Genomic DNA, 72,089 nt, shown 5'->3' on the forward strand with positions numbered 1-72,089 from the left:
ATTTCCTGAACTTGCTCATTGCAGTTTTCTTCCTCGTGTATCATGTGATACAAACTTAGCTTGTTTGCTTACCAAAGTAGCGAAGGAATTGCCTGAGTGCCAAACATAACATGCATGTCGTTTACTTAGATTTTTCCAAAGCCTTTGACTCATTTTCTCATCCACAAATTATCAATAGATTCAACAATCACGGACCTCTTCTTAAATTATTTTCTTCTTATTTGTAAAATAAAAATAAATTGGTAACCATATCTGGTTCTTCTTCCTCTTCATGGCTTCCTGTAGTTTTCGGTGTGCCTCAAGGAAGTTCTTGGAGAATCTACGTTTCACTCTTGATTGATTGATTGATTTGGTGTTTATAAGTCCACTTTACGCACAGTAAGGATAATCGGGACTGGACCTACAGTTTAAAGTGGGATCCGAACCACTATGTGCCTCCACCGAGTATCGAACCCGGTACCCCTTGATTACAAGGCGACGACAGTTTCACTCTTCTTATGGTTGATATCCATGAATATATATCTCCTGGGTGCTCAGTTTTATTGTATTGTGTTGATTGCAAATTACTTAGAAAATGTTACTTTAGTTCACGATACATGATCCATCCAGAACAATCTCCAACACACTGAACACTGGTGTCAAGATTGGAATCTGAAACTAAATCATAAAAACTCTATTGCCATGATCTCTCAAATCCAATTTTACAGCAACAGCACCATCCTACAAACTACACAACCACAATATTCCGCTCGTGCAGCAGCACAAAGATCTTGGAGTTATTTTTGACAGCAACCTTACCTTCAGCTACCATATAGATTACATCACTTCCAAAACTACGAAAACCCTTGGATTGACTTACAGATTTGCAGATACGACTCATGTTGCTGGCCTCAAAACCTACTTTACAACTCATCATTGGGTAGGATTCTTGTAATTGGTCCATGGTTTGTGAAAGCAACATAAAGAAACAAAGTAGTCAATTTCCTTATCATAGTAGTTAAACATACGTAGATGCTCTGCTCTTGCAAACCTTTACAAAAATGAAATTCTATCTAAATATAAGATCTTCCTCTCGCCGTCAAGGATCAGAGTTGAGATTTCTTTTCAGAACTAGAGAACTCTTGCCACCTTTTCATATCGGAATTAGACGCACCGACAGCGAATGCCACAATATCGGCCTTCGTGGGGTCCCGGGTTCAAATCCTTTTTGTGAATGTCCCTTCATCAATTTAATATCATATCACTCATCCTCATCTGCGCGATTAGCCAAAAGTGGCAGAAAAGCGAAGTAAAATAAACCAAATCAATCAATCAAGCAAATACCACAAATTATTTTACACAAAAGCTACAAGGCTATCTTTAGAGCCAAGGTCACTTCTGTATAAACTAATACAAACCCTCTACAATTCATTAAATGTTCGTCCAGTTTTCCATCTACCCAAAGAAACTTTCAAAATAGCGTGAATGAAGCTGATGAAGATTTGATTTCATTTGTTGTGCCTCAAGCGGGTTTCGAATCCAGGACCTTTTGGTTACAAGGCGACGATATTACCACTAAGCCATCGTGGAGGCCCAGATGAACAGTTAATGATACTAGTTTTCAATATTGATATCCTGATGTAAAGTAAATATTTTGTATTCAGAATTTTTCAAATAAATAAATAATGGCCCTTGATAAAATATATAAACTAAATAACTCTGGTATTACTAAATATGAAGGTTTTTTGCCATAGTAACAGGTATCTTCCATCTCTTCCTAATCCTTTGAAAGATCAATCAATCCAACTCTTGACCACCCTTGCCAGTTTCCCTCAGAAGCATATTAATATTGCCATTCCATATTCGTCTTGACCTTCCTACAGACTAGATTTCCCAACAAGGACACTGTAAACTTTCCTACCATCTCCCATGCGTGTGCTATATAGCTTACCCACCTAAGCCTTCTTAATTTATGTATTCTAATAATAGTATCTGGGACGAACTCAATGAAGAGATTAGTGTTCAATTTTTGCTAATAACAGTTAATGAACCTCATGTTCATAGTAGGGAAAGTGTGCGTAACGACACATGACAAAGCTAATGTGAGCTAACAGATCAAATTTACATCATTAAAGCAAAAAGTATTTAAAAAAAGTGAAATGCGTATATCACGTTCTCTTCAGTGGATTCGAATCAGAACTGCAATTTTTAAATTTAAAAATATCGTAACAATTAGTTCTGTTGTGCATATATTGCATTCAGTTAATCGCTCATGACGGCATGTCAAAGTTTGTTTATGTTCTGTTCTCAGATAATCGGGATTGAACTACAGTTTATAGTATTTCAGAATATGTGCACTACAATGTGTCTCCGCCAGGAATAGAACCCGTGACCTTTCAGATTAACCTCTTCGGTTATTCACGACGATGAGGATGAATGAGGGGATGGAATAAGCACAATGAAACACCTCTGGGACCAAGGACGTATTTAGGGCTGGGGGGGGCATCCAGGGGGTCCGGACCTCCATGAAAGGCCTACTTAGTACTAAAATTAAATAATAAAATAGTAAAATAACTACAATTAAATAATGAGAACATACTTGTTGTTTAATCGAGGGTTATTTATTTCCGCTGAACTTATTGGAAGGCAAGGATTATGCAAGATTTATTAGTACAAATTATAATTATATGCGTAAAATATTACCAGGAAATTTACTTTTCGTCAAATGGATCTAACATCCTCTTTTGATATTCAATAAATGTTCAATTCTTTATCTATTTGACATTATTTTCCTTGCCAGGGCTTTCATTTTTTTACAAATGTTGCTGATGTTAATTATACGTACAAAGATAATAAATACGTGCTGTTATATTACTATCCTTATTCCATATATTAACCTATTCATGTAATAAAATATATTAATTAATTTGAACATTTTAATTAATACTATTTTAATTAAATAATTATATTTAATTTAAACATTATTCTTGTTGTTGTTGTTATTATAATTATTATTATTATTTTGAGACATTTGGTTTAGAACCCCCCCTAAATATATATGTAGATACGTGCCTGTCTGGGACCACTATATTCGTTGGGCGTTATTGTTCGACCACGAAAGACCTGTCTAGCTCGAGTGGACGAGTCCAAACTCCAAAAGGAAAACAGAAACATTAGTTTTAGATCGTTTTTCCACTTGTGTGCGTTCAGTTGTTGTTCATTACGCTCGATTTTCTTGTTTAAGATTTGTGGTTGTTTGTATCAGAAAACCCTCTCGAAGTGGAACAAACATGATTTTATCGTTGCACCTGCAGTCATACCTATTTCGACAGTGGACTCGTCCACTTATCACATGCGCACCTGCGACGAAGGTTTCGACAAACTCAGACAGACTGTATGATGACCTGCTCCGTACGGAGGCCGTTAATCGCTACCCTATCGGTAGTCACCCCATGATGACACGTGCGTGAATCGATCGTCTGAAACCCTAGTTAACATTACTACATTAATTAGTATTTCATAAGTTCATTGGTTCCGATACTTATAACTAGGATATTTATGACCTAAAATATGTGCAAACTATAAAATGTGCGTATTACAAATTTCCATAAATATGCCTAAAACATTGAAAATATGCCCTAACGATTTATAAATTTGTAAATAATACTTTTCGTCGCGAGTTTATGTAAGATTAAAAACAGAAGAGAAGGAAGAAGAAATATAAAACTTCAAACTTCATTGCATTCAGTTGTCAATACCATATGTTAGGACATCTTCAAATATTTGTTAGTTGATTTGATGAGCGTTGAGTTGCAATGTAAATGTACAATGACTAATTTGTGTAAATCTTGAAATGTCAATGGTAGTCTATTGTCAACGAACAAAGCCTTGTACTAGAGACGAGAATGAGACTAAGACGGGTATGCAAATAACGAGATGTTTGGCAATTGCGAACCTGTGTGCTGCGTGGTTGTACGTATATTTAGGATAAAAATTCAGTTTCGAGGGTCCGTAGCGTCTAGACCTGACGTCGAACGGGAAAGAAAAAGCATTACGAAAAGTTTTTTGCATCAACGATCTATAAAATGTAGAAGTTTATGCGGTGACACACTATACATTTCAAGACTAGCGAGGTCGAGAACGAGACAGGCAATTTAAACTCGAGACAAGACAGTGACACTGCTAAGTCTTGCCTCTTCTCGATGCTTTCACTAGTTACAGGGTTACAGTCCTTCAGGGGCTCCGTACCGGAGTAGCGCCAAATGCTTAATTTTGATTATACAAGACTGGCTATTTGTTTTTTTAAAAAAAAGTCGATACAAACCAGATATTTCATGCTGAAAACAATAACTGGAGATGGAAAGATAGGAGTTTCGAAAATAAATAGTAGATGGCAGCACTAAATAGAAGACCATAAATAAATTGATGGAGGATAAGTATCGATTTTGTGAAAGTAAAGATATGATAGAAAGATGTATAAAAGATGAAAGAATGTGTAAGAAGTAGATAATAGATGGGGAGGAAAATAGAAGTGGTTCTCATCATTCAATAAGTTCAAGCCCATAGTCAATTTTAGGCACGCATAAACAAGTACTGAAGAAAGTAAAAATTTAGGGACTCCAGAAGCACAGCTCAATATAGCCCTTGTCTTCATTGCTACCATCCCTCCAAGCAGGACATTTTTTTTAATTTACTGCTGCATGACAATGACAACTACCAAATAATTTACACGATATTTATCGTTAGTTTCCATAAAAAACAAATTCAACATACTGGCGTTTCTTCGACAAAACTTATGTAACGAAAGCAATGAAACTCTCTTCTGAGACTCTCAAATAGCAAAAAATGCTATCAAACTCGAAATACTATTTTTATTAATATGATACATTATTAAAAAGAAGATCCAGAGCATTTTCTTCCTGTTGTAATGACCTATTATTCCAATGCTTAATTAATTTTAAGTTTCAAGTCAGTTCTTTTACTCTCCCGCGAACAATAATTTTTACAACGAAGTTGACATCACTTTTCTGTTAGTTCCGAAGCTTTTCGGAACATTTTCCATTTGTGTGGGAAGAACGAGTGGTTCAAGTGAATGATCTTTTATGTCTGGTGTGTTGTGAATTTACCAAAACAAACATGGATATTTCAAATTGTGTACGGTAAGCTGTAAGTAATAGCAAGTATTTTATTATATCAATGACGAGACCAAGAATTTTGAACTAAGAAGCATGGCCGTTGAGAGAGGAGTTGGGGATATATTATTATTATTATTATTTAAAATGCCTTTTCTTTCCTAGAAAAACTGGTACAATGGACTGTTGTATAATTTATTTACCCCCTCCCCTTTTGGAGTACTGCATTGCTTGCCACTGCATGACACAATACATGCATTTCAAAATCATGTAGCAATTTAAGCTATTAACTACTGTTATTTCGATATCATATTATTATGTGGGTATTAAATAAATTCATACCTACAGTAACGTAACTTATTCTTTAAGAATAATACTTAGAATATTTAAAAGTAAGGCTATTATTTTGTAACATGGTCACCGTATTTCTTGGGGGTGGAAAGTAAGGGGCGTCAAAATTCCACCTCGCTCGGGTGAAAATTTTATCTTGAGCCGTCCCTGCCTAGTTATAAGTATAACATCGTCAATCTACACCCTCTGCTCTTGATCTAAACAAAATCCACCCTCTCTCGCTCAGTGTAGTCCACAGCGACCGTGCCACAAGAAAGTTCAAGTTAACGCTTGCACGACCCTGATTCCTCCCGCACGTTCGACGCAGACTTAACCCTCCGTTTTCCACACCTTTGGGTTTGTTTTTGCCTCCACCGATGCGAAGTTATATGTAGGCGAGCTATCTTTGGTTGAAGCCCGAGTTTACATACGGGGATCGGGAAGGGACGAAGACAAGGTTACAAAGTAAAACGAACAGAGACTCGGCTGATTCTCTCTCTCTCTCTCTCTCTCCAACCCCTGTCCTAAATTGGAAAACCTTCGGGGGCTGGCGTCATTAAACTATTTTTTGTGCAGTCTGTTTAGGGAAGGGTTGAAGAGCTGGCAGGGGGGAAAGGGAGGAACAAGGAAGGCAGAGAAAAAGAAAGTGCCGCTGGCATCAGGCATGGGGGAGCGATCGGGAAAGAAGCTACACTTCGATTAAAGCAGCACAACACGCTGCTCGGGCTTTCTTAGGTTCTTAGATACTGCAGAAGAGAACAGCCTCTTCCTGCTTGATTCTGTTACTGGATGATATGAACTCACTTTCCAAAGCTGAAATTCTGACGCAGTAAATCAGATTGTGTTTCCAGCCTTGCTGCAATATAGGGACGGAAGGAAGTGGGGCACGTCCCCCAATAATCCAGAAACTGTATTCCATAAGGGAAATTCACCTACAGTGACAACTTTAAGGACATTTCCTTGGTTATGCTATTGTGTCGCTGGAATTATAAGCTCATTCGTTGGAGGCGGTTTCTACATCCCAAAATATTGAAAATTCCAAAACTCCCTTCAGTTGTTTTATTTCCAACCCCCTCCTCCAAATCTCTTGCAAGGAGTTCGTAGTCGACATGACTAAATTATTATAATTCTCTGCATGTTATTAATGATGGTTCTTTATTAGCTTGAAAATGTTAATTGGACATTATGCATTGTTTAGTGCTTTTACCTACACATATTTTAACACGTTTCCTCTCGCCTTCGGGTGAACCAATATGTGATGTTAACGTAATGTTAAAATAAGTATAGTTAAAATAACTAGACAATGGATAATGTCCAGCTAACATTGCATGCTAATGAAAATTATTATGGATATTACGTTCAATAGTTTAGATGCTTTTAACGATTATCATGTTAGGTTAAAATAATTTGACTGAGGATAAAACATACTTCGAAGTTAAGATCGGTTTTAAGTTAAAAGGGAGAAAAAACGTTGCTTAAGTAACTGAAAACCTTTAAATTAAAATGTCAACGGTGAAAACAACTAATTTCAAAGGAATTCCCACTCGGGAATACTGAAGGTAATATCACAGACAGTAATACCTTACTGACTGCTAATGGGTTTAGTTTCTTCAATGTAGCCAATAATATAATTTCAATCATTTTTCACTCATCTAGCCTTTACGGCCACATCCACAGTCACATCTGTTCACCAACAGAGGGTGTCAACTATTAAGGAATATAATGAATATTCTATTCAGTACTTGGCTCCTGCTTGTGCTTGTACTACATACATACTATACTCCTCCTATCTCATTAAGGAAACAAAATATCTGTCTTAAAATACAAAATGGATTATAGAATACTTAAAAGAGGTATTTTTTTTAATCCAGATTAAAAAAATGCGCTAGCAGTAAAACCTTGATGAATGAACTTGCTTGATTAACGAAATGCTTGATATGTGTGATATTGTATTATGTACTATATCCTCCAATAGTTGAGGAAACGTTGCATGCTACGAACAATATTTATTCTCCGGGAAGACATCATAGGTAAGCTCAGGCACCTGGCAACTCGTTGGTGAGAATGAGACAAGATCAGTGGCATGCCCAAGAGGGGGGTTGGTGGGGTTATAAGCCCCTTTGGCTCAGTATTCCTAAAAAAAGAACATCAAAGGTAGGAAAGATGGCGAAATGAGGGCTGACTACCAGAAAAAGTGTACACAGTGGCGGCGATTGGGTTCCAAAACCGGAGGGGCAAGGTGCCAAAACCTTGGGGGGGGAGGCAAAGGCAGTATATTTTCCTTTGTATATAAGGTTTAGCATAGTGCGGGTGCAAAAGTGGCGAAAAGTAAGGGGCAACTGCCCCCTTCGCCCCCCCCCCATCGCCGTCACTGAGTGTACATAACCCCTCCCTTTCGAAAATCCTGGGCACGCCACTGGACAAGATAGATTACTTGTGACTTTCTTCCCCCCCTCCAAAGTAGGCACGTTAGGCATTAGCTTCTCTATCTGGAGAAAGCCTAATGGCTTATTCTGGACACGTGGCGTCAGCATCTGGAGGCGATAGCCGTCATGTACGATTTGTGTTTTGGGAAGCAATGTTGGACCTTTTTCAGTGAATCTTGAATTACAATGCAATTTTAAGAACTGTAATCGAATTTAAGTGAAGTGTAAATATACGTAAATGTATATTGTATTGTATGGTGTACAAGTGTGTGTGCTTGATTGAAGAGGCAATTATGATGAGAAAAAGACTAACGTTCAGATTTCCTTAAGATGTTGCTGAAAATGAGAAATGTATTAGGACAATTCCGCGTGATTTTGTTCCTAAGAATAGCTCCAGGTTAAGCAACAAAGGTTTTATCCTCATAAATAAATGAGAGAAAAATGTAAAGATTTAATGTGCACGGAATGGGTATCTAACATACTCTTAGATTTGGTCAAGTTTTATTTATTTTCTGTAAACATTTTTTTGGTCACCAGTACTATTGTAAGTACTTTTTTATTGATAAATATAACCAAACCCACTTAATTTTTTTTAGAAATGCTAAATAAATTATCCTGAATTACCAAGTTATGTTATCATTAGTGTGCATTGTTGCTTATGGTTGTTTCAAAATTTAGTCAAAGTTTTAAAATATTATGAATATTGTCACAGATCTTACTAGACAAAAAGATTCAATTTGTTTATTTTATTTCGTTCAGTAAAGTCAATAGGGTCGAAATTTCAATGACATGTGATTTAGGTTTCGTCTTTATTGACAGAAATGTATATTTGCTGCTGTACCATTTTCTTTCATTTTGCTGAAAGTTATGAAGATTGAGTTTTGATATTGTCATTATATAGCCACACAGAATTTGTGTTCACTCTCGTTCTCGTGTCGATTTATAAACGCAGTTTGTGTTCACGGTATTCCGAGACGAGGCCTAGCTTAGTTGTTAATGCTATCGCTTTGTAATCAAGGGATCCCAAGATCGATTCCAAGTTTTGGAAGCATTGCAACAGTTGTAGGCTCAGTTCCGATTGTCCTGTGTGTAAAAACGTATTTCTGTCTCGGTACCATGCCCTCCTGCAAATCGTATGCGCTTTTAACTTTGCATGTGCGGAGCAACAGACAGCAAGAAACAGACATATCAGTCTTCTTCCACAATGTGATGATCACGAATTGAAACAAAAATACCAATACGCAGAGGACAACACCTACTTCGCATCAACGGAATTCCATGTCTTTAAACAACACAGATTATAGAATAAAAATATAATGAAAATAGCGATGGACAATTTGCCTATTATCATCTTTGCCGTTGATTGTATACACGTATCCTTTTATGATGGTTGCCGACCACCACCGCAGAGTGGTTAGCACAGAACGCTACCACACCAGGAGTCCCGGGTTCGAATCCCGGCCCGGGCGTGGATTTTTGTGATTGTCCATTCATCAATTTCATCACATCATTATTCATCCCCATCTTCGCAAATTAGCCAAAAGTGGCACAAAAGCAAAGTAAAATAAAGCAAATCAATCAATCAACCCCTTATGAATGTTGTCAACCTTCGTCGCGGAGTGATTAGCACAGCACGCGAAGACGCCAGAGGTCCCGGGTTCGAATCCCGGTCATGGGTGTTCTTCGTAGGTGTCCCTTCATGAATTTTGAAATATCTTCACTCATCCACATCTTAGCGATTAGCCAAAAGCGTCAGAAAGGCGAAGCAAAATAAACCAAATCAATCGATCAGTAACAGTTGGATACAACACTTGATTCATCTGCAACACTCTTTTCTCAATAAACAAAACTTACTATGTCCCTGAGCTTTTCATATCCTACCTAGAACCAACAAAAAAAAAACTCCCATTGGTTCCGTCCTACCACCGGGAGTGCACTGAAATGCACTATTCCACTAAACCTCCTGCAGGCTAACGAGGCTCCGGTGCCTGAACCCATAGCCAGTATAATGTTCTGTGGGGTTTGTGTTATTTGTCCTGTCTGTGTGTATGTATTGGTTTCCGTTCTCTCATTTTGGGGTGTAAGGGGGTGACTATTTCTAATGACCTCGATATCAACCTCGCTTCACCCTGCACATGGACTGCATTTTGCAGACTGGCGACGCCCTGGCTTGATTGAGTTGATGTTTTAAGTCCACTTTATGCACAATAAGGCTAATCGCGACCTACAGTTTAAGGAAGGATTCGAACCCCTATGTGCCTCCACCGGGTATCGAACCGGGACTCCTTGATCACAAAGCGACGACGCTACCACTGTGTCATCGAGGAGGCTACGAGGCTTTGGCGTCTGAATTCACAGCCAGTGTAATCCTCAGTGAAGCCTGTGCTGGGTCCTGTCTGTGTGTGTTTGTGTATTGTCCTTTCATCAATTTCATCTTTACTCCATTCATCCTCATCTTCACGATTTGCTAAAAGTGGCAGAAAAGCGAGGTAAAATAAATCAAACCGTTCATTCGTTTCATCTCATCATCGTTCATTTCATCTTCATCGCCATGAGAGCCACATGTGGCAGGAAAGCGGCTAAATCCAATCACATTTCATCCTCTCGTCACGATTTCCCCAAAGAGTCAGATAAGCTATCTACGTAAAGTAAGAAAAAATGCAAAAAATAAACAAGTGTGCATGCGGGTTTGATTGTGTAAAAGGGCTCGTGGTACGCATAAAGACTTCCCGAGTTGCGTACTATGCACACCTCAACGTCTGTGTTTGGGTTCGTGCGTTCTGTAGTTCATTGTCAAGGTCTGGCTTTCAGGGTTGAGAGGGTGAGAGTCTATTTTTGGTTGGTCGTAGTCTCGGTTGAGGGTGGGGCTGGCGTGTCAAGTGCTTCGATCAATCCGCCCCATTCACGTGCGCTCGCTCACGAGACGAGGCCCTCCCTGCCCTATCCCATCGTTGTCCACGAAGCCCCAGTCCGACCAGCGCAGCCAGACGGCAGGCTTACGTAACCTTCGACGGCGTTCAACAACCCGGTGGACGGGACAGCGAGGAAAGACCACGCGGTAAGTGAATTCGGCCGTTGCAGCGAGTAGTTTGTTGAAAATAATTTTCCGTTTGTTTGCTGTTGGGTGCCTCGTGTGGCGGAACATTGTGTGCTTTTTAAGTGTTAATGTTGTTCGTGCAGAGAAAAAATACCTGCGTTACATCAAAAGTTTGTCAAACTTTAACTCCTTGTTATCCTCACATAGGCTAATCGGCATTGGACCTACTGCGCAGTGCACCGGGGATCATACCCGATACTCTTGATTACATGACAGCTTTAGCTGAGCTGTACGCCATTGCGGCCAACACTATTGTTGTCATGCCGACCTCCGTGTCGGAATGGTTAGCACAGCGCGGTACGACGCCAAGGGACCCGGATTCGAATCCTAGGCTGGACATGGATATCCTTTGTATCCATTCACCAATTTCACCATCTCATCACTCATCCTCATCATCGCGGTTAGCCGAAAATGACAGAAAAGCGACGCTCAATAACAAAAATCAAATATATTGTTTATGTGGAATATTGAAAACCAGCGGTACAGCCGGCCTCCGTGTCGGAGTGGTTAGCACAGCACAGTATGACGCCAGGGGTCCCGGTTTCGAATCCCGACCTGGGCATGGGTGTTTTTTGTGAGTGTCCCTTCATCGATTTCATCATTTCATCACTCTTCGCGATTAGCCAAAAGTGGCAGAAAAGCTAAGTAAATAAACCAAATCAAAACAAACCAGTGGTACAGGAAGGCAGTACATTGTATCCCTCACATTTTTCTGGCATGTGCAAAATGCTACAGTTGTTAGAAGTAAATTTTCGTAATTAAAAAAAAATGTTCCTTTTTCATTCTCCCCACACTATCTCCAAAATCATGCCATTCCCATTAAGAAATACTTTTCACTGCTTTAAAAAGAATCTAGTGAATGATTTTTGTGTAAGAGGTTTCAAATTTTCGAAACGCATGAAGGTTGGGAACATATTCTGAACTCATTTGAAAGCTAAATAAATCGAATGGTCAAATTAATCGAAAACTTGCTTCGATTTGTTCCGAGGTTATACCAATAGTTTCAAAATTTTCAGAATGTGCATTTAGTGTTTTTCTAGTGGAAGTATACAGATTTCACAAATTTAATAAAAAAAACGAAAAAGGAGGGGCGATCGAGTCTCAATTGTGTGCTGATTCTACATTCTCCGTCTCACTTTCATTTTAATGGGATTCTTAAAGTTAATTCTATACCCCTTCAAATCAAAAATATTCCTGCTCTACTGCCAAAAACTATACTTTTTAGGTACCGATAATAATCTTATATTTTGTACTTACGGAGTATATTTTCAAAATGTTTATTTTTCTATGAAACAAATTTGATTACCAAGTCACGAAAAACGTATAATTGTACTAAATTGTACGCTACAAAATTTACAATCGGGGGGGGGGGGGGGACCAGGCCTATAGCCAGAATTTGATTTCGGACGGAGCTCATCCTTTATTTGTAGCCGCCATCTAAAGGCAAAAGAGCGGGGGCTAGAAGCCCTGATAATACATTTCTCAGTGTATTACAACTTATTATACAAGATGTTTAATCCTGCTAAAGAAATAAAATTAATTACCACTATTTGTAGGATCTCGGAGAGGGCTTCAGCCCCACGAGTCTTCCCTCTGGCTACGTGCCTGGGGGGACAATATCATTGTGATGCAAAGAGTCACGGATTAAGCTGGCTTTTCTGTAGCATACGTTTAAGGATTAACGCAGCACATTTAGTTGTTCGTGACTTGCTGCTTAAATTTGTTGACAAGAGACGTTTAAAAAAACGTCCTCAATTATAATTTATTTCTATTGTAATTTTATTATATTTCAAAAAAGTGTATTAATCATAGAAATTTCAGGGAGTGTTCCAATGATTCCATAAAACGTTAAATTTCTCCTGACTGTTCGTGCTTGTTGGTTCATCTCAGTGTCCCATACAATACAATACAGCATACATGAGAGAGATACATTACAATTTTCCTAGATATACGTAATACAACGTGACTTGATGTATTTTAACATCCTGGAAATAAATTCAGATATTGTCATCAAAGACTAGTGAATGCTTGATCACAGATGCACATGCACAACATTTGAGACAAAAAATTATGTTCATAACTTTACTCTTGGCAATTTGTTAAATCAAAAGTTCTACATGAATTGTATTTGTTTTTCTTCTTTAAATTTTACTTTTGTCGCTTTTTGTGCCGCCTTTGGCTAATCGCAATAATAAGAATGAATGATCATGGGTTCGTCCGGAATTTACCTTTGGGAGGGTGTAGGGTAAAATTTAACGCCAGAATGTCAATAAATTTAGCATTTCTGAATTTTTACGCAGGGGAGGAGGGTGTTGAGATGTTGGGAGAAATAACTGCGTTAGATGAAATTGATAAAGAGATAGTCATAAGCAGGGAGCAGATTTGTACATACTAGAAATGCTTTAGATATGTAAATATATATTTAGTTATTTAAATGAAAATATGTATTTAAATGTGGACTGACAATTGTGAAAAATGACAATGTACATTAAGTAAGGAGCGTACCTAGCTTAATAAAATGCATTAGGCTTACGAGCATTGATCGTAATGCAAAATTCAAATACAAAATGTGCTTTATTTTCTGCTACATAAACAATGAATTAACAAACTAGACATTAATTGTAATGAATAATTCAAAAACAAATAGTTATTTATTTTCTGCTAACAAAAATATGGATAACCAGAATTTATTTTAAGAGCTCGAAAGTGAATCTTCTCTTGTTGACCCAAAAAATACATTTATTTTGACTGGATATTTTCAATATCGCATGAAGTTGTGGATATGCAATGTATTCTGAAGGTAAACACAAGTTTATATTCACATATGAAGCGCCGCGTAAAACTACATAAACCTTCTGAATGTCTTCATAGACCCAGTGTTCTTGGAAAACACAGACTCCATTTTCATGTTAACCTCATTTGCAACTTGCTCTTTAATTCTTATACACTCATATTCACAATTTTAAATTGTTCAGAAAGAGAAAGATGTCTGTTCCGAAGACTGCTTTTGTGATGCATGAAAAAGTATGTTCAACGTAACGTAAGTCGTTCCTCACGCTTTTGTCTATTGTCAAGATTTTAAATAAACCGAGAGCACAAAACAAACAGAATACAGATGAACGGAAAGTGGATTTTAATAGCAAATTATCAATAGCAACTTCTACCGCCGCCGTAGAGTTAGTCAACACACATGACGTCTTGCAGAGAAATGAGTATTTCAGGTTTCATTGCCGGTGACTGCACCACAAATAACATTGATTTTAGCATCATGTGAAGATATTTACATAACAAAATCTGTTCCATCGTCCCAGATGCGTGCCCAAGGGAGGGGCCTACAGTGTGGGCATACCCGCCTTCGGCCCAGTATTTCTAAAAAAAAGGAAAGAACGTCAAGGGCAGGAAGAGTTGCCAAATGAGGACTGATTACACAAAAAGTACAAATAACCCCCCTTTTCTAAAATCCTGCGCACGCCACTGCCTAGTCGTAAGAAACACCCACGCCCAGGGTGGGACTCAAAACCGATACCTTAGCTGCGTACATAAGAAGTCGCCCTAACACCCGATGTTCCTCGTTTAAAATTGCGCTATTACAGTAAGAATGTCAAGTAGTTTCGTTTATATTACGTGTACTTTATGCGCAAATGGACCTGGTCAACGAAAGGTATTGTAGGTGGCAGCACTCCTGTTGTGTCCCCACGCTTTTGATGGGGCAATTGTTCTCCCATTTAAATACATGAGGAATTTGATGCTGAACATGCTGCTATTATATTAAATTGCAAGTTTAATTTTATATTAACCTCAGAAATTATGTCTGAACAGTTCTGTAAAACTAAGATTTTAAAAAAAGATGATCGTCAACAACAGAAAAGACATTGTACTCAAGAGCGTTAAAATTTGCAATTTTACTAATTGTGCTTTATTGTTGTGAATCCGTTATACATAATAATTAGTTTTATTTTTATAGTTGTTATTAATAACCGACTCTTTTGTTACATATACTTTTTCCACGTGATAGTAAATATGGTCCATTGTTTTACATATACACATTTATCAAGTAGAATAGTTATTATATAAAATATTTTATCTTCTGTTTCAAGTCTCGCAACCTCTAGGGCTTTCTTATTTACAGGAATTATAATTTTGAAATTGATGCAACCAAAAAAAAAAAAGAGAAATAGAAAAGAACGAAAGTATAAGGGGAAATTGTCTGCTTAATACAAGGAATGCATACGTTAATATTAAGTTATCGGATAGGGCACAGTGTATAATAATAAATATCATGTGCTTACGTACTTAATACATTTTTTTAAAAAAAAATTGTTTCTCCCATTCCCTCTCCCGCCGTTCAATTACACATATGCACAAGCAGAAAAAAAAACTTTTTTCTGGTTGTGTAGAATATTGTATAATCTAAATTTTTGTATTATCGATCCATTGTAGCTAGGGACGACACAAATGACGTCAAGTTTAGTGCTCTTTGTTCATAAACATACGATATTTAGCTCTTTCTAGCTACCCTGTCATTGCGCTTTAACATATCAATCCTTAGGTTCAGGAGAATGTAATTTCCGGACGGATGACTTGCTACATAATCTTAAAGCTTTTTTTAAAAAAAAGTAAAAAAAAAAAAACGTTTAAATATTAATCCCATCGCGCTTCAATGTAAAGCTTAGGGCAACCAAATGATGAACGAAATTCTTCAGGGAGAGAACGGGGGTGGCGCCGCCACCGGAAAAGTTTGGCAATGAACATTTACCCCATTCTAATCGAGACTGGTGCGTGATTCGAAGCAAATGGCACCGTGTCGTGATTTCAACCAGAAGATTTTCATCAAACACCAGGTGGCAGTGTACAATGTCGCCAGGCCCAGTGGACAGTGGAGAGTGAATAGCGTAACGTAATTCTGGGTGTGGCATGGATCAGTGGCGGGAGATCGGTGGAGGTCATGCTCACCCCTCCCAACACAAGTCTTCGGGCCCAGCATACCGAATAAAAATTAACGTCACATACAGGAAAAGATGGCAAAAAATGGATGACTGCTTATATATATATATATATATATATATATATATATATATATATATATATAAAAATCCCCTTGCGAAAATCTTAGGCACGGATGTTTCATTGCGATTTTTCGATCACGTGTTTCTTCGATTCACCTAAGGGCGTTTGCGGAATTTTTCAAGATAATTTTTGCATGCAAGGCACGCAACGAATATCTTCTCCAACCAAAACACTTTTGCAAATTGAAGTTTTCGTGCAATTTTCCATACAAGTAAGATTGATACAGATCGTGCAACAAAACTGCAGTTTGTGACTTAGTACCTTTTTCCAAACACCCTAGATATATATACAGTGTGTTTCAAAACTCGAGAAACCCAAATTTTGGTCGCCTGTAACATGAAAACAGTGAGAGATATTTACACGGGGTTTGTGCATTATGAAACGTCATCCATTTACATATTTTCCAAATTTAACATTATCAGTTTACTCCAAACAGAAAATTCTATAAATTAAAATCTGGCGGGAGTCGGCGTTATTATTTCCCCAGAAACATACTTTTCAGTGAGAAAAATATGTAAGAAATTTTCGAAGAATCGTAATTAGACGTCTCACGACTGATAACATGTTAATCTGTCATTTACGACAAATATGAGTCATGTGCAGCATTTGATGGGTTTGGGAAAGACGCTTACATAGGTTAGTTTAGGTTGGGCATATAACCTTAGCTGGCAACACTATCAGGTAGAAATTTTGTCAACAGATGCAAGTAGCATCAGGCCAGTAGCCAGGAATTCTTTGTAGGTGTGGGGGGGAGGGCGCGAAGTAAATCCTAGAGGGGGCAAATTTTTAATATATTGTGTCGCATTGACAGATATGCAGGGTACACAGAGGCACTTGCCCCTCCCCCAAAAGAGATAAGTAACAGAAAAGGGATGATATCTTGAAACTCCAACAAACAAAAAAAACTTCGAGCAACATCAAATAGTAATATAATGAGCTTTCCAGATTGCCAAAGAATATAAAGTTTAACATAAATAGGCTAATAGGGACTGTATCTACTTGATATGCACAGATCGATAATGTTAATAGACGATTAATATGTACCAACAGCTTTGGGCCTCTCTGCAGAACTGATGAAGGGAGCCCTTTATAAATCGTACTTTATAATGATTCCCTCTAGTTTCCAGTATGCAAGATTTTTACGCACAAAAGAATCTAACGAGAATCCAACAACACCATTGTGTTGTTATGCAAGAAAAATCAAATTACTAGGGACGTTCAATATATAAGTTTCCCTGTGCTATAAAATGTTGTATAAAGCAATGCCATTAAAAAGAAGCACATGGTTGACAAGCGCCATCCTTTGTCTACAAGGAACAACAATCGATTCGTTATCAGACGTGAAGGCGCATGCGCTCAAGGGCGAAAAGTAAATGCTTGTTAGGAAAACGTGGACTCGCGTCATAAGGAGTTCAGAAGCATGGATGCTAAGGGCGTTCTGCTTATGAACTTTTGGAACGAGGAAGAACAATTAATGCTGACCGTTATTGTCAAACACTGGATAAACTGAAAAACGCAATTCGACATAAGCGATCAGGTCTCCTGTCAGCTGGTGTCATTCTTCTTGACGATAACGTTCGCCCCACTCAGCTGTGCAAACACAACACAAAATTGAAGAATTGGGGTGGGAACGGCTGCCCCACCCTCCATACAGCCCCGATTTAGCGCCGAGTGATTTCCACCTTTTTCCGGTGTTAAAGTCTGAATTGCAAGGTTACCGTTTCGAAACAGATGAAGAAGTGAAGCAGAATGTGAGAATAGTGCTCATTAGCCAGAGCCCTGATTTTCTTGCAAAGGGTATGGACAAATTGGTGCAACGGTGGGACAAATGCCTGAATCTCTATGGGGATTATGTGGAGAAGTGAGGAAGGATCTTCCTACACATGTATGTATAGTTTTCTAATGTATCTTAAAAATATTTTTTTTTACGGCATACGGAAACTTATATATTGAACGACCCACGTAATTAAATATTAATGGTTACATATTATCTACACTTTGATGAATTGTGTAAAAATTTGTAATACATTTTTTGTAGGCCTACTTGCTAAAACATTAAAACATGGGTCCCTTACTCCACCACGGATTCTATTTGCTTCAAATGAAAGACTCTTGCATCAAGACAATGTTTGCCTACTGGTTACGTTAATCATTTTGCAAAATATTGTGTTGTTGAAATACATGTGTTTGACGCCCGAAAAACAAAAAGGAATCCCTTGATTGATCAATGACTTCTTGGATTACAGTGTCATTGTTAATATTTCATATCAAGTTTTATAGAGAGAAATGTATCCTCTTTACATTATGAAAAATACCTTCCTTAATGCTATGGTACAAAACCGAACGATATAAGGGCCTCCTTCGCGTTACCCCATTTCCGCGGCACAAGGTCTCTGGGCCACTTATCATCACCACTTTTTGAGCAGAAGCGTACAAACCCCAAATATCAGGTTTTTTAAAATGCTGATACTGATTTCTGCCAGTCACAGAATGGATTAAGATATATGGATAAAATTAGGAGAGTCCACTTCATAGCAGAAGAGTCGACATAATTATTTGTCAAAAAATTAGGTTGTGCCTGAGGTACTTTAACAAACAACGTCTTGTACAGGCACAATGTATTGTCATTTTATTGAACCTATACTTATAGGGTGCTGCCTGATAGCACCGACAACTTTCACAGCATGTACAGAACATCAAGGCAAGCAACTTTTCTCAGTCACTATTTCGCCCGACCCTGTGGCCGAGTGATTAGCACATCGCGCTGCGGCGCCAAGGGTCCCGGGTTCGAATCCCGGTCGCGCTCGGTTGTTTGTGAATGTCTATTCATCAATTTCATCATTTCATCACTTATCCCCATCTTCGCAAATTAGCCAAGAGGCACAAAACGCGAAGTAAAATAAACTAAATCAATCAATCAATCAGTCACTATTTGCTCGTCTAATTCTTCTTTCGATGTTACAAGCAATCGAAATATGGCATCTTCTGTCCTTAATGTATGCAATCCCATTGATAGCTTCGCAGTTGCCAATGTCATTTATTTTTGCTGCCGTTTAAAATTCTGAGAGCAATATATAAGTTGTTATGGAAACAGTCAGGGTTAAGACTTAACTTTTCCTTTCTAAAATGGATATCATAACGCACACCTATGTTGCTTATCTTATTTGTATATGCGTGCAAGAAAATTTTACGAAATGTACTTTTATTTGTATAAAATTTGAAATCGAGAGGGCAATTGCCCCTCTGTCCCCCCTGCAATTGCCATTAGCAGTCTGGAAGAAAAATGCAAGAAACACTTGAAAACCTAATTCCATCTTGGGTATCCATTTGTCTTGCTATTCTTAGATTCTACTAGTCGTTTCTTTACTTCAATGTTTGCCCTCCCACCCAGGATTTTGACTTCCGTCCAAGATTGGGGGGGGGGCAATGCCCCTGTCCCCCTGTGGTTGCAGCACTCTTTGCGAGTGTCTCTTCATAAATTTCATGTCATCACTTATTGTCACGATTAGCTAGATGTGGCAGAAAAGCAACGTTAAATAACAAAAATGTCACAACTGTTCTAGATACTGAAAATTGCGAAATCATTTCACGAAGTCTGAATCTGGAAGGAAATATTTCCCCCCAATCATTTTGTGTCTATTTACTTACAACTTTGGGACAGTATTTATGGTAAGACTAGGTACACTAGCGAAGAAATCAGGACGACTAGTAGCCACATTTGTAACCCCCCCCCCCTTGCCACTTCATAACAAACATTTCAACGACAGTGTTGCCAGTTGCATAGAATTTTGTAGTTTATAAAGTCAAATTTAGGGGGTGAAATTATCCTTTATCATTTTTCATGTACATGTATAACCAATAGTTTGGCACACGTTGCTTGCGTCTGTTGACAAAATTTTGACCCGATATTGTTGCCAGCTACCATATAATCGCCAGTACATGACCCATATTAGTCACACATGACAGCTTAACATGCCACCAGTCGTCAGACGTCTAATTATTATCCTTCGAAAATTTCTGTTGACTTCGGTGGCGGAGTGGTCATCACAGAGCGCTACGACTCTAGTAGTCTTGAGTTCGAATCCCAGCATGGACATGGGTGTTCCTTGAGAGTATCCTTTCATAAATTTAATCATATCACCAGTCATCCTCTTCTTCGCGATTAGCCAAAAGTGGCAAAAAAGCGAAGTAAAATAAACCAAATCAATCATCCTTCGAAATCTTCTTAAGTGCATTTCTGGAAAGAAATTAACGCTGACTTCCACCAGTTTTTAATCTATAGAATTTTATGTATGGAGTAAACTGATAATGTTAAGCATTGAAAAATATCTCCGTGGATGACGCTTCATAATGCATAATACCTGGTGTAAATATATCTTATGGTTTTTGTGGTACAGGCTACCCAAGTTTGGGTTGCGCGACTTTTTTAACACTCGTATTGCTACATCCATTGGGGTAGCCAGGCATTGGTTGCAAATTATCCAGAATTATTGAGTAATTAATCAAGGAAGTTTGCAAAATACTTTGTGAAAAGCGCCGAAATTGAAAATCATAATTTCATTTTTTTGAGGCCCAAATTTTAATTTGGAGGGAGTTAACAATGGAAAGAATCTCAATAGAAGCAACCAACTAATGTGATGCAATATCTTGTTGAGTGCAACAAACAATCTTTGACCAAATGCCTGTAGGCTACTGTAACTCTACCTATCTCCATTGAGAGGGATTGTTCTCCACCCTTCGCCTATTATTAAAGCTGCGGTGAAGAACATCTGAATAGTCAGTCTAACGATGAGAACTGTGCTCAAGGACTTACAATTCACACCGTAAGAAAGCCGAGACGTGTGGAATTGTAAGGGACAATTTGAACCACCAAAAATCACGTTTGAAATTTTATGACTACAATCACAATTGCTATACTAATGGCTATATAGTGACAAGTACCTTTAAGTTGTGATTTCGGTGAATTTTTCATTAACAATTTTCCAATACACTTTTTCAATCAAAAGTTGGACTCCACCCCCCAAAAAAATGGCTATGTCACGCAGGTACGTGGACGGAGCCTTTATTTTTTCCCCTCTGGAGAATTTTTACGTCATGCATATATCCTGGTCGACTAATTTCGAAGGTTTGGGGTAGAGCATATGAAAAATAAAACTTTTTTTTGTCAGAGTTTAAGTCCACTTTTCGTGCAAAGAAAGCTTAATCGTCGGCACACCTACAGTTGAAAGTTGTAAACGAACCAAAATGCAATGTGTCTCCGCCGCATATTGAACCTTTGATTATTTCAATTCGACATAAGCTATGGATACAGACAGGCTCTTGAAAAGGTGTAAAAGTGTCTGTAACCAAGGGTAAAGTTGCAATGGAAATTCAACTGAATGATCAGCGCACTTATAATACAGGACTCCTGCAGAGCTCATAATTTGATAGGTCATCAACACTAAGTCAAGACACCTGACGATCCTCTCGGAAACGGAACAAGGGGCACAATGCACAAGGATGCAAGAGGTGTTCCAGAGTTACAAACCCAAAACTTTTGCTGTCTATAACGAAATCCTGCACCAATTATTCCTCCAACTCGGGTGAAAAAAATCATTTCCTTCACAGCTTCCGCAATACCTAGAGTCTGTTTTGATGCAACTAAATTACAGTTGTTCTGGGGACGTTATGAAATTTTGCCGCCATTAGATACCCCATTTTTTATTTCTTGTGTCTTGAATTGAAGGCATCATATTTTGTTCTTCCCACACCTTTCGTTACTTACTCATCTGTAAAGAGAAAACGGAAATAATGGCAGGACTCTTATAACTCTATCATGTTGCAACTCCTTATGATATTCCATATTATGAACCTGGCATCTTTGTTTTCATATCCACAAAAGTGAGACTTAACCAACAACAGAGTCATTGAAACGTCATAATACCTGTGCTACAAACCCCCACATTCATATCAAAATAACCCTCATTACGTTCATATTACATAAGGAAAATAAACAACATAAACACACTTCACCAACTGCAAATAACACAAAGAATGTGTCCCGTTTGTTCCGCACATTGGGCACCAAAGGATGAATACTAATACGAATATACAACTTTGTTGTCAATATTTCCCGTTCCCATCTCCAGGTTTTAGTGCTATACAGAAGACATACCCTGCTATTTCATATTACAAACCTATTCCACATTTAGGTACTTTCCTATACATATATTTTCAGCCATAATGTACTTTTAAATGCACACTATTTTCAATAAATGTTACAAATACGTCAACTAGAACCTTGCTATAACTATGATGTTTTCGTGATGCCTGCACGAAAACACAACAATACTATCAAATCGGAAACTTACAAATTGCATGTAATAAGAATTCATATTCTACCAATGTTATTTTTTTTGGAAGCCACCAGTAAAAGGAGATGTTGGAATCCAAATACCAATGAGACGGAATTACAAATTCTCCTTCACATAGTCACTTTATAAAAGGTATTGAAGAAGGAAAAACAAAGAAACAAACATTTATTGATGCCCCTATTGTGTGTGTCCACATTTCGTCAGCTTTTGAGAAAGTTTCCACTTTTCCCTTCATTTCAAATTACTTCCAAATATCCCTATCACTGCTTACACTAAACCATTCACCGAAATTTCGACGATTAATACGCATGAAATAAGTTAGGTGTGATAGATCTATGCACGCATCTAGAAATATATTTCGGAGGGCGTCCGAACCAATGTCTCAGAAATAATAATAATAATAGTAACAATTGTTTTTTTAAAATATTAATAATCAATTGATTTTGTATTGTTATTATTGCATCAATAGGTAAATAGACGGTATAAGAATAGAGATATAACAGCACGTACTCATTATCTATAGCTCTTTTCAGTTCTTACGGCGGGCGCTCTAGAAGCTGGAAGGGGAAGTGGGGAGCGGGGAAGCGACCAATCCAGCACGATAAGAAAACGTAGCGGCCAGGAGAACGAGTTTCACGTAGTAATTTTTCCGGCCGCGTCGTGTCTCTCGGCGCCACTGCTGTTGTCTGATTGGTCTGTTGCGTAATCCCCGCTCCCCGCTTCCCCTGCCAGCTTCTAGAGCGCCCGCCGCAAGAACTGAAAAGAGCTATAGCTTGCATGTATTAAAAATCATCAAAATTTGTGTAAAAACAAAAGGAGGATATTAATGTCAAATAGATAAAGAATTGAATATTTATGGAATAACAAGAAAGGATGTTAGATCCAGTTAACGGAAAGTAAAGTTCGTGATTAATATTTTTTTGCATATTATCATAAGTAGTAATATGCATAAAGCTTCTTTGGTACTGTCCTCCAAAGTCATATGATCCCAACATAATCATAGCCTTCCAATAAGTTGAATGGAAATAAATAAGCAACAAATTATAAAAAACATACAAGTACATTTTCATTATTTAATTTATGTATTGCTAATTCTATCGGGGGATCGGGACCCCCTGGACCCTCCCCCAAAATACGTCCTTGGCCAGAACGTCTGTGTTTGAAAAGCCATCCACTTCTTACCACACCAAATTTCCTTTCAACCATTCAACTGCTTATATTCACATTGTACAAGACGGTTTCATTGAATTAGGTAGATTTGGTTAAGCTGTTGGTTTGCAACATCTACTCTGAGGCTTTGTATGCTTCTCTTCTCGGTCTTTCCAGGAAAAAAAAACGATCTATTCCGGATTTCACTTCTTGCACGTCATGCTACTTTTGTATCGTGGCCAATGTACAGTGCGTATTTTTGTCTCTGGGCCGAGACTTTGAGCAACTCTTATAACACAGGTTAGTACTCGTTATGCAATATCGTATAGGCTAAATATAATTGTCTACATGCTAGAGATGTGTGCGTAAATAAATGAGACGTTACGGGACGAAAATGCCAGCACCTGCGCCATGTCATACGCTATCTCGGCCCAGAACCAAAACGAACACACTGTATTTATGCCATTATATTGCGAAGCTTAAAAGCGAGCAACAAATTGCTTCCCAACACGCTCACATGACACTTCATTAAGCAATATCGGGTTTAATTTGACAATAAGAACTGTAATATTTATGGGATTAAACTTGTGGAGAGAAGTACCATGGGATGTCAGCCATTGGTGGATCTATGTGTTCGTACACAGAAATAATGATGATAGTTATAATAATATCACTACTCAGAAGAAAACTTTAATAAAATATAAAAACTGCACGTTCATTTCCTCCCACAAATATCTTTCTCGAGTAATCTGTATTTACTTACACAAAGATGTAGTTAGAGGAACGTCCAAGGGGTCTAGGCTCCCCTCCCCCGAAAGTAAAAAATAAATACTTGTTTAACATATGATGTGAATCAATTCTGTCTTGACAGTTGTCTACGAAAATTAATTAATAAACAGTTAAAATCATTATGCATCTACAACGTAGTACAAGCCCTTAAGATAATGAAGATAATGATAGTATACGATTGTTATTGCATAATAATAATATGCGTAACAATAATACTTTCCTGGTGCTAATTTTCTAGTTATTCAATTTTTATAAATATATATACGATTTTTCTATTGATATATCATTATTTTCCTTATTTGTAGAACAGCTATTGTCATTCAAATGGTATTGGTCTTAATAAGAAAGGGCCTCCCCGATGGCGAAGTGGTCGCGTCGTCGCCTTGTAATCAAGGGATACCGGGTTCGATACTCGGTGGAGGCACATAGGGATTCGGATCCCACTTTAAACTGTAGGTTCAGTCTCAATTAGCCTTACTGTGCATAAAGTGAACGTCAAACACCAAATCAATCAATCAATCTTAATAAAAAATATTGTAGAGAATGTATGTATGCAGCTATAGACTTGCTATACGTTGCTTTACTATTATTAGCTTAGTACTCATTATTCTCGCGATAGAGGAAGCTGCAATATTTTTCTTATATTCGACCCTATATTACACTCTGCCTCGGGAATCTCTGGGGCAGGTGAACGAAAACCAATCCTCTGCGCAAGTAGTGCGGGCTCGGTTAATGAACGCGTGAGAGGGAAAGGGGTTGCCTGGACAGGGCAACCCGAACTATCCCCCAACCGTTTGCAGCAGCGCGTAGTGCTTCGCTACACCCAATCGCTTTCTCCCTTTCTCTACCGTTATATGCAGCTTTGCTCCACACATCCTGTTACGGAGTACAGTGGGCGAGTGGCTATTAAATAAAGAAAATAATTAAAAACACGCTCTGCGTGGTCAGTTTCACTGCTTCAAAGAGCGTTGGCAGAGCAACACTGCTTTTTCTGCGCCGCGCATGGCAGAGGCAGTGTTGCTGCATGAAAGGATATTTCCCTTGGTAAAAGAGATTGCAGACCTCATTTCAAGAAAAAGGGAAATGTTATGAAAATTATAGGAATTGCCAGAAAATTTGAAGTTTTCGGAATTCTGTTTCTCTTTTACTTGCATGTCTGTATTTGTGTTTCATTTCTGTTATAGCCAAATAATCTAGATGCGGTGTGTAATAGATACGTATATGCAATAAATATGAATTATTGCAGTAAACTAGGTCATTTTTTCAGAATACGCCACTGGTTTTCATATCATAGAAATCATACATCGAAGGAGTATATTTGCAGTTATAAATTGAACAGAAAATTTTATTATTGAAATTTTCGGAAATTCTCTGGAATCTGTAGGGCAGGCTGCGCATAACGGTAGAGAAGGGGAAAGAGTGAGTAGGCGGAGCAATGCAGTGCGCACTGTTGCAATCCGGTGGTAGCTCTAGCCACATTTTCCACTCCATGCACTCACTTCCTCTCTCACGCCTTCTTTGATTGAACCCTCTCGAGTCCTACTTGCGCAGAGGACTTGTTTTCATTCGCCTGCTCCAGAGATTCCCGGGACAGAGCGTAATATAGGATCGAATATAAGAACATATCGCAGCTTCCTTTATCACGAGAATAATAAGTAAGCTAATAATAGTAAAATAATATAATAATATATATAATATAATATAATATAATATAATAACAACAACAATAATTTGTACAAATATACTTAACTTATTCTTATATTCCGCCAAATATATTTTCTGCATCTAACAATGATTACTTGCAACTATTAAACCGATTAATTAAATGAATAAACAGCTTACGATGATAGTTTTTAAACAATGAAATTTTTATGCCTGTCTCTCGGATCTACAAGCCTGAGACAAGTAAGCCTTTAGGGGGCCCTCAGCCATTGGCATAGTAGAGGATTCGTATGTATGTAACAAATAAACGTAGTTACTCAGGGGTACAGAAACGAATACAATAGATACAGGTAAATGTAAAGTTAAAGTTCCCTGTGCATAAATAGCACCATGCCAAAAGGCACATTTAGGGTATGTGGGCTCCTCATTTTTGAAAATTTCCGACCTCAGATCACCCACCCCTGGTTTCTTGCGTGGCAGTCAGACTAGAATCAAATCAGGCTACAATTTCACGAGAAATGCAGTGGTAAAGGTTTCTTCAACTTATCTTTAATGAGGAAAAAGTTACGACTGGATGATTGTAACAAATGTATCATTTTCCAAGTGTGAGAAAACAGTGTCATATGTACCATATCACCCGCTTCCCATTTAAAAAAATTGAGTTGAATTCAATATGGCGGCCACCAATATGGCGGACGTACGCTTGGAACACACCCCTAAGCTTAACCTGTTTCTATCCTGACCAATTGTACCCAGGCTAACTCATTTACTTTTTATAGGGGATGTTAAGGGACTTTTGAATCACCCTCTACGCCCCCTATGTGACTTTGTCAACATGAGATCAAGAATTACACACATATGTGTGTGTGTATATATATATTATATGTATGTGTATGTGTGTGTAAAGGTAGGTAGGTAGAGGGGCCTTTGGTAATATTTTGCGAGGGGGGGGGGGGCATGATTTGTAGATCCGGCACTGCTAACAATAATACCCATACATTTAATTTGGCACCAATACTTTCACAAGCGTGGCGAAGTTTACTATTTCCAACAATTTCTCTCTTTATTTCTTCGGTGCCGCTTTTATCTTGGCGCCAGGGCCATTTGTCAGATTTCAGGTTAGTCTCTGCGCCGTAGTGGTCATTGTAACGCACGCCAACCTCAGGAATCCTAGGTTCGAATCCTGGGTAAAGTGACGATCATGGACGTGTCATTATATTTTTCCCACCGTCTCTTTCATCATCCTTATGGTAACGATTACCCTGGAAAGTAGTAATATTGAAATAATATAGCGAAAATAATATAAATAGATTTCAGCTTAGTGTTCGAAGTAGCTCAGCAGAAACCACAGCTCGTATACTGCCGTTTTTACTACAACCTTTATCACCGGTCTTCCCACTGATCCACGAATCGAAAAAAGTTGGGACGGGAATCAAATTATCTCCTTCGTACATTCTATGCATAGAATCTACATATTTAAATGCAGGGTTCGAAATTCATTCAGCATTACAACATAGTACTTGTATCTATCAGATCAATAAGGTAGGAAACATTGCAAGGGATAAATGACTACTTATCTCGGATCTTGTGAGGGTGCACTCCCTCCGTGGATTTGTGTGAGGTACTCACGAGGAAAATCTATATTCTCTTCCCTTGCGGATGGGGAGTCACTGTAGCAGGAAGGTTTCGTAAGTACGCCCGATGATCCACTCTTGTTTATAGCACCAAGTTATTGATCTCAAAGAGAGAGAGAGAGAGAGAGAGAGAGAGAGAGAGAGAGAGAGAGAGAGAGAGAGAGAGAGAACAACTATTATTGTTCTTGGTCCCCTGTAATAATTTTCAAGTTACATTGGGCTTGTAAAAATGCAGCTCATAAGTTATGAAAGTTTGTTGGACTCTGATGACTTGGATTACACATTAAGTTCTACATCAATTCCGTATTATAGTGCAGAAGGCCTTAGAAAGAACGTTTCGCGGGCTAACAGCAGACGTCGCTCGCACACTATTGCCGATACTGTCGTGTCGTCTGCTCCTCAGCCGAACAAACAGGCCGAGGTAGCAAGAGGCAGAGGTCATTCACCCTTCCAGAAGGGTGCAGCGAGTTAGCTGTGGCAACCGGGCTCGCTCATTCGCGGACCTGATTGGTTCTCGCAGACACACCCCCATATTGTTGTCTGCTGTAAGCCCGCGAAGCGATCTTTCTAAGGCCTTCTGCACTATAGCTTAGCTCTACATAAAAGCAAATCAAAGCTTTAAAGCACACCCACACTGGTGTTGCGCAAAGGTAATATTTGGGAGGGAGATTAATAGCGAACCAAGTATAGTTTTGGTCTTCGAAGCAACCTCACTTTACTTCAAAGAAAGTTCCGAAAGACCAGTATTCCCTCTTACAACCATATATCAAGTCCATGTGGAGTCCAGTAAATCCTCCCCTGAAACCTTTCCCACCAATAGTGTCCGTCCAAGAACTGACCGTATCCTGTCAACTCCACGTGGAGTAAATGAGATGTTGCTAATTCAGTTTCTTTAGAGATTACTGAACGCGAGGTTGCCGTTTCCTTATCTTTGCTAGGTTGTGTTATTGTGTTGTGCTATTTTTTTATACAATATAGAGACCATGGGAGTAAAACATCGCAGTGAATGAATGGATGTCTAAACACTACAGGCAAAAGTGACTGACAACAGCGGTTTGCCGAAAAACAGGTGCTGGCTTGAAACCAGATACATGTCCGATCGGCTTCCTCTGGGGTGTGTCAAAGATACCGAACTGCACCTGTTTCCAAGACTTAAGCTATACCTACCTTTCTTGCTGGCCTTTGCAATGGTTTGCTTAGGTCGATACGACATCTTAGGATCGAATTTTGGCACTAGCCCTTGACTAATATTTGGTGGAAACCTGAGTATCTGTGTTGTAGTTTCTGCAATGTGTAAGAGAGAGCAGTTGAGTGCATATATTCTTAGCCCAGCTCTGTAATTGTCGCAGATTTGGTATACTTTAATTTAAGGAAATCTACATGATGTTTGCATATTCCATATAATGTGCCGTTCCGGCCATGGCAGTTGCCTGGCAGACATAGCAAACTAACGTGAACCAAAATGTTGGTGAGCACGACGCAGTATTTTGTGGATTGAAGTGATATCAAAGCTATAACTTAATTGTTTGAAGCCAGTGATATAAGGGGGTGGGCCTCCAGATTTCCTTTTCAAATTTTTGGGGGGCTAACATGGGCGTAACTTGGGACCTAACTTTCGGAGCGGGAGGGGAGGAGAATCGAAATTTTTTCCATCGCATAAAAATAGTGTCCAGGACTATTTTGCTAAATAACTGTTAAATGATAGTGATGTATTAATTGCAGTTAGCCGTTTCAGTTCAAAAAGTGCCGATGACAAGATACAATCTTTCGCCGCCCACTACTTTTGTGATATGGACAGTTTAGAGTCTGAAATTAAGCTGATGCCTAAAGTGATGGTAAGTTACGAGGCAGAAAGAAAACTCAAATTAAGAATCCTTCAGCAGCTGCTTGCTTGCACTGGTTGAAACGTTCAAATTTGCTTTTCACTTTTTTAAGCTTTGAGTTACTGCAAATTTCAGTGTGCATACCCCACCAACAGCTGGATGTGAAACAACATTTTTCCAGTTTCCAGCAAATCAGATGTTGCCTTCGTAATCGGATTCGTAACTAGAGGGTAAGTGCTCTATATATTCCCTGAAATGTAACAATTATTTAGCAAAATAGTCCTGGACACTATTTTTATGCGATGGGAAAAAATTCGATTCTCTCCCGCCCCCTCCGGCTCCGAAAGTTAGGTCCCAAGTTACGCCCATGTTAGCCCCCCGAAAATTTGAAAAGGAAATCTGGAGCCCCCACCCCCACTTATATCAGGCTGGCGCCGTCACTGGCTTCAAACAACCAAGTTATAGAGCACTTTGATATCACTTCAATCCATAAAATACTGCGTCGTGCTCTCCAACATTTTCGTTCACGTTTGTTTGCTAAAAGCTAATCGCGACGACATCCACAGCGCGTCGTTTTTCTTCTCTTCGCTGTAATGAGAGACAACAGAAAAAGAAAAGAAAGAAAAACAACACCATGTTAACGAAAGAAAATCTTTTAGTTTCGTGAAAATTTCCATTTCGAGCCCTGACTTAATGAAATGTGCCTCCACCAGTGATCGAACTCTGGACCACTTGTTACAAGGCAGCAGTCTTACAACTATACTACCGGGGTGGGGAGCACAATTTTAATATTTTGCAGTTCTTAGTACTTAAGAAATAGGTTGATTCCTTGACTTCGTATTTCTCCGTATCGGTTATTTCCAACGATAAGGATATTCATAACTATGACGCGAATGAGAGAACATTGCTTACACTCATATTGCTGGTACTCGAATGAGAAACTAACGAACAGAAATGAAACTTAACGGTTCATTAGATGTTGAACGTCCTCCTACTTATAAAAACTCATTTTTCGCACCCTGTTAGATCTATTCCTAAAATTAGTGATTCGATTTATAGGGGAATTGTTCACATTTAGCTGTATATATACATATTCTTCGTTACCAACCAAAGAAACAACCTCACATCCGCTGAATGCATCCATCTACCATACCAAGCAGGCAGCAGAGTATTAATGTCAATGTAGTAGCAAGTTTGGTGACTCATGACTGGCCAAATGGAAATTTTGTAATCGAAATAATTAAGGAAGAAAACTTCTATGTTTTCTTATTTTCGGTCGAAAAATCGGGGGGAGGGTCGGGCTACAGGGGGCAAGCCCCCCTAGCCCCTGTGTAGCGCAGTCCCTGTTTGAAGCATACATGCCGTGGCCTGAAATGATGCGGCTTCCTTTATTACCTCAGAAAATTTATCCTGAAACAGTTCCTGCCGTCGAGTGTTCTGTTGTTACTGACTGCAATTGCTGTTCGGTCGCTGGAGAGTGGAGACAGCACGTGTTTTGCTCTCTGCCAGCTTACAGCTCCCGTACTCCTTGCGAGGAGTCCACTTAGTTCTCACATTCACAGCGGATGGAAGGGAAGGTAACCACCACATATTTCAGATGGCGAGCGGGAAAGAATTTGCCCTCTAAGAGATTGAATATTTGCTTGCCCCTTCGAAGAACTAGAGCAACAGCGCGATGAATCGCCATGTTTACACTAAACAAAACATTCTTTTGGCATCAACAGTTCGCAGATGAGAGACCACTCAGTGGCGGGAACTACTAGAGTAAACATGAAGAAAGTGGCTGGATTTTGCATCCTACCGCGCCAGTGATGCATACGTTTTGTTTGTTTCTTTGAGTTGGTGTTTTACTACGTGCACAGTAAAGACGTAATTGAAGGAAGAACATACGGGAAAACTAGATTGACAGAACTGGATTAGAGTATATCAAATAAACCGCTCAATACATGAATTGCGAAAGCTGGAGAGCAAGGAAGAGATTCGCCAAAGACAGGAGCAAATGGATGTATGCAATGCAACAAAGTAAGAATGTAATGCAAATAAGTTCCACAGCCCCTTCTGTAAATAAGAAGCAAAGAAAAAGAGAAGAAGGAAATATGAAGTGAGCAGGGGAGGAAGATCACAATTTTTCAATAAAAAAAAGGCTTAAGCACACTAACCTAAGGGTTGAATTCTCATTATATTTGTTGAGACTGACAACTAGTTATTTTCGTGCAGATTCTGGGAAGTTATCATTTTAACATCTGTAGCTATGAAAAGTTGGTTGATTTAGTGTTTTAAGTCCACTTTATGCACAGTAAGGCTAATCGGGACTGGACCTACAGCTTAAAGTGGAATCCGAACTACTATGTGCCTCCACCGGGTATCGAACCTGGGACCCCTTGATTACAAGGCGACGACGCAACCACTGCGCCGGGGAGGCGTAACTATGAAAAGAAAATTATGCATGTTGTTACTAGTTAAGTACTAGTTATAGTAGGTTATAATTATCCCTTTGCCCACACTTGAAAAAATAGATACTCGTGCTAGTTGCAAGGTAAAGCTGAAAATAAATTACATACATATGTTTTGCTTGGTATCTAAGAATATGCCAGAGCACTATGGAAGGGCATGGCGTGTATCTATTCTTCTCAGTCCGCGACTTACTATTACCCTGATGCGATTTTCAAAAGTATTTCACTCCTCCGCATAAGAGGCACAGCAGCATTGGAAGACGCATTGTCGCTGAAATTGAAACTGCTGAGTTATAAAACGCACACAATGAGTGTAGACAGCCGCAACACTTACTGTTAGTCATTCAACGTTCGTTTTGATTGATTGAGTTGGTGTTTTAAGTCCACTTTATGCACAGTAAAGCTAATCGGGACTGGACCTACAGTTTAAAGTGGGATCCGAACGAATATGTGCCTCCACCGGGTATCGAACCCCGGACCCCTTGATTACAAGGCGACGATGCTACCACTGCGCCATCGGAGAGGCTGTTAAACGTTGGTATTCCTCCAATTGTTTCAGGAGATCTCTGTAGCACAGTGCAAGCCATCACTTACCACGGCATCGTCTGCAAATATGGCTAAGTAATGGGTGAGTGAAAGGGCATCCGCTATGTCAATTGAATATAGAGTAGTAGATTAATCCCCTCATCTAGTATATCTAATCATTATTCGACACTCGTCTTCATCGCTGCGGTTAGCCAAAAGTCGCAGAAAAGCAACGCTAAGTAACATAAATACAAATACTATTAATTATAATCTTAGCGCTAGACGTCTCGGTAAGTGACGTAAAATACCCAAAAGAGAAATAGAATGCTTCTCGTACTAGTGCATTCTAGATATCAATATATATTACGATAAACTAAGACCAATTTTGGGTCTATAAATAAGAATAGCTTTTATGTAACTCTTCAATATTTATAGCCTAAGAATTAAACTATATTTTATAGTTTAATACGATGAAGAATAATACAGATCACTGGCGTATGCAGAATATTGTTTCGGGAGGGATTGGAATTGTAAAGGTGGATAGTGCATAGCTGCTTTCTAGGGGAGGGGCATACACAATAAGATAATTCGTGTATTAAAAACTTTCTACTTCCAAAATGCAATGAGGAGTCATTTTACCACTCTGTTTTTTCTAGAGTTCTTAACTGCTTTTGTTTGAAATTGAACATTTTCTCAATATTTCAAAAATGGCTATAGCCCCTTCAGGCCCCCTCCCGCTGTGTACGCCAGTGACATAGCTATGTAATTTTACTTAATCCTCAGTTAATGATAGAGCACAATAATACTTTCACCTGTAGGCTTATGGCAACAGAAAATATGGAAGACAGAAGAGTAGAAAATGGCGTTTTGAGGAAAGAAAAGGCGAATATTTCTTCTTTTGAGTCATTCCACGCCGAATCAACACAGATATGTGCAATTTCCAACCTGACCATCTCCGATTTTCATGAAGTTTGGAGAGTTAATACTATGCATGGGACTAAGTAACTATGAAAATTTTTAGTCTCGTTTGTCTTGTAATTGTTAAATTATTCAAGGTCGAAGTTCGCAGAAATTGCCCTTTCTGAGCCCGTTTACCTATACTAAATGTGCTCTAAGTCTGTCCCTACGTGTCCTAGGAAGCTGAAGTAAAGTTTATTGTCTAGGGAATGGAACAAGCTTTCCAATGATATTCAAAAAGCCTACCTTGGGATATAAAGAAAATTTTGTCATGTGACCTTCATCTTTGACCTTGAATATCTCAAAACATGTCATCGCCAAAAAATGTGAAAAAAATATATTTGGTGCACCATGCTATACTCTAAAACATATGACAAATTTAAGCAGGGACTTCAATAGGATTAGAAGATACGAAATAATATGTATAGCTGTGTGACAGATAAAGGCCTCATTACAATGTACTAGGGCGAGTCAAAAGTCCCTTTACACCTCCTATAAAATGTAAAGGAGTTTTGCTGGGTACAATTGGTCATTATAGAAGCATGTTAGACCCAGGGGTAACCATAGTTGTGTGTGTGAAGCAGAGGTCCGCCATATTGTTGGCCATCTGTCACATAGCTATACATATTATTTTGTATCTTCTAATCCCATTGAAATCCCAGCTTGAATTTTTCATGTTTTAGAGGATAGCATGGTGCACCAAATATATTTTTTTCACAATTTTATATATATATATATACACACTACCGACAAAAAGTTTAAGACCACCATGATAAACGGCCAAATATTCAGTATGGAGTGTTGTATGGAACCAACGGTTCCTGTCCAAGAAAGACGTGACGATGATACACTTTAAAAATACAATGTAGTCTAGTTTGAAGCTCGCAAGACACGAAACCATTTTTTTTCCGAATGTGTAACATGTGGTTGGCAAAATGGAAAGTGACAAAAACGTTGCTGAAGCTGGCAACATTGCAGCTGTGTGCGGGAAACCGGTCAGTACGGTAGCCAGCCTCATGCGCATCCTTATCAGTGGCTCAGGGTCAGTTGCTGTTCATGCAGGCGACATTGCGAGCGCATTATTGTGTGTCAGGTGTGTAAGGTAAGTGGAGCTGAGTGAAATGGCCCGTCATCGTGGGGAACAGGCGATTTCGGTTGAAAAGCGTGCTGTGATATGTGCACTGAAAAATGAAGGTTATTCGGAACACGAAATAGCAAGAAAACGGAATATTTCCAAGACTGTGCATTGGACAGATACCGTAAAACCAACAGTTATGCTGACCGTGCACGTAGTGGAAGAGCTCGTGTAACGTCTGCAGCTGACGATAGATATATATTACAATAACTAGCAAACGGAACAGGCGCCTAACAGCACCAGTCATCGCTGCTTCAATGAATAACAGCAGAGTGACGCCTGTGTCTGTGTCAACGGTGAATAATAGGTTACGTGAAGAAGGGCTGCATGGCAGAGTAGCTGCTAGAAAGCCATTGTTACCACGTGTGAACAAGACGAAACGATTGGCTTGGGCTAAAACGCACCAAGGTTGGACTGTGGATAACTGGAAACGGGTACTCTGGACCGACGAATCCAAATATGAATTATTTGGCAGCAATAGGCGAACCTTTGTGCGCCGAAAGGTCGGTGAGAGAATGAAAGAAGAGTGTCTTGTTCCCACAGTGAAATATTGGGGTTGAAATGCAATGGTGGGGGGATGTTTTGCCTGAAACCAGATGGGGAACCTTCATAAAATTCAGGGAACATTGGTAAAAGAAGGGTATCATAAGATATTGGTGCACCATGCCATCCCCTCTGGTCGTCGTCTTGTTGGTAATGGGTTTATATTTCAACAAGATAATGATCCCAAACATACATCCAAATTGTGCACGCGGTATTTGGAACGCAAGGCAACAGAAGGGTCATTAGTTCTCATGACGTGGCCACCGCAGTCTGCTGATCTTTCACCAATTGAACTGCTATGGGACTAAATCGAAAGGGACATCAGGAAGAAGTTACCCAGCAACACTCAACAGCTATGGGAATTCATCAACGATGCCTGGCGTAACATTCAACCATCCTATCTGGAAAAACTATTGGAGCGCATGCCACGTGTTTGCGCTGCTGTCATTAAGGTCAATGGAGGACATATTAATGAAAGCAAAATATGAGGTGACATTAGTATGTATAGTGGATGTACCTATGTTTGTACATTGCCAAGCAGATTCTTACATCTGTTTCTTGTACATTCATTACGAAATACATTCATTTCTACTGATTTTTGGCACTTTTTCCTGGTGGTCTTAAACTTTTTGTCGATATATATAGCGTGGCAATAGCGTGAAATCAAATGTGGAACATGACCAGCATTGGACAGGAATCCAACTCCTACAGTAGTAATCCTAGACAATAGGGTGTCCATAAAGTCTCACCCCACCCTGGGTATTGAGAACGGCTTTAAATAGGAAGAAATAACGAGACACGTATTCCATGATGTTCAGGGGGAAACGTTTTGAGGCCAACCATTCCCTACCCGGGCCCCCCACAAGGGGGTAGGCTGGGGTCGCCTCATTTTTTCCAAATAGCAAGTGGGGTCTAAGAATATGTCGTTTGAAAGGTCTTATCATAACAACAACAATACAGCACATCCGGGGTCTCTACGTAGCTCGAATTGGCAATAGCGTGAAATCAAATGTGGAACATGACCAGCATTGGACAGGAATCCAACTCCTACAGTAGTAATCCTAGACAACAGTGGCAGCTGGAAAAATGTTCCTACACGTATTATGATTCGGAGATATCATAGCAGTGTCTACAAATACGTAACCCTCCCCCCCCCTCCCCAAGAGATGGCAAGCGTCCGTACACAAAACCGCATATCATCGCGCCCCCTGAGATTGCTACCAGGAGCACACGGACCGACATGCACAATCGCAGATCAAGGCAAATGGTGAAGGAGGCACGTAGTTACATGTACAATGTCAACTGAAGGCAAATATCAGGGGGAGGTTACAAGATGTTACAACACGTACATCACTAAAAGTCAAATTGAGCTTACCTACTATGTACAGAAGATGTTCGAAATGAGCCCCATTCACTTTGTTTGAAGGAGAATGGAGACGGAGTATTGAACCAGACCAAGTAATCAGTGTTACTACGGCGATGAAGATTCAAAAGGACCATTCTGTTTGTGTTCTCGTAAGTAAACAAACCGGACCGCAAAAGTTCGAAGTGACTTTGAAACACTGGACGTAGAAGAGTTGTAGTGTCTTCACACTATGTTCTACTAACGTGTTTCCTGTATCTTCCGTTACCGTGGTTCTGTTTGTGTGTGTGTATTGGTGGTTAAAGTGTTTGCAACGACGAGAAAAATGAATGGCGCGTTCTGGCGCACACAAAGTGGAAATTAACTTTCTTTTCGGTGAATGTGGCAGAAACTAACGTGCCACTTCTAGACGATTCAACGAATTGTATCCCCAAGGCCCTAGTATTGACCATAAGTATGTTTCAGACCTTGTGAAAAATTACCGTGAAACGCAAAGCGTCAAGGACAGACAACGTCCAGGACGATCTCACATCGATGAGACAACAGTGTTGGAAGTTGTAGGACGCGTGACTGTAAACCCTGAAAAGTCTCTCAGACAAATAGAAGAAGCAGGTAACATTCAACGGAGTTACGGAGTTATTCCACATTCAGTAAGGTGTTAAAATTATACAAATTTCATCCTTACAAAATGAAGATAAAGCAAGAACTAGGAGATGATGATTTCGATAGACGAATTGAGTTTTGCGAAATTATGTGCAACAGGATTGCTAACAACGAGAACTTCTTCCACAACATCTGTTTCAGTGACGAAAGTTCTTTTTTCCTAAATGGCTGTGTTAATAAACATAATGTTCGAGTATGGGCAGATGCTAATCCCCATGTTGTGAGGGAAGGTCATAGGCTAAGACCCGAGAAGGTTAATGTGTGGGCACATATTTTAGAAAACCACATAATTGGACCCCTATTTCTTACTGGCAATTTACACGGAAATCTGTACCTGCAAATTCTACGTAACTCAGTGGATCCCTTGGTAACGGACCTTGTAGAAAACTCAGTGGATGTCAACGGTGTGCCTGAATTTGATGCGGACAATATCGTTTTTCAGCAAAGATGGATGTCCTGCACACTACAGCTGGGACTTACGTGAGTACTTGAACGAACATTATCCCAATAGGTGGATAGGTTGTCGTGGTACCATCGAATGGCCTGCGAGATCGCCTGATTTGTCTCCGAACGATTTCTTCCTTTGGGGACATCTTAAATCTGTTGTGTACAAAAGAGAACCTAGTAGTCTTGCTGATCTGCAACAAAGAATAACAACAGCCTGTAGAGACATTTCAGCAGACACGTTCAGCAAAGTACGACGTGCATTTCATACTCGTCTGTTCTACTGCCAAAAAGTGAATGGGGCTCATTTCGAACATCTTCTGTAAATAGTAGGTAAGCTCAATTTGACATTTAGTGGTGTACGTGTTGTAACATCTTGTAACCCCTTCCCCCCTGATATTTGCCTTCAGTTGACATTGTACATGTAACTACGTGCCTCCTTCACCATTTGCCTTGATTTGCGATTGTGCATGTCGGTCCGTGTGCTCCTGGTAGCAATCTCAGGGGGCGCGATGATATGCGGTTTTGTGTACGGACGCTTGCCATCTCTTGGGGAAGGTGGGGGGGGGTACGTATTTGTAGACACTGCTAGGATATCTCCGAATCATAATACGTGTAGGAACATTTTTCCAGCTGCCACTGTTGTCTAGGATTACTACTGTAGGTGTTGGAGTCCTGTCCAATGCTGGTCATGTTCCACATTTGATTTCACGCTATTGTCAATTGGAGCTGCGTAGAGACCCCGGATTTGCTGTATTGTTGTTGTTATGATAAGACTTTTCAAACGACATATTCTTCGACCCCCCCCCTTGCTTCGACCACCCTCCCTTGTGGGGGGCCCGGGTAGGGAATGGTTGGCATCAAAACGTTTCCCCCTGAACATCATGGAATACGTGTTTCGCCATTTCTTCCTATTTATAGCCTTTGTCACAATACTCAGTGTGGGGTGAAACTTTATGAACACCCCGTATGTATATATATTGAGTTAGTGTTTTAAGTCCTCTTTATGCAAAGTAAGGCTAGTAGGGAATGGTCCTGCAGCTTAAAGTTGGATCCGAACCAATATGTGCTTCCACCGGGTATTGAACCCAGGACCCCTTGAGATATATAATAATAAATGACGTTCAGTATATACAGGTTGTATATGTAAACTTTACATTCAATTCATGTCTCTCAATCAGATTCATCTCGTCATTGCTAAATTGTGAATTATGGCTCAAATCTCAAATCACGTTGTTTAAAAGTTATAATATTTTCATTTTTCTAATACTCCCTCTGTCCCATAATTATTGTCCGGTACACCTTTGTTTGTTGTCTCATAATAATTGCCCGATATTCAAACTGTGACATTGGTGTATACAGAAGAAGAACATGAAACAAGGGAATGAGTCATGCAACTTTACTACTCAAGGATCAGTACAAATTGTGCTTTCCCTCTGCCTCTTCGTCTGTCATTTCTGTACTACCATTTTGGCATACCGGACTAATTATGGGATAGAGGGAGTATGTGTTAGAGGTGTAGTAAACAGTCCACTATGTATTCGCATAAATGTCACGACGTACATTTTTAATGAGTTTAGCTTGAATTTCTAATTACATATTAAAACATTAATGGATTTTGTAAATGCATATTGTTCACAATTGACAGATTCCTATAACATGAATCCCTTTCCAAATCAGAGAACATGATTGGGAAAGAGATAGTGAGTTTGTAAAATGGAAGACACTGTCTTTTGGCACGAATTTACTTTCTCTTTGCTTGCATGGTTTGTAACGCACTCATAACCAGACGCAATTAAATCCAAATTTCAAAGATTTGTTTCATCGGTATCCGCATTGCCAAATTAGAAAATGCCAACAGGTTAAGGAAATTCCAAGTAAATTTTTGGGATCATGGCATTATTAAAAATTATATATAAGGGAAACAAAGTTTGTTCGTAACTGTCCAGTAATACAAATTTAGAATGTGAAAATGCTCTGAGAAACTTAAAGTGAAAATATTTTAGAAATTTAGTTATTGTGATAAGTATGTATTCCCTCTGTTGCTATGCTATACAATAATAATCCTACTAACAGCAAATTCCATGAATAAATCGCGTGAAGAGACAGGAAGATCATTATTGTAAATATGTTTTTTTTTTAAACCTTAAATTATATATTATCAATAAGAGAGTTTGAACTCAAATAGTTCCCGTATCTGAGCGCTTCTTGTTAGCTTCCAGAACACGTTGCTTCCTACAAAACTGATTTCCTCCATACAATTTTACACGCCATTGAAGTTACCAGAGATTCCGCAGGCAACAGGAAAGGAAAGAAAATCGTGTAGACGCTTCTTAGTGTACGTAGGTATGCTCATTACGCTTTCTTGGGTAACATTGGATTCAGACATACAGCTTCCTGGAAGATTAATGGATTTGGGCTAGTTGTAATGATGAAAGTTGTCAACAACTTGTTTGTGTTAAGAAGTAGCAAAGGCATTTACCCTGGTATAGCTTCCGCTTCAGTGATTAAAGCAATCTTCCTGCAATGAGTGTGATTATTCCGGATAAAAAAAAGGAAAACAAGTTTGTAGGAGGGCATCGCAAGTTGTATCTTGAAATCTCATGCATGCTTATCCATAGGGAGAAGTGCAGTCCTATTTGCTTCCAGTTGAACAAACTTCATACCATGTCCTATGAGAAGGACTCATCTATGAATCAATTTTACATCTCAGCGTCAGGTCTTGCATCTAGTTCTACCTATTTGAACTTATTGCTTGAATCCAGGAAATGTTTGTTGGAGCATATTCTGTTCAAAGATGTTTTTTGCTCCTAAAATGTCATTGAGCAATATGGTATGTGGAGTTTTTATAAACACTCCAAGTAAACACGATGTTGAGCCAAAAAAAATAAGGCTGTAGGATGATTGGAGAGGTCGGATAATTGAAGGAACTTCTCAGATACCTTGCTCCTGGGCATCTTATAGAAATATATTCCCCAAAGTGAATCAACCCGAAGCTCCAGTTTTATTGCTTGGCCACACCATATGTCAAAGATGTGGTGGTGCTGATATTGCATTGGGAGAAGTTACGAGTTTCACGTGGAGATTATTAATTACTCAAATAGTATGTAGAAACTAGTCAACGCTTGCCAACTTATCCTAGCTATGTTATTTGAGTTTGCAAGTAGCTCCACATACGATGGAATGGTCACGGTGATCCAGAATGCCAAAAAGATGGCAAAAATATAAATTCTTATTTTTCGTTAAGGAGGAAAAAACCATGAACAGTCCTCTAAATAACTAAATGGGGCAGCATACTGCCAAAAAAGTGCATTAGCATGCAAAGTTAGTTGGCCATTATCCATTTTCTATACTACGTACCAGAAATCTGTGGAGCAACGCCGCGAAAAACGGTAAAGGAGGGGACAAATCGGGAGGGTGGAGCAAAACTGTGTGTTGCTGTAAACTGCGTTGTCCCCTCCATGCACTCCCTTTCCCTCTCACGCGTCGTTGGTCGAGCACTCTGGAGTCACTACTTTTGCAGAGGACTTACTTTCGTTTGCTTGTTCCACAGATTCCTTGGACTTTCACCTATACTTATCCTAACACTGCGGTTGCCGGTTGTGAGGATCCAACTTACGACAGGCCTGTTATTTTACTACAAATCCGGCGTGCTAACTAAGAACTCCACCCTTTCTCATACTACCCCAACGTGTCACCTGATTCCTGAAGCCGGCCCCCGTGACGGAGTGGTTAGCACATCACGCTACGACGCCAGGGGTCCCGGGTTCGAATCCCGACCTGGGCATGGATGTTTGTGAGTGTCCAGTCATCAATTTCATCATATCATCACTCATTCCCATCTTCGCAAATTAGCCAAAAAAGGCACAAAAAGCGAAGCAAAATAAAGCAAATCAATCAATCAATCACATGCCTTAACTTGTCGAGTGATGATGGTTTCCCGAAGAATGAGTCATACTTTATAGGAATAGTAGAATTTAAAACTAAAATTTGCTTCTTGTTTACAGTGTAAGGCCCGCTTTAGACGAAAGCATTTTCTTTAACATTTTTCTTAACATTTATGCCATGACCAAAATGTTACCGTGTAAAGTAAGAAATCTTGTGGCATTTCAGATGCCATGGCATATTTCATGGCATTTCTCAAGGATAGGACCCGTCCTATTTCCGTAGCTTTTTGGTAGCATAACCAATCAGAAGCGACCTCTCAATCACGAGTGCATATGTAATGGCGGCCGAGTGAGCCCTAGACGGGAAATTCAAAAAAGATCGCTCTTCCACAGACTTCCCACTCAATATAACGACCTCCCATCAAGTGCTGATGTATTTTCCACAGAGAACGCCTTTCGGTCAACCATCAGATAGATCATATGTTGCTAAATAATATTTAATTGTGCTATCTTGACTTATTTATGTTAGTCCTTGGTGATATTTGTATTTTTGTTCTTTTCATTGTTGATGTTTTCAGCGTAAAATGCCTACGTGCTGTATCTGAAATGTTCTCAATAAATAAACAACGTATCACTTCACATTTTTAAAAGCCGATAACTATTCAACCGAGAGGAATAACGTTTCGTATAAAATGTTTTTAGATACAAAGCAATGGCGCTGCTTAAATACAACGTATACAGTAAACGTATGGAAGAATATTTTAGTTGTTTCAATTGTAACCACCGTTCACTCACCTTAGATGGTGTAACTCGACGTTCCTTTCGTGCTGTATATATTATACATTGTAATCGCAAATGCTAACCGAAACGTTACATGAAATGATTCCGTGTAAAGTATTATCTGCAACAAGATTTTTGGAAGCATTTACATAACATTTATGCTAGCAAAAGTGTTAAATGGAAATGCTTCCGTCTAAACCAGGCCTTAGTAACACTTATTCAAGAAGTCGTAAATGTGTGTGCGTGAATATTCAGCGTTGGCTGGCTGAGACAGATACTGAACAGAGCGATATTTTTTTTCCATTTTCACAGAAAATCTGCAGCACAGGGACGATAACTTCTCCATAGAATTCTAGAAACTTAGATAAGTCTTATTCGCTAATACATTGCACTTACAACATAAATACCACGAATTCTAAAGTACAACTATAATCACTGGGTAAATGGATTGCTAAGATATAGGCATCTACGTACTTTGTACACGGCATATTGCCAATCGTTTTAAATAGCACACCGACGGAGTGGCCAGCGTAACACACTACGAAGACAGCGGCCCCAAGTTCGAACTCTGGTCAAGGTAGGGATGTATCATTTTGGTCGTCCAATCATCCATTTCATGAGTTCATCAATCAATCATCATCGTTGCGATTAAACCAATCAGTAGAAGAGCGAGGTAAAACTATCTGAAACTAACTAATAACTGCAGGAGCGTAATACGTTGACTGGTTGAATTAATTAATCTGTCTTATTTCTACCATTAGGTAAACCGCGACTGAGAAGCAAAAAAAAAGTAGAATTGGAGGAAAATACACAGTAGCGGAAGCAAGCGTCCGTAGGTATCATTCCAGCATTCACCACATGCATCTTTTTAGAAGTCAGTCATTTTTGCCATGACTGTGTGTTTGCCGACCTTCGTTGTGGAGTGGTTTTCACCGTGTCTTCCCGTTTTGCAGAATGGCCCAGAGGCGCATTATATCAGATTTGCAACCTAAGTAAAATTTTCGGCGAAAAGGGAGTTCCCGTTTCGCTGAATATTTTGAAGGGAGGGAATTTTCCCTCCACTGGGAAATTTCATATGTAAACAAACAGAAAATTTATTAAAATATTACATGGTGGAAGATGCCTAAAAAAGAGTGTATTTATAGTTTTTGGTTGATCTGGAGAAAGTATTAGTTAAAAGTGACTTGGATGAAACTTACAGAGATAATGAAAGGATTTGTGTAGATTGGAAAGATGGGAGATTCATCTATCTGTACATGAAACAATGAGTTAAACTGAGAGTAGGAGAAGACATGGCAGAGGGAAATGAAACTTGGGAACAAGGATGCTGCCGATCACCTACAATATTCAACAGCTACTTACAAGAATTGGCAAAGAACTTTCTCTAGAATAGGGCGTGGGAAGGAGTTTTGCGGACTACATGGTTTTACTAGAAGATTAAAAGAGGACGGTGAATACTTGAGTGACCACTGTGAGCATTCGGGATGAAAATAAATGTAAACAAGAGAGAAGGTATGGTTGGGAAAAAAAACAAGAAAAATGAACGTGAGAATTCGAAGGCAAATAAATAAAAAGTTGACCCGGAATGAATCATGTGCATTGCTGCAATCAGGAAGTGAAATTGAGAATAGCAGTGGCAAAAGAAGCCTTTAATAAAATAAGTGTATTTGTGGACCTTTGAACAAAGAACTAAGAAAACGACTAATGAAGTGTTTTGTGTGGAGAGTAACGTTGTATGGTGCAGAAACCTGGACGCTACGAAGAAGTGAGGAAGAGCAACTAGAAGCTTTAGAAATGTGACTATGACGACTAGTGGAGCGTGTCAAATTGGCCAAGTTAGAAATAAAACCCCTTTGGAAAGAGTTGCTGAAAGAAAAACAATGTTGGAAGAGATCAAGAAAAGGAAAATACATTGGTTGGAGCACTGGCTAATAAAGAACTGCGTACTAAAAGACGCATTAGAAGTAACTATTACTACTTAAGATTCACTTTCATCAGCCAATGAAAATGCACATTGAGTTTCTGGCTTCGTTGAAATTATTTTTCACTTCAGTCCCTGATATTTCCCAGCGGAGTGGAAGTTTACTCCTTTCAAAATATTCGGAGAAAGGGGATTTGGAAAAACGGAAATTTTCTTTTAGACGAAAATTTTGCTTGGGTGTGATATTTGTCTCTGGGGCATTCGGCGAAACGGGAGTAAATCGTTTCCACAGCGTGTTACTACATCAGGAGTCCCGGGTTCGAATCCCGCTAAAGGTGGCAGAAAAGCGAAGTAAAATAGACCAAATCAATGAAGACTCTGTGTGTTTGTGTGTAAAAGTGAAATGGATCTATTGCGATACACTTTCATTGGATTCACATTTTTTCTTTGTTTTCGGCAATCATGATAATGTTATCTTGATACACATCGTAAAATATTAGAACACAGAGAAGCATTCACATACAGAGTGTTTGGGATGAATGTAAGGCCATAACTTGTGCCTGGCACCGGGCCATGTGAGCATGTAGGAGGGTGGATTGAGATAGAGCGAAACACATTCTCGATCTCGACTATAGAGATGATGTGATCAGCACCACACTCTGGCCGCCTTCAACCTCTTCCCCCAGGTTTGCATTATTAATATTTCGTCCAACAGAGGCTATGAAACGTGGCTATTTCGTTTGTACGACAACCGTACGACAAAATTTGTATGCCACCCACTTAGGGAAGTCTAGTGAATACAGACAATAATGCCTATAGCTACTATAAAATAACATTTTACTTCTGGCATCCTAAATTCTAACACGCTACAGTAGAAGTACATCAGTGACCACATCAGAGGGTGGCATGGATCGAAAATCACCTTACCGCCTCCAGAAAGCATGTAAAATTAAATAGGTAAATAAACGTTCTTTTAACACAAAGACGTATCTTGCGTAGAATTTATAGCCGTTCCACAAAATATCTCTCTTTCACTCTGTTCTTCCTGGCGCCATCACTGAAGTCCATAGAACTATACCCTGTCCCGCTTATCTCTGGAGCAAGGCCGCGGATAGCGGCAGAGAAGGGGGAAATCGAGTGGGCAGAGCGAAGCTGTACAAGCTGCTGCGAAGGCTGGTAACTGCAGTCGCTTTCCCCCCTCCACGCAATGCCATTCCCTCTCAAGTGTTTATTGATGGAGCCGTCTCGCGTCACTACTTGCGCAGAAACTTGTTTGCGTTCGCTTGCTCCAGAGATAACTGAGACAGAGTATAGCTGTGGCCACACGTGCACATAAGGTAAAGGTAAGGTAAATTTCCCCGTAGAAAATGTAATATATATTATTGGATAACTTCCGAACTTTGAGATATAATTTCGTCAAATATCTTGCAAAATACGCTATATATATATTTTTTTCATAATAATCTTAATTTCCATAGTTAGAGTACATAGTTACGGATGATCTCACGAAATGTGGTACCAAAGTTCGGAACCTAATAATTATTTTTATTTAATTAATACAGAAAAGGACAATTAATTACCTATCTTCAACATTGTATGAATATTTTTCTTCCTATTACTGTTGGTTCCAAGATTATTTGTTCAGTAGCCTAGGAATGATATTATCACAATATATATGGCAGCAGGTTTAGCTGGATGACCGTCATTTTGAATCCATCGTATTTGGTGGACGCAGACAAGGGATTTTTGGTGACTCTTAGCAGTTATTCAGGGATATCTGTAGAAAATTTTCAACTTTTCACATTTTTGCAAGGCTTGATTTTAGAGCTGTTTTTCACAGAATATGTGCAACATGTGGTGAAATTTGTGAGGAACACTAAAGATCGCGCAAAAGTCTGCTTCTCGACTCAGTATATATTAAAGATACACGTCTATGTTTAGCATGTAATGTTATCCGCTCGAAAACAGTATCTGTCAACGAGTAACGTTTTGATCGTTTTCATGTTAAAGAAAATAAGACCCCGACATACATACTATAATGTACGATGCAACATTTGCATGTGGTTTGAGTTATATTTTTCCTACCATAAGACGAAAACAAGATTCAATCAACAAAAGTTACTGTCATTTTCGAATTCACTACCCACTACTTTCGTTTCTGCAAAAATGTGAATGTATAAGAATGTAACCAGTAGAGACCGAATTTTAAAGGGGGAAAATACTCTAAAAAGGACAAAGAAAGGGGAAATTATTGCCAAAAATAGGAAATGAAAAAGGACTATAGTTTATTTTTGCACACCACTAAAAAATATTATCTTAAATGAAAGCACAATATACACCATTTAATGTATCCCTTTTAATATATGAATAGTATGTATTGTGCTTTCGTTTTAAATAATATTTTTAGTGGAGTGCAAAAATAAATTATTGTCCTTTTTCATTTCCTTTTTTTGAAGGTAAAGTACAGCGAATAATCTTACCATCCGTTTCGATGAAATCTTCCTTGAAACAACTTACCACATGCCATAGCTTGCTGCTACTTTTACCTGGCTTCGCCATTTCACTGATACTCAATACTGTCGTCACTGTCACACAGCAAAGTTAATACTATTCTAAAAAACTTCACAATAAAAGTCTAAATCTAACAAGTAAGTACACTTTCAACTCAACAGGCGTGCCGATTACAATGTGTTTCTTACTGCTTAAGCCCAGATCGCATTGTTGCAAAAATCGCTGCAACGTGCTCCCAACACTCATGGAGGGAAGATAAGGTAGAAGGCGCTTGTTTTTTATATCCTCTAAGCTGTCTTAAATAGACAATTGTTGAATTTTTTGTTTAGGAAAAATACAGTCGTACAAAATATTTGATATATTGTCAATAAAGAGACCAAGGAATATGTTTTTTTCAAAAGGAAGAAAAGGGAATGTAGGCTGAAAACTAGTCATTAAAAGGATCAGAAAGGAAAATGTATTTTAAAAAAGGAAAAAATGGGGATGTGGGCTGAAAAAAAGGAAAAAAGAAGAAAAAAGAAATCAAAACCATGTAATCTTGGTGGTGAAAGGTAATTATCAACACTGTTTTTTTTTAAATTTATTCCATGATTCATGTTGAAGAAAAAAGGAATTCCTTTTATAATCCGGTCTCTAGTAACAAGCATTTTAAGAAAACTAGCCACACTTGACAGGCATCCCAATACCTTCCTATCCTGAATTTGAATATCGAATTGTTGTATTTTTACAAGAGTTTAAAACTTAAAATGAAACAGCATGGCAACTCATCACATGTATTTATTTTGACTTGCAGGACTCTTCAGAGAGTTGCTCATTTGAATTCTTCATACTCTTTCTGCATAGGTAAGTAGTGTGTCCACTATTTCTCAGAGAATAGAGTTGTGTAAGTTCCAGTAGCACTAATATATAGCGCCTTGAGTAAAATATCCTTTTTCCCACTTTCAAATATTACACTACATTATACGATTGTAACTGCAATCTATGACCTTATTCCTTTAAATAGAGTTCTTGGAAGAGGGATAAGGGTCATGAAGTGGAGATGTTCTAAAATGTATGTTGAGCAGAACCAATCTCTTTAATCGTTCATTTAATTTGTATGATTTAACTGTCACTTTAATACCTATTGTGATGTACGGTTTGCAAGTAAGTTGCCAAATTTGTTCGTAAATAACGTTTTTCCATCAGAAAAGTGGCTCTTCCTGAATCACTATTCAGACATCTGTACTACTTTGTACTGTTTTTTATTAATTAATCGATCGACATCAAGGATTTCTCTTGTTATAGTATTTAAAACATTTTATATAAATCCATAGTTTTTTTATATTACACCCTAAATATGGGAAGGGGAGGGGTTGTATAGCAATTTTCGAAGATTTGATGACAATTTATTTTGATTTATATTTCGTTTATTAGATGTATAGGATATTTACTGGTTATCACAACACAAGTAAATACTACGCTTTGTTAAATTTCTTCCACGTGTTGGTAAATCAAAAATGTGAAGTTGGAAAAGGAAAACAACCCATCTTTCGAGTTTATAAACTCCTCTATTCAGAAACACCTGGCAGTATCCCTGACCCTTACAATTTATTACATCCCCCCTGGAAATGGTTTAAAATGCACACCTTTTGAGACTGATAGCCTACCATTGAATGGTTGGCCTTGGAAGAAACAGATGCCGAAGAAAATGAACCGACTGCTTCTTAAAAACCTCGCTTTGTCATTGCCGAACTTGGCTTCTTAATGGCTCTACAAAAAGGGAAAGTGTATGGTAGATGGATGGAAAAGTCCCTCAACTTTGGAAAATTTTGAAAGGGACTGAAATGATGGGAAAAGAGGAAAATACAGGTACAAAAGTAACGGGTCTTTTTTTCGTTTTTGCTCCTACAATATTTGAAAGCTTTCTATTATGAGTTAATAAAATAATTTGTATTCATATTATCTTGATTTATATTTAGTGCTGCGTGTTTGGTAGACGAGCATGTTGAGTGGTCCACTATCAATTTCACCACCAACGTTCCAGGTTCGATTCCCGGCCTGGGAATGGATTTTCTTTTGAGTGTCGCTTCATCAATTTCATCTAATCATCGCTTATCCTCTAGGTCGATAATAGCTAAAAGTGGCAGAAATGCTACCTAAAATAAAATAATGTAACGTAAAATAACAAAAATACAGATACAAATTACATTTAGCTTTAATAAACATAGTATCAACAAATCTAAATGGCTATTCATTGGCGCACAGAAATTTATATCTTTGTTTTCCTGTAAAGTGGTAGTTTGATGTGATACTGTGATTCAAACCAAAAAGTAACCTCATGAATTGAAACTACAACTTATGTATCATTTATGCTGTTCACTACCCATTATTATATCCTGAGTCTTGTTCCTACGGGTATGAGAGATTTGGCAAACGTTGAAAATTTTTAAGATATGGATATACAGAAATATGTTTGCGACAAGAATATTACATAAAAAGAAAACGTCTACATAGGCGTCAACTTGGCCCGTGGGGGCACACCTAATAATTGTTCATGGGCCTTCCCGATGGCGCAGTGGTAGCGTCGTCGCATTGTAATCAAAGGGTCGTGGGTTCGATACCTGGTGGAGGCACATGGTGGTTTGGATCTGACTTTAAACTGTAGATCCCTTCCCGATTAGCCTTACTGTACATAAAGTGGACTTAAAACACCAAATCAATAAAAAAAACAATAATTGGTCATATTATTTTCTTTGTTTTATTGATTCGTGGTGGAGTGTTTGTTGAAATTAGTAAACAACAGATTTTTTAAAGAAATAAGGATGCATTGACACATAGAAGGGAAGATTTATAAGATTTTTGTGAACTTTTAACTCCAGTGTTTGAGCCCACCCAATGTTTTTCAAAAGCTGACGTCCCTGGACGTCTAGGTTTTCATAGACATTCAAATACATAGAGAAACAGACAGGCAAAATATTGTTTTAAAATTCGCGTGAATTTTTTGATCAGCAAGAAACAATAAATGTAATTAAAAATATGTGAGGCGAAAAGTGATTTCTGGGCATAATTGAATGGAGGTCAAATCCTCCATAACTCGAGAAACAGAAAAGAAACATGCATGTAAGTCCATTTTGATTCGATAATAATTACAATTTAAAAAAGGTTGTGCAGCAATTCTCTAATACTGTAGCACACCACCTTCACAAAACCGATCTGGAAGTAGAACATTTTTACATTTACCTAAAGGTAACGCTGTTTTCTTGTGTAGAAGGGGTTTAGAGTTAGATTCACCTTTTTGTGACACATTTTACAGTGGTTTAAACTGTAGATCCAGTCCCGATTAGCCTATCTGACTCAGTTTTAAATATTGAATATTAAATGTATATGTGCGTAGGTATGCATAAAAAGGGAGAAGTGTTCCTCTCTGTGAAGGAATTTCTGCAAGTCAGCCTAACTTTGTGTTTCGTAACAACAAGCCAGTCCTGTGGTATTTTGGTTTCATGCGGATGACGACTCTAGAATATGCAATGAAAAGTTCACGAGCGTTTCCCTATTTCAACCACGTTTAAACTGTTCCAAAAGTCTAGCGTATTCGTTACGTGCACACGGTTGTTGTAAGTGCTATTGCACTTGGACAGGATTTCGCGAAAATAAATGCTATCGTAAACTTTTTTTTTCACATACTATTGCATAACCGGAGTCAGTGTGAGTTGAAATCCCGGGCTACGGTCTGTGCGTTTTTGGACTCCCCTTTCATTTCACCCTCTGCAAGGTCTGGGTCGGGGAGATTTTTGTTGTGTCGGGACTGCTAGAGGGGGAGGAAAGAAATGAGCAGACATCGATTTTTCGACGCAGTAAAACAGTAGGGAGGGCGAGGGTGCTAGCGCGAGGGTTGAGAGAGAGAGGGAGAGAGAGAGCGGAATAAATCGATTTGATGGTGTAAACAGTGCTGGAATGGTGCATAACTCACCATTCTGAAAGGAGTATGGAATGCATTTTGCCCGAGTTGGATTTTACTATAAATGTGCCTTCACCTTATTTCTTACCAAACTGCAGCTATTTTCCCTAGATTAAACAAAAGTTCCAGCAAAGTCGAATAGTTGAATCACACAATAGCATTTACAATTATTACAATTGTTCACAATAGGAGAAACTACACGTTGATCAGAGATTCAACAGACATTTCGTTCAAACAGGTGAAAATGGGTTCACTTTCTGAGCACATCCAAATTTCAATTTTTGTTTTCTTGTACCGTGAATTCTAGGCAGTATACATTTTATAGAATAAAAGGAAACTAACAAAATGTATTTTCTTTTCTCCACAAAAAAAGACTTGGTATCGCTGAAAATATACCTGAAGGACGACTTAATTTTCAAAACTGAAAGTCAGTACAAAGCAAGAGATACGCACAAAGCAGACCACACCCACAAGGAAAATGACAATAAGAATGAAATTTCTTCCTTTATCTGATAAATTAATTTCCTCCATTCTTTCGGAATGTTATTTTCATTTGGTCCAATTTTTGAAAGAAGGAAACTTAACATGTTTATTTTCTATGCAAATGAAATAGACATTTCTATTCGTATATATTCATATTTCCTTTGTTCTTAGCTGAGTTTTGAATAAGGCAATATGAAGTATGTAGTTGTGTGCGAACAATGAAATTGCTTAATTTTATGATGTACTATGTGGATATATTGAAATTGTATTGAGATCATTGGCACTGTCTGTCTCTCATATACTGTTGTGAATATTATCAAATTATTTTTATCTGTTGCTAAACTAATTGATTTTATTCCCTAAATGGAATATAAATAGAACAATGGGTTTTGAAATACGGTAGATAAATAGTTTTGAATGCTTACGTGACATATTGACTGACATACTTTATGCATGTTCGGTTGATCATTTCACCAGAACATTATCTTAACTACAGTTAAACTGTTTAGGAAAACTTGATAAACGTTGCCCTAAATTTTTCTGGTGTTTTATTTTTTTAGTAATTCTGACCAATGTGGAGCCATTTGTTTAGAATTAATCTAAATCAAATTCAGAAAGGTGACCCTACATTTTTGTTTGTAACCGAAATTCTCAACGAAACGTTTCTTAGTTAATTCAAATAATTTAGTTTTATCTGTGTACGTACACCTGTCGAAAAGTGCCGGACCCTGTGACCGAGTGGTTAGCACATCGCGCTACGACGCCAAGGGTCCCGGGTTGGAATCCCGCTCGGGCTTGGTTGTTTGTGAATGTCCACTCATCAATTTCATCATTTCATCACTCATCACTCATCACTCATCCACATCTTCGCAAATTAGCCAAGAGGCACAAAACGCGAAGTAAATTAAACTAAATCGATCAATCAAACCTATCGAAAAGTGTTTCAGAGTGTTTAAGAAAGGCATTTTCTCCGGTATACTTATATGGATGTGTGTAAAACCAAGAACTGCAATAAGATATTGCAATGAACAAATGTTTGTATTAGTGTGCTTGAAAAAGTCAACTATATATTATCTGCAAAATTCAGCAAAATCTGAATACACTAAAATTTATACGTTGATAAATTCAGTTCATAAATATGATTGTATTAATCCGAATCCAAAATAAAAATGTCGGATGTTCAAGTGATCACTGGCTACACTGACAAAATTGACTGGAATATGATATATGTTTCTCATGCCAGTAAAAACTTCAAATGTAAGAAATGCAAGTTATTATTATTATTATTATTATCCACAATATTTGCACGATCGGTTAAGCTACTGGATTTCAGTTGCTTTACGCATCAAGGGATCTCTCTCTCTGAGCATCCAGGAATGAAAAATTACAGTGTTTATTATTAAATTTTAAAAATCGTTGATAGACTGTTTAACACAACTTTGAAGAAATTATTTCTACAGAGAGATAGGTAATATCTTCAGAACTTTCCACGAAATAGGCAACTGGCGTTTTATTTAAAGTCAAACTGACTTTCCTGGGTTCTAAGTAAGATTTCGGTTGAAAACCACACTCAGTTATGTCATTAAGATCAGAAGAAACACGTTTGACTACTGAAATAATCTTTAAGATATTTCTGAAAAATATGACAAAAGTTTGTCTGACTTGTGAAACAATATTTACGTGACCATCGACTAGAAATTGTTGCGTAAGTGGTCAGGTCAGGGGGCACATTCTGGTGGACTAGTCGTGCCTGTCCGGTTTGTCTTTAGGGGAAGTCCTATAGTTGCCATCCCTCGCTGGCCGCGCGCATATAATTCTCGACTCAAATTATCGCGTGTTTTTTTATGAGTGCCCTTAATTTCTATCTACAATTTTGTTATTTATCGTTACCATTATCCCACTTTTGACTAATCGCGACGATGAGAATGAATGAAATTAATGGAGTGACACTTGCAAAGAACACCCATTCCTAGGCCGGGACTCGAACCTGGAAATTTCAGTGGCTAGACAGTCGACCACTAAACGCGCTCATCCACCGAGTCGGAGATCAGTATCATCTAATCACCATTCATCCTCATCGTCGCGGTTTAAGAGACAGAAAAAGTGGCGCACAAATAAAAAAAATCCATATACAGGGTGATTTTTTTATACATGGCACCATTTGTTTTGTGTACAGAAAGTAGAAAATGCAGTATGTAGGTTTGATATTGGTGTTTGCAGGAAGAAGAGTGTTGGGGAAAGTAGTGAGAACCATATTCGAAAGCATCGTTGCATTGTAGCGGCGACCACACCTATCATTCCACAAAACAGGACGCCGCACAAGTTCAGATGAGTTATGCAGAATAATCGTGCACCCATATGCAAGCGTTGCTGAATGTTGTTTTTAATGTTGATCTCTCCACCTGCTGGTTTCAACAAGATGACGCGAGACCTCACACGGCAACAATAGTTCTTGATTATCTTGAGGAGATGTTTGATCACCTTGTGTTGTCTGATCGTTATCCCCAAGTGCACGGTAAGGGGATTGCATGGCCACCAATGTCACCGGATATGACTCCCTGTGACTATTTTCTTTGGGGTTACCTTAAAGACAGAGTATTTCAGACTAACCCTACAACAATTCAAGAACTAAAAAATGCCGTAGAAGCAGAAATATTCAATATTTCTGAGAACACATTAGCAGCAGTGGTGCGCAATTTCGTTGTCAGGTTGCGCCATGTCCGTGATAGGCAAGGGACATACATTGAACATAGTGTGGTTTAAACTCCCAAGTCTGTAGAACATTCCACTGAAGTTTGAAAGGTGTATGACACGTGGTTAATAAATTATGGCTAATTCCAATGGATTCATGTATAAAAAGTCACCCTGTACAAAGAGGAAACCTTTAGCTTACGTCCTACTTTGCAAAGTCTAGTTGTTGCTTAACAATTGATTGATTGATTTGGTTTATTTTACTTCGCTTTTCTACCACATTTACCTAATCGCGGAGATGTGGATGAGTGATGATATGTTGAAATTGATGAATGGACACTCACAAACAGCCATGTCCAGGCCGGGATTCGAATCCGATACCATTGGTTGTTGCTTAATGCGAATGTGCACGTAATCATTAATTACTTTCCTGTCGGAATTCACTGTAAGAAAAATTCAAAGAAGATGGCTGAAAATTTCACAAAAAAATAGAATGTGACGTTAGTTAATGTAAGCCAAAGAGCTAAGAAGCCAAGGCTTGTGGATTCGAATCCAGGCAAGGCATGGACGTCTCATAGTGTTCGTTCTTTCATTATCGTCACGACCAAGCTATAGAGGTGGGAAAATAACGCGAACAAACATTCATAGTAGTACAAATACTGGAACAAAATAAAACAAAATGTAAATTTTTACCAACAGGACCATTAATTATGGGCTTTCTCTGCGTGTCTGTGTAGAATTGAGGGCTAAAACAAAAAATTGGGATCAATAAAATAAGCTTGGAAATAAAAATAAGTGCGATAGCATTATTTTTTACGGGAAGGGAATTGAAAAACTATGCTATTCTTACTAATTAGCTTGAACGATCATATTTGATACTTTATTCTGAAGACACCAACACGTTGTTTAAAATATGTTGGGAGTAGGGGGGTGGGGTACTCCAGCTGCTGAACCGAACTTCTGCGAAAGTGGACAGTCATCCACTTGGAACGTATATACCTTATGTTTATTGCTACTTTTGTTAATGTGAACTGTGGAAATTATCTACCTGCATTTTTTGTCGACGGTTAGAAATCAGTCGTAGATAGGGTGACCAGATATTTGTTGACCAAAAAGAGTATAGTCTATAGGTTAAAGGTGATTATGCATTTTGCTCTTTTACGGGGTCCGCAAAAATCCCGCGCGACTTCTTGACAGTCTAATTATCCTGGAAATTATGCAAAATTAAAATTTTCTTTTTATTTTACACTAATTTTGCACAAAAAACTATATTTTGTGACTACATAATATCTATTTTAATATTCTGATGCAATTCTTGAATATTCTAAAGCAAATTTCTTGGTATGTTGATGCATATAATTGGAGAATATTTACACACCAATATTGATCAATATTTTAAACAAATTTTAATTATTGCAATTTTCAAGTATCGGTATCGGTGGGAATCGGTAAGAGTATCGGCATCGGTTCAAAGTGGTATCGGCTCAGCCCTAATCATTATCATTAAATTCCAATGAATTTGAAATATGTTTTGCTTGTTGATGGAATATGAAAATGACATTTCATAGGAAATTCTTGAGTCAAGGAGTAAATACTTCAGTTTGTTGACATCTTAACGTTTTCTGTTCGGTTGATTTTAAGGCATTTTTACGCGTAAAATAATGAATGAAATTAAATAGCAAGGAAAAAAGTATATTTGGGGATTTTTGCAAATTGAAAAGAGTATAGAGTATATGAACCTCTAAAAGAGTATAATACTCTTAAAAAGAGTATGTCTGGTCACCCTAGTCGTAGATGACTTCTGCGACTTCAGGCAGAAGACCTCAGGAAACAACTCGTTGTGAAGATCTTGTAGGAAAAGTTGTTTGGAAGTTGGACTGTTGGAGTATCATGTAAATGCGTTTGCAGAGTCACGTTTAAAAGTATAGTAAATAATTGACTTCTTTGCTTGTGACGATTTAAAAAATTTTAAACGTCTGTTTCTTCTCAACTCGTTCCACGGAAGAAAGAGGGGCGCGGGAGAAGACTTACGCAATTTCTCGACATTCTATCGATCCCCCTTTCCCTTCTCCTGCCCTTCCTCAACGACCTTTCTGTCTACCCTCATCCCGCCTGTCTGGTTTTCTACGCACATGCGCACGCTCCCCTTCTCAGAGGGGTTGCCGCGCGTCGCAGGTTAACGTGATGGTTCCGATTCGAACGCATGATTTGGTCCCCTACCTGAGAAAGCAAACAAGACAGAATTTACCCAGAGATCATTTCCTAAAACGGAATAGTCTCTTGTAAAAGGGCAGCGGGTTTATATTCTTTGCCCTGTGTTATAGACAGGCAATCGGATTTGATATCGCAGTCAATAGCGTTGAAAGAGATTTGCCAAGAATATATGAACTGTAGTCTCAGACGTGAAACCAACTTCACATGAATGTTGTTGGTGCAGTAGGAGGGAAATGTAAATTTTACGACGACGTCAAAATGTAGACAGACCATTCGCGCCCAGATAGAGTTGGTAATACATAATCTTTGCATTTCTTCTATAGGTTGCATAGTTCTTAATATATCAATTTTGAACGTAATCATATTGTATATTTCTGGATCATTGTGGCACGCGTCTGCTTGCCACAGCTTCCAACACCCATGAAAAGGCTACCCTTGGCTCTGATTTTTCTTTTGTTTGATAAAAAAAGAAGAATGATATATACAAGGGCGCCTGCAATGAGGGGCCAGGGTTGCACTTGCACCCTGAGATTTCTGGAAAGAGTTAATGAAATTCGAATGGTGAAATTGTAACGAACTAAGTTACAGCAAGTATTATTATTATTATTTTAAAGTAGGGTTACATTTAAGCTTACAGTCTATTTTACACTTATTATCTAACTATAAAGAACAGCCTTTTGTTCTACATGAATTAATGTGTTATATATCCAGTTATGCAAATGCTACGAGTATATAAATGCACAAAATATGGAAATTACAAATGTATGTATTTTTTTAAAAAAAACATAAGTAATAATAATAATGAGAAGAATATGAATTTTGATATTTTTACAGTTTAGTGCGGGAACTGGAAAATTTCGGTCCTCGGAGTATAATTTTGCAAACCGAAATCCGTATACTGGATTTAAATGTTTCAATTTACATCATGAGGGGTGTCAGACAAAGTTGCCACCACTTTTGGCGTCAAGCAAGTAGTATATTTTTAAAGTGTAGGGGTGCTTTTTGGACTAAATAGACATATTCCATTTTTCTTCACATTCATATGTTCTGCGTGGTTGTATACATACGGAATAGAAAATAAAATATAATTTTTCGAGGTTTATGTAGCGTGCAAATATGCTCTCGAAAAAACGCTGTTTGCTCTATTCAGTACACGCTGTAAAAGTATGGCGACATCCATAGGTGAGATGTGCGTGTATATGTGTGTGTGTTCGTGTATAACGACACGTGTGTGTGAATAACGACAAACAAAAATAAATCACTGAAAAATATTAGTGTGGATTCAAACATATCCAAATGCTAACAGTATAAAAGTGCAACAATAAAACTATTTTTGGATGTACGTTTTATGAAGAAAAAAATATTCACTTTGTTTACACATTTCTTGAGATGAAATAGATGTGGCATTCTATTTGAATTAACATTTTATAACCCGGGAATTATAATCTCACTGAGATTAGAGTGCGCGTCAAATCTCCTGCATATGGCCTTGAACGCCTGCACAGCACCAGCGAATCACAGACGTGCGGCGTTGCCTAGTTCAGAACCTGTTTCACCTCGCTACTAAATCGTGTACCTGGCGCTCGGATATAAATAGATTATTTCAAGTGTCAGTAGTTCAACAGATGGAAAGATAATGAATTTGCGAGTATGTACGAAAAACAAGCGTGATTGTAGCATATACCGTTCCCTCTGTAGAAGCAATGTTATTATAAACGTATTTGCATTGTATCGTTTCTGCTCTTCCTTCGTTCCTGTTTCATTCCGAAACTTTCCGATTAGCGAAGGGAACAGGGCACGTACGTTCCCAGTGATGGTGGAAGAAGTTGACAAAGAGGATTCCGTCACCGTTCGTTTTTAACATGTATTTAGTGGGTGTGTGCAGTATGTCGTTTAGTGAACCAAGTGGTAGTGGTAACGAGAGAAGAGGGAAAAATACAGTGTCGTACGAATCCAGGCACGACAGGTGATTTTTCAGGTGTACAATTTTTTAAAAAAATGTTCGAGTGAAGAAGAGAGAAGTAAAATTGACTGTAAGAAGTGCCAGACTCGAACAGCTTAAGCGTGTGGTGTAAATCAAGCTACCGTTTCTCGGATATGTTCTGTGGAAAAGCAATGTGGATCGGGGCATGTTTCAATCACCTAGAAAGCACATTAACGTACCGAAAAGAACGACAAACTTAGATGACTTTGAAAAAGACGGAGTTCGTAGAACCGTCTTTGAATTTTACGATCGTGGCGAATTTCCTACTGCCAAAAAGATAACGTACTCTTGTTAACGAAGAACTTGACAATGTAAAACAAGAACAATGGGCCGCTTGGGTTAAACATGCACAACAATTACAGGAAAACGATTTTGTAAGGGAGATAGGTCGGGACGAAATTTTGGACCCAATTATAATACATTTGAAGGACAGTGACACAGAGGGCGAAAGTAGTGTGATCAGTGACGATGAGGACAACGACGGCAGTTGTTGGAGTGACGAGGACCCCTGGAAGTCCCTCTGGCATAATCAGGTATATTCTTTTCTCCAAATGAGTTTATTATATCAAATGTTCCGAGCTCGCCGTGACAAGGCGTTTTGCTCAACCACGCTCTCTTTTCCAAGTGAGATTTCGACTTGGCACCGCTGCAGTGGGCTGCTATTGGCTATCGCCATATGCAGGAGATTTGACGCGCACTATAGCTACTAGATGAATTGATGATTTACAGAGGGGAAAGCTCACCAATTTATCTTAATCGATTCCATATACATATTTCTTTCTTTCTCTCTCTCTCTCTCTCTCTCTCTCTCTCTCTCGTCTCCTGTGGGAAGCGTGACAACTTTTGTCCTGAGATTTCGGCCTGTATACGGGTGGCTACCCACCATCGTGAAGAAATTTGGAATGAAACCTACAATAACGACTGGGAGTTCGTCGTGCTGACCACGCGTCAATCCGTAACTGTTTTGATGATTATGCACCTCTGCTAAGGCATGTGGGAGTGAGACCGGCAGTCGGTAGGTAGGCCCTGGCCCTCAAGGGCCGTTGCGCTTTGGTTATGGTCATAGGCGTGCGCACGGGGGGGGGGGCAATGGGGGTAATTGCTCCCCCTAATCATGGACGTCCGCAGATTGTTTCCACGGAGGGACAAGCAAGGCATTTTTCCATGAGGTATATTATCTCGATAATAGTGTTGCCCCCCTCAAAAAAAAAAAAAAACACCACTTGAATTTAAAATTATCGCATGAATGTAAATTGCTATGACTGAGATCAAATTATACGTGTGAAATATATAGAGGAAAGTGACCAAGTATGGCCCCCGTTTTGTTTTTCATCCCTGGTGTAATTATGGCACATTATTTCTATTAGAAATTTAATAAAATGGGTTCTTTGATATGTTTGCTAACGTTTTGAGTAACTTAATCCACTTTAAAGCGCATGATGCTTTGCCAGAAAGCATTTCTGTAAAATGGGACGAAAAGTAACAACGGAGAAAAAGTGACCAAAGTCGGACCCCTCCTTTAACAAGTTCCAAAAATGGGAAAAGACGCAAAGAAATGTAAATATCTGATATGTAGTAAATGAATTACATTTATTGAGCTTGCATAAAGAATATAGATGTACAAAAGTAATATAATATAAACTACCAATATCCTAACTGCATCAATCGCCCTTTCCATTTGTTGGACATCCCACCTTCTCCCACCTGCATTGAGGGTCCTACTTAGGGCATTTTACTTGTGGAATCTTATTGTTTATACAATAAAACCACACGTATCTTCAAACAAACCATTACCATAATTTCAAAGTACAATACTTACTAGTGTCTAAATTGTAACAAGATTTCTACTTACCTCTCTCTTAAATAGCAAAATTCCCACTGTTGTGCACTGCTGTACAAACTTTAATTCACACAAAAACAAGTCATGGCGGACTACAGCACCTGATACTTGCACGTTACTGCTGATACCTTTCCTACACAATCTTTTCGTTATTCTTGACGTGTTTCGCCCATTGCCACCACTTGGCAGCACCTACTTACGGAAACAGGAAGGGGGGGTTATTTTCCTCTACTTTTAGGTTGACATTCGATTTCTAAGGAGGGGGGTGGGGTGGCCATCCTTGCTCTCCCATCCAGACGTCTATGCCCCTACATTATTATACTTTCACCTAGAAATTTAGTGTAGTAATGGTCATTGCCCTTCCCCAACCTTGGACGGAAATCAATTTTAGTGGGGCAAACATTGAAGTAAAAGAAAGCAAGACTATGAAATCTTAAGAGTTGCAGAACAAAAGGATACTCAAGATAGAATTCGTTTTCACGTCTTTCTTGCATTATTTCTTCCAGACGGTCAAGAGCACCTGCAGGAGGGCACAAAGGGGAATTGCCCCCCTCAATATCAAATTTTATACAAATAAAAATACATTTCGTAAATTTTCATGCTCGCCTCGCTCGCAATGTCTCCTTTTCTTAGTCTTGTCAAGTTCAGAGCTGTAGATAAAGGGCGGCGGGTGCTGGCCCTGGGCGCCAAAAGATCTAAATGAAACAAATTGTAAAAGAGAATGCCATGGTGCCCCATGAAATATTTTGTGTCATATTAAATCAATAATGTTTTCAGTTTGCAAAAATTTGGATCTAAAAATTTTCTTGATCGCTTCGCTCGCAATTTTCTTGTTTTCTGTAATGCATCGTGAATTACGAGAGAGAGAAGTTATAACTACTAAGTAAGAAATATTTTCTCTTACTTCAACGCAGTGGCACAGCCAGGATTCTTGGATAAGGTGAAGGCTTGACAGCCAAATATTTTATTCGTGATCCTTTGTATTATTTGTTCGAAACATTTTTTTAAAAAAAATAGTTTACATATAATACACATATGTTAAAAAAATACTGTTGGAGGAAATTGTTTAAAGCATACGTATGTACATAGTAAACACTCCTCTTTTGCACTTTGAGGTGGATGCGCCTTCAGTCCCAAAAGCAGCTCGCATTAGCCTTCTAATGCTAATAGTGAGTTATCTCAAGCAAACTTAGCATTTCAGTTATGGGGGTTGAACTGAACTTCTAGATTGTCTATGGTGACCTAATTGACCACATGGTCAATTGCAATCTGCTGCGAAGAAATAGCAGCGGACTCCAGTCTTCAGAGATGATAATAAAAAGCGGCGATGAGACTTTATTCACTAATAATTTATCACTCAATGAATTGCCGATTGCAAGGACTTAGTGTTGCCCACGAAACAAGACTTTGGTCTGTCTCGTCTCTTGGAAATGCTGTCTCGTCTAGAAAATATTCGTTTGTCTTGGGACACATGATCAATCTCGTCTCGTCTCGAATTTTTAAAAGCCTGTCCCGTCTCGTCCCGTGGGCAACACTACAAGGACTGGACCCCTCCCCCCTAAAAAAAGGTTGTTGCCGCACTGGCACGGTATTTAATTTTGGTGTTAATGGACCTCAATATTATTATTCATAATTTTAACCATTCGATTTCTTTTCGATAGACCACTGATATTTCTTAAATATTTTTTTCATGGAACAAGAACCATTTTGTTAATATATCAGCAGTGCTCGAAGACAGTGCGTGAGAGGGTGGGGGGAGGGGTGTGACGCAGGGGGATGTTATCCCCCAACTAAGAAAAACACCATAAAACATCCCATGGCCAGGATAATTTGCAAAAGCATCCTCCTCCACCTATTGCATTGTCTTCACGTTGATCCACGTAAGGATCCTTCCTTCTATCCCCTAACTCGAACAAGCAAATTCGTAGCTAGGAATTTTCACTTCGAGAGCTGAATACCCTGCGTGGCGGAATAGGGGCTACTGGACCTAAGGGCAAAGGGATAATTGTCCTTGGGCTCCACCTCCTGAGTTTTTCGACTCCTTTGATGTAAAACGTAACACGTGTGGACAATGTGGGAAATTTATCTCAGATCTTATTTCAATATCATATTGGGGCTTGAGGGCCCCTTGAAAATATTTGGTGGAAAGTTACATTTTCACGTGTAAAACTAATATTAATGGTAATAAAAGGTCATGAATTATCAAGTTTGTTTGTTTAGGTATTGTGTAGTAATTAGGAATCGACTGATTTAGCAACTGAATCTTTCTACTGTACTGCATTACACTACACTATGTTTACTACAAACTGCGTAGCTATAAAGGTATGAGATGAGAGAATTATCCTATCGATTTCTATCTGTGAGCAAGTAGGCCTAAGTTAATTCTGCATTTTGGAGGAGATCCATGTCAAGTTGTCCGAGCCCCTCTGGCTGAGATAATACGCCACTGCTTTATAATAGCATATATGTTACTGGGAACAAGATTTCTGGTTCGCAAATTCATTTCTTAAATAAGCGACACTATCTGATTAATTTCTGGGATTGCATAAAATTTCAGGAGCACAGAGAGAGAACATTGCGGGTGTTGCGGGTGTTTGCGGGGGTTTGTGGGGGCGGCCGCTATGCCACTGAACCCACCAAAAGTCGACGCTTATGTCTAGAACTCCTGTCTCCATAGAACATTACGCTAACCAGTACATCAATGAGACAAGTTTCTCATGGTCAGACTTTAGCAAAGGTAAAAACAAAGGCTACCGGCGTTATTGTTCAAGGTAAATAACATTTACTATGAGGAGTATAGTTGATTTTAAACTAACCATTCAGAAACTCTGAATATATTGTTTAACAAAGAAATCAGGCATCCCAGCTTTCGGTTATCCTAACACTTTTCAAAATTTGTATAAATGATAGGGGACCATGATTGTTAACAAGCATAACATTTCGTTGACATTTTTAAACTCAAATTTTTGATATGTTCATGTCAATGAAACACATGTTTGTTATTGCTGTGTTAGCAGGAAGTTTACTTTCTGAGGGTAGCCGTACTCTCTCTAAAATGTATCTATGTCTGTCTATCCGAAAGATTAATCCTGATATTACAGTAATCTATAGACCCTGTTCTGATCTTTTCACAACCAATATTTCGCTTATTTGATTGTTATACATGGTACACAACCGAAATGGAAGTCTCGGATTAATTTATAAACCTGATAGCATATAATTATATGATATCTGCATTTACCTGATTGGTTTCGTCGCCTTCTAATCATGGAGTCCTTGGTTCGATACCAGGTGGAGGTACATGGCACAGTGGTTCGGATCCTCCTTTAAACAGTTGGTCCAGTCCCGATTAGCCTTTATGTGCAAAAAGTAGACTGAAAACAACAAATCAAACAAACAAAACAAACAAACCTAATTGGCGAGTTTGTCAAGTTTATGAATAGGCTTAATAAATGCACCTAAAAGGCTATTTTGTTCTCTCGTCACATTCGATCATGAATAATTCTTTAATCATGTTTGTGATTAACCTCATTTGATATTTTTTACACGATTCGTCTGTTATTGCTAAGTTTATACTGGTCGAATATTAATAAGTTAGACTAAAAAATGAATTACATAAAAGGTGCATCCAGCATGAATGATTGTATCCATATTTTCTTATTTAATGTTTCTTTCCTGTCTCTTGAGGCTAATCGTGGGGAATGATGTTTATATAAAATTTATGAGGAATCCCACTCAACGGAATTCGCATGCCTGCACCAGGACTGGAACATGGAACCTGTAATAAACTCAAATAAGCATATTACAACCTTTTATAATATATGGTTCCATGCAAAATGACTTAAGGATCTTCTTTTAGTATTTAAACGTAAGTTTAAATTTAGTCTATTTTATTTTCATCAAAGTGCTTTAGTGAATTTATGGACACGTCAATTGCCATATTTTAACAACTTTCATCTGCCTGATAACATTTTAACAAATAAGTAATCGTGACCATCATATATCATTAAATTTTAATGTAGTCAATCAAGCACAACTTTATTATACATTTTGTTTGCAAAGGCATAATCAAGAGTTCAGGCTGAGTTATTTTTACAAATGTATCAGAGAATAATCAAGTCTGGTAAAATGCAGTAAGATATTGCTGTTGTTGTTGATTTAGTTTATTTTACTTCGCGTTTTGTGCCTCTTGGCTAATTTGCGAAGATGGGGATGAGTGATAAAATGATGAAATTGATGAATGGACATTCACAAACAACCAAGCCCGACCGGGATTGGAACCCGGGACCCTTGGCGTCGCAGCGCGATGTGCTAACCACTCGGCCACAGGGTCGGGCGAGTAACATATTGCAACTGCACACCAAGCTGATTAAGAACACAATACAAGATTTATACCTTATACAAGACAGAACATGACATAGACCCAAAAAGGAAAAATATTCCTGGATGGGTGAAACTTTGTAAAGTGTGTCTCCACCGGGAGAGAACCCGGGATCCTTTAATTACAATGCGACGATATTATCATTGCGCCACCGGGGAGGAATCCCAATTATTTTGAGATTGTCTTCACGAACTTGTTACAAAAAACCAATGGCGAGATCGTGACCACAGCATTTAACGCGCTTCACCACCAAGGCTTCACGAAATGAGTGAAAGTAACAAATAAATTATAGAATTAACTCTGCAAACCATTACTAGAAGTGCAAAATTCCAGAACTAACTGTCCCCCCTCCCCAACGACCCCTAGAGCTCAGATTCGCAGACGCTTAGTTCTTAGCCTATATTTCCATAACTAATGGTCGTATGCAGATATACATATACAGTGTGTCCATAAAATCTCACCCCACCCTGGGTATTGTGAAAACGGCTGTAAATAGGAAGAAATCGCGAAACACGTATTCCATGATGTTCAGGGGGAAACGTTTTGAGGCCAACAAATCCCTACCCGGGCCCCCCACAAGGGGGTAGGTTGGGGACGACTCAATTTTTTCAAATAGCAAAGGGGGTCGAAGAATATGTTGTTTGAAAGGCCTTATCATAACAACAACAATACAGCAAATCCGGGGTCTCTACGTAGCTCCAATTGAGTTGGTGTTTTAAGTCCACTTTTATGTACAGTAAGGCTAATCGGGACTGGACCTACAGTTTAAAGTGGGATCCGAGCCACTTGTGTACCACCAGGTATCGAACCCGGGACCCCTTGATTACAAGGCAATGACGCTACTACTGCGCCATGGGGGAGGCCCTCCAATTGACAATGGCGTGAAATCAAATGTGGAACATGACCAGCATTGGACAGGACTCCAACTCCTACAGTAGTAATCCTAGACAACAGTGGGAGCTGGAAAAATGTTCCTACACTGTAGCATGATTCGGAGATATCTCAGCAGTATCTACAAATACGTACAACCCCCCCCTCCCAAGAGATGGCAAGCGTCAGTACACAAAACCGCATATCACGCATATCATCGCGCCCCCTGAGATTGCTACCAGGAGGACACGGACCGACAAGCACAATCGCAACTCAAGGCAAATGGTGAAGGAGGCACGTAGTTACATGTACAATGTCAACTGAAGGGAAATGGGGAGGGGGGTTACAAGATGTTACAACACGTACACCACTAAAAGTCAAATTGAGCTTACCTACTACCGTATTCTCGCGTCTATTAGCCGCACCCGTGTATAAGCCGCACCCCCTTTTTTGGCCTTAGATTTCAGGAAAATAAAATTTCTCGTGTATAAGCCGCACCTCGTGTATAAGCCGCACGATTGACTTGTTTTTTTTTTGCGTAGTAGCCAATTTCAAGTAAGTATTTTAAAAGTATTTTAACCTTTATTTTAGCACAATGATCTATGTACATATTAATATCGTATGATTCAGTTTGAGTCCTCAAAGCCCTTATTCACTGTCGTTGCTGCTACTCGTTGAAATATTTTCTGCACAAGAGGTATTGTCATCTTCATCACTAACATCATCATCCCACAACATTTCATCCTGGGTACCATCTAGGGCATTGGATATGCCGCACTTCAGAAAACCCTTCACAATTGTCTCCGACTTTACATTTTCCCATGCTACCAGAATCCATTCACACACTTGCTTGACAGTCGGACGTTTGATCTTTCATGTTGCTGTAAGCTCGTGGTTTCCTGCACTAATCCAGTCATTATACAGACGCAGGAACGCAGCTTTAAACGAGCGAATTACACAAACGTCTAGGGGCTGCAGTACAGACGTTAGACCCCCAGGAATCACAGCTACATCCGTTTTCAACTGTTGGAATTTTTTCTGTATTCTGTCTGTTAGGTGACCACGAAAGCTGTCCCACACCAGCAAACTCTTTTGCTTCAGCAATGCACCAGACCTTCTATTCCACACTTTGTCTATCCAGTCCAATACCAGTTCTTCTTCCATCCATCCTTTCTGCTGGGCACGTATGATAATACCCGGCGGAAATGCCTCCTTTCGCACATTCTTACGCTTCAGCACAACATACGGTGGCAGTTTCCTTCCATCCGCAAGAACACCCAACATTACAGTGCATCGTTGTTTCTCTCCACCCGTGGTCTTGATCGATACGGTGTGCGAGCCTCTCGGTGCGACTGTGCTGGACATAGGCATGTCCCAGTAAATAGGTGTTTCGTCAGCGTTGCCGATCTGAGACAAGCTATAATCATTGGACTTTCGCATTCGAATCACGCATTTGTGAAATTTAACAATTTTCTGATCAAAGTCTGCAGGGAAATTTTGCGCAATTGTTGTCCTACGGCGAAGCGATAAACTTTTCCTACGCACAAAACGTGAACACCATCCCGCACTAGCTCGGAAAGCTTGTCTAACTTTGAAGCTACTTCACGAGCTTGAAAACGTATCATGTCTACGGTTACAGCATAGCCAGCACTTCTTCTCTCATTTACAAAGGCCAAAACTTCTTCTACCTGTGGAAATTTGGCTCCTTTTCCACGAAATGTCTTTCTCTTTACACTTGTTGCAGCAAGTTGTTCCTTCTGATTTCTCCATCGACGAATGTTAGACTCGTCCACATCGTATAATATCGCGCTGCAGATCTGTTGCCGTTTCCTTCAGCATATCGTATCGCTTGAAGTTTAAAATGAGCATCGTAGCTGATTCATCTGCCAGACATCCTCCCTTTGATAGTACCAATCTTGACCTCAGGCCCACGACCTTCTTTAACAACTTCACTTTACTGAATGGTTTCCAGATCAATACGACAGTAAGGATGATACGTGTTCAAAGATAAGATATTATCATATTGTTGCAAAAAAATATTTAAAGATAACATATATTGTTGCAAAGCCTGCTACAGATGCATTGTTGTTGGATTTGCTGTTAATGAATCCGTTATGTGATAAAGATAACAAATCAACGTACGTATTTTAGTATCCTAGCAGTAGCTGCACTTTCTTTCATTCGCGTGTATAAGCCGCACATGCTTTCTTATCATTCGCGTATATAAGCCGCACCCCATTTTTTGGTCCACTTTTCGGGGGAAAAAAGTGCGGCTTATAGACGCGAGAATACGGTATTTACAGAAGATGTTCGAAATGAGCCCCATTCACTTGTTTGAAGGACAATGCAGACGGAGTATCGAACCAGACCAAGTAATCAGTGTTACTACCGCGATGAAGATTCAAAAGGACCATTCTGCTTGTGTTCTCGTAAGCAAACAGACCGGGCCGCAAAAGTTCGAAGTGACTTTGAAATACTGGACGTAGAAGAATTGTAGTGTCGTACACACTGTGTTCTACTAACATGCTTCCTGTATCTTCCGTTACCGTGGTTCTGTTTGTGTGTGTGTATTGGTGGTTAAAGTGTTTGCAACGACGAGAAAAATGAATGGTGCCGGAAGGGCGCGTTCTGGCGCAGACAAAGTGGAAATTATCTTTCTTTTCGGTGAATGTGGCAGAAAATAACGTGCCACTGCTAGACGATTCAACGAATTGTATCCCCAAGGCCCTAGTATTGACCATAAGTATGTTTCAGACCTTGTGAAAAATTACCGTGAAACGCAAAGCGTCAAGGACAGACAACGTCCAGGACGATCTCACATCGATGAGACAACAGTGTTGGAAGTTGTAGGACGCGTGACTGTAAACCCTGAAAAGTCTCTCAGACAAATAGAAGAAGCAAGCAACATTCCACGGAGTTCTATCAGTAAGGTGTTAAAATTATACAAATTTCATCCTTACAAAATGCAGATAAAGCAAGAACTAGGAGATGATGATTTCGATAGACGAATTGAGTTTCGCGAAATTATGTGCAACAGGATTGTTAACAACGAGAATTTCTTACACAACATCTGTTTCAGTGACGAAAGTTCTTTTTTCCTAAATGGCTGTGTTAATAAACACAATGTTCGAGTATGGGCAGATGCTAATCCCCATGTTGTGAGGGAAGGCCATACGCAAAGACCTGAGAAGGTTAATGTGTGGGCAGATATTTTAGGAAACCACATAATTGGACCCCTATTTCTTAATGGTAATTTAAGCGGTAATCTGTACCTGCAAATTCTACGTAACACAGTGAATCCCTTGGTTACGGACCTTGTAGAAAACTCAGTGGATGTCAACGGTGTACCTGAAATTGATGCGGACAATATCGTTTTTCAGCAAGATGGATGTCCTGCACACTACAGGTGGGACATACGTGAGTACTTGAACGAACAATATCCCAATAGGTGGATAGGCCGCCGTGGTACCTTCGAATAGCCTGCGAGATCGCCTGATTTGTCTCCGAACGATTTCTTCCTTTGGGGACATCTTAAATCTGTTGTGTACAAAAGAGAACCTAGTAGTCTTGCTGATCTGCAACAAAGAATAACAACAGCCTGTAGAGACATTTCAGCAGACACGTTCAGCAAAGTACGACGTGCATTTCATACTCGTCTGTTCTACTGCCAAGAAGTGAATGGGGCTCATTTCGAACATCTTGTAAGCTCCATTTAACTTTTAGTAGTGTACGTGTTGTAACATCTTCTAACCGCCCTCCCCATTTGCCTTCAGTTGACATTGTACATGTAACTACTTGCCTCCTTCACCATTTGCCTTGAGTTGCGATTGTGCATGTCGGTCCGTGTGCTCCTGGTAGCAATCTCAGGGGGCGCGATGATATGCGGTTTTGTTTGTGTACGGACGCTTCCCATCTCTTGGGAAGGGGTTGGGGGTACGTATTTGTAGACACTGCTAGGATATCTCCGAATCATGCTACAGTGTAGGAACATTTTTCCAGCTGCCATTGTTGTCTAGGATTACCACTGTAGGAGTTTTAGTCCTGTCCAATGCTGGTCATGTTCCACATTTGATTTCACGCCATTGTCAATTGTAGCTACGTAGAGACCCCGGAATTGCTGTATTGTTGTTGTTATGATAAGACCTTTCAAACGACATATTTTTCGACCCCTCTTGCTATTTGAAAAAAATGAGGCGACCCATGCCTATCCACTTGTGGGGGCCCGGGTAGGGAATGGTTGGCCTCAAAACGTTTCCCCCTGAACATCATGGAATACGTGTTTCGCCATTTCTTCCTATTTACAGCCGTTCTCACAATACCCAGGGTGGGATGACACTTCATGGGCTAATGTGTAATGGTCAAAGTTCAATCAACCACAAGTTGAATGGATATGCATATGTCAGATGCCTTCGAGCTTACACTTACATCCTCTGGGACCTCCTTCAGAACTGAGATCAAAGGCACCATGATTTTCTTAGAGAACTTCTATCATCAATTACTTTGTCCATAAATAGAGCCGGAAGAGATGCTTGAAGAACCTGTTGTTAATGAGGCTTTGCGCAAACTTGATGAATCCTTGAAAAGCATTCAGTCAGCGAGTAAAATTTCGAAGCTATGGTTAAACCTCTTGAAGTGTATTGACCTCATGCAACAGTTTATTTTTGTAGAAAGACCGGAAATTGGAGTTTACATCTAAATACGGGAATCGAATTGCTTCCATATTCGATATTTTAATGCAGCTTGGCACCTACCATATACGACGTTTGCTCATTTATAAGTGCAAGAGTACAGAACCCTCCGGCGCCAGGGGTCCCTGGTTCGAATCCTGGCCTAGGCATGGGTGTTCTTTGTGAGTGTCCCTTCATCAATTTCATCATATCATCACTCATCCTCATGGCGATTAGCCAAAAGTGGCAGAAAAGCGAAGTAAAATATACCAAATCAATCAATATTCTTCTCAATCAATAAATAAGAAATCAATTTCTTCGTACAGGGTACTTTGTACTTGGTTCACTGTGGATGTGGAAATTCTCTCCGGGAGGAAATGGTGTTGAACGAACCAGGCGACACCTCCACAACAAAATAGGGATTTTATATAAAAGTATTGCAATATTCATTAATCTCATAGTAGTGTCATTGTCTGGGCTGTATTCTGATCAACGTGTACAGTGGGATCCATGAGTATTACCGTGCAAATTGCTATATTTTCATTAATTTCTCTCTCACATCCTATGTGTTTTTTCAGGGATGAATTTTATGTATGCTTGTGCAGAAGCTGTCAACAGCTTGTTTTGAGTTTTCTTTTAATTCTTCAAGCTCTTATTGGATCAAATGAAGTGCATGAACATGGTGATGGACAATTTGCACGGCAATACTCATGGATTCCACTTTTGCGTGAATCTTCCATGTCTTTCAACAATTCATCATTGTTTTCAGCCAGCCTTGCAGCAGCAGCCCCTGCACTATCAGCCATCTTACCTCGGAGTTGGTTCATTTTGCTACTTACTTCCAATTTCACATGTTTCAAAACAACACGAACAGATATTACGGCAGTAGAGACGTAGGAGGTGGTGCATTATGGCTCCACTCATCCACATTCCAAAAATGTACCTATTGCAAAAACCCTACATTTTCAGGATGTTTTGCTTGAGTTGATGTTTTAAGTCCACCTTGTGCACAATAAGGCTAATCGGGACTGGACCTACAGTTTAAAGTGGAAGCCGAACCACTATGTGCTTCCACCTTGATTACAATTGTCAGGATGTCGTATTTTCGGAAATTTGTTCTAAGAAATTTGGAGTAGCACCTATAATTAAAAACCATGCAATTTATTTCATTGTTTGATTTGCACATGCATGCATATTATTGTATGAAGCGGAAGAAAAATTCCAATAACTTCAACAGAAAATTAGAATTTAATAAAAAATGTTCATGTATATTCCTGCAAATTCAATACTTGACACGGGCTTTCTTTTATGCTGCATTGATTATACTTGTAATTGTGTATTATATTAATTATTGCGTTTACATTCATCTGTGTCACTTGTATGTGTGGATTGTTGACCAGACCTCCCAGATAGCGTTGTAGCTAGCTCATGCTTTCGAAGACCCCTGTTCAGAAGTGGCTTGTGTAGGGGTGCACTTCAACTCCAGGTCTCCATCTGCAAATGGACCTCAACTGGGAAGAAGAAACTCTATCTGTAAAGAGAAAAAACTAACCTTCGGACCCTGAGTCCCGGGTTTGGTCCCAGTTCGGGTATATTTCAATGGTTCGGAACTTATTTGGACTCAAAAGTGCAATTCCAATTAATATAGAAGATCTATCATATATTTTAATATTCTTACGCGGCTACTAGTAACCATAGTATCCACTTATTTGGAAACTGCTTCAAATTCTATAGCCTAGTCATTTATACATCCTAATATACTGTATCAGCGGCGAATCTCAACATATTTTGTGATTCTTGTTCTAATTAGTTGTGTGAAAAGTTGAAGTTGATTGTAAATTAAGTGTTGTGTTGTTGTGAAACGCCCTCCCTTGCCCAGGAAAACAAATGCTACCACTACCTAGATAGAGGCGGCAAAATCTCCCTCGGACAAGTGAAATACCGTTACGGTCCAGGTTAAGTTCGTGTGTAGGAACCGGTGACCAACAGTGCATAGTGATTAGCCGTATCGAATAGAAAACAAAAACATATATACTTTCAAATTACCACCTCTTTACCTGTAGCCGGGAAGCGGCTAGCTGCATACCTGAAAATCACGGGTACCGACATGCGTACGAAATGATATAGCCCAAACTTAACATGAAAATATAAAGTATATTCTATTCATAACAAAACAAGAATCAATTAGTTACATCTCCCCCTCTTTCACTCACACATTCTCTCTCAGATTCAATCCTTTCGGGGTCATCAACACAAAAAATGATACATGACATGTACAGGTTTTATGACGACAAGCCCTAATTATTGCATTCTCAATTAATTTTACCTTAATTTTTGTCTAATCAGGTCATTTGTGATTTTGCTTAGGTGCTACTCAAATCCTAGCCAGCCCTAACTTA

Source organism: Lepisma saccharinum, chromosome 2 (assembly GCF_977018435.1).
Source record: "Lepisma saccharinum chromosome 2, izLepSacc3.1, whole genome shotgun sequence".
Taxonomy (NCBI): Eukaryota; Metazoa; Arthropoda; class Insecta; order Zygentoma; family Lepismatidae; genus Lepisma; species Lepisma saccharinum.